General features: G+C 39.9%; 3 protein-coding genes and 1 non-coding gene across 6 annotated transcripts; 3 read left to right on the top strand and 1 right to left on the bottom strand.

Moving 5' to 3' along the window:
* The first annotated feature begins 22,450 nt into the window (after nucleotides 1–22,450).
* LOC141633638 (uncharacterized) lies at nucleotides 22,451–32,180 on the top strand. 2 transcript variants are annotated; one of them, XM_074446069.1, is made up of 10 exons: nucleotides 22,451–22,896; nucleotides 23,820–23,863; nucleotides 24,957–25,068; nucleotides 25,348–25,474; nucleotides 26,573–27,117; nucleotides 28,540–28,891; nucleotides 29,221–29,437; nucleotides 30,124–30,213; nucleotides 30,368–30,811; nucleotides 31,735–32,180. In XM_074446069.1, exons 1-10 carry the CDS (start codon nucleotides 22,752–22,754, stop codon nucleotides 32,059–32,061), a joined length of 2,403 nt encoding a protein of 800 aa, XP_074302170.1. In that variant the 5' UTR covers nucleotides 22,451–22,751; the 3' UTR covers nucleotides 32,062–32,180. The 2 variants fall into 2 exon arrangements, with proteins under 2 accessions (XP_074302170.1, XP_074302169.1); XM_074446068.1 differs by having other exon boundaries at nucleotides 22,488–22,896; nucleotides 29,218–29,437.
* Nucleotides 32,181–35,305: 3,125 nt separating this feature from the next.
* Nucleotides 35,306–41,481, top strand: LOC141633639 (uncharacterized). Of its 2 annotated transcripts, XR_012538420.1 has the most exons (9): nucleotides 35,306–36,034; nucleotides 36,489–36,985; nucleotides 37,540–37,590; nucleotides 37,672–37,779; nucleotides 40,290–40,385; nucleotides 40,528–40,626; nucleotides 40,724–40,783; nucleotides 41,046–41,217; nucleotides 41,348–41,481. XR_012538420.1 is itself a non-coding variant. In XM_074446070.1 (8 exons), the coding sequence occupies exons 1-8, from the start codon at nucleotides 35,488–35,490 to the stop codon at nucleotides 41,109–41,111; spliced, it is 1,524 nt and encodes a 507-aa protein (XP_074302171.1). In that variant the 5' UTR covers nucleotides 35,306–35,487; the 3' UTR covers nucleotides 41,112–41,481. The 2 variants fall into 2 exon arrangements, 1 of the variants encoding a protein (XP_074302171.1); XM_074446070.1 differs by having other exon boundaries at nucleotides 41,046–41,481.
* A 6,712-nt stretch (nucleotides 41,482–48,193) lies between these two features.
* On the top strand, nucleotides 48,194–49,060 carry LOC141631209 (uncharacterized). The gene has a single exon (XM_074443910.1). It carries the CDS (start codon nucleotides 48,194–48,196, stop codon nucleotides 49,058–49,060), a length of 867 nt encoding a protein of 288 aa, XP_074300011.1.
* Nucleotides 49,061–63,484: 14,424 nt separating this feature from the next.
* On the bottom strand, nucleotides 63,485–63,591 carry LOC141635320 (small nucleolar RNA R71). The gene has a single exon (XR_012540017.1). It is a non-coding gene; the product is annotated as a small nucleolar RNA R71 (small nucleolar RNA).
* Between the last annotated feature and the right edge of the window lie 8,498 nt (nucleotides 63,592–72,089).

The following is a 72,089-nucleotide window of genomic DNA, read 5'->3' as shown; positions in this document are numbered from 1 at the left end:
AATTCTCAAAACAAATTCTCAAGAGAAAATTATCATCATGAATACTTTGGAGGTCCGCTTGAAGGAATGGACCAATGAATTTTCGAACACGGAGAAGCACGATATGGGTGCTTATAACCTTGGGTCTTTGTTGAGTTTGAAACTCATTAAGGTTGTAAAACCGTTCTTGGATGCTTGCCTTGATTATTGGGATCCAAATTATCATGTTTTTGCGTTCCCGGGGAGGTGATATTTGTCCTTTTCGGAGGAAATTTCTTTGCTATTGGCGGGTGGGACCACGAACATTTACCCGCCATCCCTTCTCTTTGCTCAGGGTATAAGAGCAAGTTTAGAGATTTGCTTGGACTTACCAGACTCGAGGTGGATCGTCTTGTTACTGCGAAAGGCGTGCGGATGTTGGATTTTATAGATCGATTCATCAACGGGGCCGACCCTCTGTCTCTTATGTTGCTAGAAGGAGAGCATTTGGCTTGTTTGCTTCATGTATATGTCTTTCGGGGACATGTTGACGAAGAATTGCGAGGTGACCCCGTCTATTGGGTCTTATTGAGCAAATGGGGTGCGCAGAGCCCGACTTGCCTATGCTTAGGGAGATTATCTTGGGCTTGGATAATAGGAAATCCAACCGCGATCTTCCATTTTTGGGGAGTCCCGTCATCCTACAGGTAAAGACACCTTCTTTTTTTGTTGTTGTTTTTTTTTTTTTTTTTTTTTTTTTTTTTTTTTTTTTTTTTTTTTTTTTTTTTTTTTTTTTTTTTTTTTTTTTTTCGGGGTGTCTAATACCTGTTTTGGTAGGTTTGGCTTATGGAACGGCTCCGATTGCTCGAGCCCCCTGTTCATGCACTTTCCTATCATGCCCGTATGATTTCGATGAGGACGAGGTTGTACATGGTGGATTTCACTCAGTCCGTGACTATTGGAAGAACAAGTGCAGAGACCGATGATGGCCCTTTGATCGGGTGGGTTGTCGTGGTGGCACCTCAAGTCTGTCACTGGAGTGTCTTCTTTGGATCCCACTAGGTCCTTGCGCATTCCTGGATTGGAGTTTATGGTATGCACCTTTCCTGAGAGGTTGATGAGGCAAGTCGGGTTGAAGCAGATGATCCCTAGGCTTGACACCGTCCATGATCGCTTGCTATGGCGTTGACTACCGAGAGCCGAAGAGAGTGGGCTATGAAATGGGCCCAAAGAAACATGTGGTTCCCGAGTTTCTCCGCCAATGCTTTGTGGGTGTCGGATTCCTATCTGAGGTGGAGAAAGGCCGCAACTCCGGAAGAGCGCGAGAGACTGAGGAAGCGCGAGCCCGTTGACTACAAAGTGCGCGAGGGAGAGAAAGAGAAAGAGAAGCATCTGACTGAAGGAGAAGAAGAAGCCGGCTTTCAAGTCATTCATCCTTCAAAGAAATCGAAGACTACTCCTGTCGCGGAGATGGTGGTTGGCAAGAACGGAAGAGTCAGGCCTCGAGAAAGACCGTTGGTGATTAGGTCTGAAGTGGTGCAAGAGCGCCCGGCTCGAGGTCGTGACAAGAAATATGACAAGAACGACAAAGGCAAGGGAAAGATGGAGGAATAGGCGAATAGCCCAAGTCTCATTTATTATTATTATTTGATTATTATTATTATTGTTGTCATGAAAAGGAGGGATTTTTAGAATCCTAGCCTATCTATTTTTATTATTTGTCGTACTATTTTATTAGAAAAAAAGGATGAATGAAATAAAAAAGGTTAAATGGTTATGAAACCGTTGGTATTTTCTTTAATTATCCTTGTCGAATTTCAAATGCAATGCAAATGTCCTTCTATTTACATTTTAAATATAACGGTGGGTTGAATCCCGTGAAGGATTGCCTACGTATTCACTTAAAAAGCGAAATCAAACCCTTGCGCGTAGTTCGAGTAAATGTAAAAGAATAATTGTTCGAAGCAAGAGCTTGTAATGAACATAGAAAATAAGCATGAGCTTTTGCTTACTCTGGAGGTGCGAATTTAGTTTGTTTGATGATATGAGGATGACAAGTTTGCCAAGATGCAAGAGCATAGTGACATTCAAATAGGCCAGGGGCCGTTTATTTAGTGCCACAAGAGCGACACGTGGGTTTACGCGAGGCGCGTTTCTGTTCTATCCTAGGCATAGTATCGTTTCAGTTGGTCGAGATTTGTGGGGTTTGAGAACTCATTCCCATCTAGGTCCGTGATTCTAACCGCACCCCCTGGAGTATTGATTTGACTAGATATGGTCCGGCCCAGTTAGGTTTGAATTTTCCCCTTGGGTCGACAGGTAAAAGAGCTCTAACCGATTTGAGAACTAAATCTCCTTCTTTGATGTTTCTTGGCCTAACTCTTTTGTTGAAAGCTCGTTTGATACGTGCTTGATATGTTTGGACATTATGTAAGGCACGTAGCCTACGCTCATCCAGGAGGATGAGTTCTTCGTATCTATCTTTCTTCCAATCGGCTTCAGGGATTTGACTTTCTAGCGAGAATGCGCAGAGATGGTATTTCTAGCTCAATGGTTGTACGGCTTCCTGCCGTAGGTCAAATAGAAAGGAGTAGCCCCAGTGGGCGTCCTAACTGATGTACGATACCCCCACAAAGCGAAAGGTATTTTGCTTGGCCAATCTCTGTAATTGTCTGTCATTTTCTTGAGAATTGTGACGACATTCTTGTTAGCAGCCTCTACCGCGCCGTTAGTCCGTGGTCTATAGGGCGAGGAGTGGTGATGCTTGATCTTGTATTTGGCTAGCAATTGTTCGGTTTCGGCTTGGAAGTGTGACCCATTATCGCTGATGATCTCATGCGGGCAACCATATCGACAGATGATGTTGTTTTGTATGAACTTTGCCACATTTTTAGCCGTAAGAGCGGTGTAGGAAGCCGCTTCTACCCACTTGGTGAAGTACTCAATCGCTACTAGGATGAAACGGTGACCTCTGTTCCGGTGGGGTTATTTTCCCGATTATGTCGATTCCCCATGCGGAGAATGGCCAAGGAGATGTCATCGTATAGAGCAACGAAGGAGGGACATGTTGTACGTTCCCGAAGATTTGACAGTTGTGGCAATGCCTCACATATTTGATGCAATCGGATTTCATTGTGGTCCAATAGTACCCTAGATGTGTGATTTTCTTTGCCATCATAGGCCCGCTCATGTGAGGACCGCATTCTCCGTCGTGGACTTCTTCCATTACTTTTCGTGCCTGTGAATGATCAAGGCAACGTAGGACTACACCAAGAGGTGTTCTTTTGTACAATTCTCCTTGCATCAGGATGTATTGGGAAGCTAGTAGGCGTATAGCGCGTTGCCCCCTTTTGTCCATATCCGGTGGATAGGTACCATTGAGCTTGAAATTCAGGATCGCTTGGAACCAGGGCTCCTGCGCGATTTCTTCTTCATTGGTAATTTGATGGACGTAAGCCGGCTCCGACCGTCGTTCGATACACAAAGGCATTTCCATCATGTAATCTGGCATGTTTATCAAAGATGCAAGTTTCGCAAGAGCGTCTGCAAATTGATTTTCTTCTCGAGGTAGGTGTAAGTAGGTTACGTGATCAAAGAATTGAGCGACTTGGTCTATTCTAGCCTGATAGGGTGCTAGACTTTCACTTCGGATTTTCCAGGATCCCGTAACTTGGTTGATGATCAGTGACGAATCCCCGTGCACTCGGAGGTTTTTGATGCCTAAGCTTACTGCCGCTTGTAGTCCAATTAGACAAGCCTCATATTCTGCGGCGTTGTTTGTCACCTCAAAGTCGAGTTTGACAGCAATCGGTGTATGCTCACCTTCAGGAGAAATGAGCAATACTCCTATCCCAAATCCTCTTAGGTTTGATGCTCCATCAAAGTATAGATCCCAAGAGTCTACATCAGTTTGAAGTATATCCTCGTCGGGAAATGACCAAGTATCTATGGTTTGTGCGTCGTTGATGGGATTTTCTGCGAAGAATTCGGCGACGGCGCGACCCTTTATAACTTTCAATGGCACATATTTGAGGTCAAATTCTGAGAGCATCATGGTCCATCTTGCCAGACGTCCGTTGAGAACGGGTTTCTCGAAGAGGTATTTATTGGATCCATTTTGGAGAATATCTTGTGAGTAGCTAAGCATGTAGTGACGTAGCTTCTTTGTTGCCCACACAAGAGCGAGGCATGTCTTTTCGAGTTGTGAGTATTTGCACTCGTATTCCAAGAACTTCTTACTTAGATAGTAAATAGCTCTTTCTTCACTTCCTACGGTTTGAGCTAGCATAGCACCCATGGCAGTTTCAGTTACTGTGAGATATAAACCAAGAGGTTGATCTCGTTGTGGTGGCATGAGCACTGGTGGTTTAGCCAATATCTCCTTGATTCGCCGAACGCCTTTTGGCGGTCGTCGTCCCACATGGTGTGGTCTGTTTTCTTGAGCTTCTTGAAGATAGGCTCGCAAATCATCGTAAGTTTCGATATGAATCGACTTATGTATTGCACTTTTCCCGGGAATCCTCGACTTCTTTTTTCTCGTTTGAGGTTGTGGCATTTCGATCGAGCTTTGATTTTGGACGGATCTATTTCTATGCCTCGTTGGCTAACGACGTATCCTAGGAGTTTGCCAGATGTTACCCCAAATGTGCATTTTTGAGGGTTGAGTCTCATGTTGTACTTCCGTAGCCTTGCGAAGAACTTGCGAAGGTTCGCAATATGTCCCTCTCTTTGGATTTGACGATCATGTCATCCACATACACCTCGACTTCTTTATGCATCATGTCGTGTAGGAGTGTAGTCGCGGTGCGTTGGTATGTAGCTCCGGCGTTGATCAATCCGAACGGCATTACTGTATAGCAATAGGTTCCCCATTGGGTGACGAACGCGGTCTTATGCATGTCTTCCATGGCCATTTTGATTTGGTTGTAACCTGCATATCCATCCATGAAGGATAGTAATGCGTGGTCTGCAGTATTGTCTACCAATATGTCAATGTGAGGTAGAGGGAAGTCGTCCTTTGGGCTTGCTTTGTTCAAATCCCTAAAGTCAACACAAACTCGGATTCTCCCATCCTTTTTGGGTACGGGTACTATGTTAGCTACCCAGTCAGAATACTCGGAAACTTTGATGAACCCGGGTTTGAATTGCTTGTCAACTTCTTCCTTAATCTTTAGAGCCCACTCTGTTCTCATTCGTCGAAGCTTCTGTTTCACAGGTTTGAAACCTGGCTTAATCGGAATCCTATGTTCGGCGATATCCCTGTCGATCCCTGGCATGTCTTTGTAGGACCAAGCGAAAACGTCTTTGAATTCATTTAGGAGGTCTATGAAGTCGGCCCGTTCGGTAGAGCTCAAGGTAGTCCCTATCCTAAGTTCTTTGGGTTCTAGTTCAGTTCCCACGTTGATGGGTTCGGTGTCCTCAATTACAGGTCCCCCTTCCCCTCCCTGTAGTATTTCTTTGGCTACGTAGGGAGGTATTTCGGTCAAGTCTCGGGTTTTGGTCATCTTCGTATCATCATAAAAGAATTGCACTCAAAATAACGCAAAGAGTAAAGCGAGAACCCGATTTATTCATATTAAGATTTGAGTAAAGTTGAAACAAATGAGCCAACTGATCGATGGATAGTGGTGGCAAAGGGACGATGGTGGGGCATTTCCGAACTACGTGACTACTTGAAAATAAGCTAGGAGAAACGAGGGGAGTGGGGATGACGACGGGAGTAGACTCTCTAATGACTTCTCTAGATTTTGACTCGACTCCGACTCCGACTCCGATTCGAACTCGTCGTCTTCGGTTCTTCTTTGAACATCTCTCCTTCTCCAAAGTGGTGAGCTTGAAGAGTCTTCCTTGTTTGTTGGTCCATTTGATTGATTTTCTCCACCCTTCTCTTGTTTTGTGTCGATTTCCGTGATCAAGGCGGTGGGGTTGAAGCGATCGTCTTGAAGTATCGTAGTAATGATCTCATCCTGCGCGGCCCTAACAAATCGGTCCTCTCCAAACAGGAGGCTAACAGCTTGCTCGTCTAAGCAAGGTGCTTGACGGGTTTTGACGGTAGGAACCGTTTCTGGAGGGATGAAGTAGCAATCGTGAAAGATCTCGATTCCGGCTAACTTCTTCTCGAGGTAATGCCAAGGTTCGGGAAATCCATGAAAGAGTTCCGAACTTCCTTCTTGAACGAAGTATCCATTCAAGGTAGGGAGATATGGTCTCATTTGGATTCCTACATACTTGCGATTTTGGACTTGGGCGAGCATTTCGAGAACTTCTTTCATGTTGTGGGCTTGTACCCTAGTCCAAGTGGTATTCTTGATGAGTTGCCTTTCTTGTATGGCGCGAAGGTGTTCTTCCGAACCGGGTTCAAAGGCATTCCAGGGAAGTATCCCTGGTTTTTGAGTATGTGGTTGACCACCAAGTTAGAGTAGGGATTATAGTATAAGGGTGCCAACTCACTTTCTATGACATTTACACTTTGGAAGCCCCCAAGTTCGTATATGGGATCTGCAAGGACTTGATTATTTGATTGCTTCTCGATTATGGCCTTAATGGGTGACGAAGTGATTGTCACAACTTTGCCATTTAGTGGGATCTTGATCTTTTGATGAAGGGTGGATATTCTTGCTTTAGAAGCATGAATCCAAGGCCTTCCCGAAGTATGTTGAATGAAGCTTCGATGTCCACTATTTGGAAGTTAACCTTTCGTTCGATTGGTCCCGTTGCTATAGTTAGGTTAGCAAGTCCTACCACTTTTCGTCGTGTACCGTCATATGCACGCACACCTTGATTTGTAGGAGTCCAGTCCGACTCTTTCATGCCTAGTTTGTATGCCGTTTTGAGGGGTATGACGTTGACCGCGGAGCCATCATCTACCAAGGTCATTGGCACATTCTTCTTTAGCAGGATGACGGTGATGTATAGAGCAAGGTTGTTGGCGCCAAAAGGTGGCAAGTCTTCGTCTACGAAAAAGTAATAGGATTACTTAGCTTCGGTGATTCTTGGAAGACCAAGTTGACTACATCTTCGGGAGTAGAGTTATGCGCCACATTTAATTTGGCCAAAGCTTGCAGTAAAGCTTGGCGGTGTGGAAATGAGCTTGCCACCAGTTGCCAGACTGAAAGATCAGCCTTGGTTCTTTGTAATTGCTTGAGCAAATGATCGGTGGGGTCATCTTCGTTGTCATTTGGTGTGATGACATTGGTTGGACCGTTTTGAGTAGTGCTTTGGTATGGACGACCCGAGCGAGTTAGGTGATCTACATCTTGGTCTTCGCCATTTTGGACTATTTCCTTGACTAAGGAGTTTTCAATGAGATATTCATCTTCATCGTCATCGGCCCAAACCCCATTGATTGCGGCTAGTTCCCTCATCCTCATGATGTCACTCTCTAGTTGTATGATTTGATCGACTAGTTTATCGACCACGGCGACTACTTCTTGCATAGTGGCATTTTGAGAGAAGGTCAATGGTACGCGCTCTTTAGGTGTTGCATTGGGATTGCGCAAGATTGTTACCATGTTTTCTAGTTCCCACACTTGTCTATCTACACTCCTTGCCCAGGCGATGAAGTCGGAAATGGTAGGGGAGATGGTAGAGTAGAGTCTTTCTTTCTCAATTGCATGAATTTCATCCTCGGTGGGAGAAATGAGATGTGAGCAATCTAAGGTAGATTCATCACTTGTAATCACTAGAACTCCAAGAGGATTCTGAGTGTTATTGGGCTTACCTCCTGGTGGAATTGGAAGTCGACCGTCTTCAATCATATCTTGAAGCACGTGTTTCAACTTGTAGCATTTTTCTGTGTCGTGCCCTTTGCCCCTATGGTATTCACAGTAGGAGTTTTCGTCCCAGAATTTGGACTTCCTTTCGGGTTCGGGAGTAGGTCCAATGGGTTGGAGTTTGCCTTGCTTCACTAGTCTTTTCAGAGCATTGGAGTATGTATCCCCAAGGTTTGTGAACTTCCTTGGTGGGCTAGTTTTCTTGGATGGCTCGAGAAGGTTGACTTCGTCGGTCTTGCTAGTAGAGCCGTATGAACGACTTGTGGACCCTTGGTATCCCCGACCTACCGTTTTGGACAAGAGTCCTTTGCGGATGTCATCTTCAATTCGTGTCCCTAATACGGTTAAGTCCTTGAAAGTCTTGATGTTTTGATATCTCAAATGGTTGGCATATATGGGTTTGAGATTGTCCACGAATTTTTCCACCAGAGTGGCCTCATCCGGGCGTTCTACTAGTTGAGTACTAGTCTTCCTCCACCTACTTAGAAAGTCGGTGAATCCTTCTTTGTCATTCTGGGTAAGAACCTCTAGAGTACGCATATTGACTTGGATTTCGGCATTATCCGCGTATTGTTTTGAGAATTCGATCGCGGCGTCCTCCCAAGTAGCGACCTTTTTGTGATCTAAAGTGTAGAACCATTGCTTTGGGATGGTGTCGAGAGATGAAGGAAAGATCCTTAAGAACATCTCGGGTTTGATGCCTTTGATAGACATGTAATCCTTGAAGGCACGGATGTGGTTCAAAGGGTTCTCGTGTCCCTTAAACTTAGGGATATCCGTCATGCTAAAGTTAGTGGGCAATTTGGAATTGACGGCTTCATACTTACGATTGTTCTCCCTGTAAATGTCATCCCCCTTAAGGTACATCAATTGCTCCTCTAGGTATTGGAGTCTTTTCTCAGCTGCGGTCATCCCCATGGGAGGACTTTCATCCTTAGACTCGTCATCGGAAAATTGTAGTACTTCACCTTTAATGGGAGGCAACCTTCCCTCTACGTCAAAGATACGGCCTTCGATGAGCTCGAGGCGGTCATAGGTTTGGTTTTGGGTGACTTGCATTTGGGCTAGCGCGGCTAGGATTCGATCATTACTTTCTTGAATTTGCTGGAGGTTCGTATCATCACTTGACCCAGGCATCTTGAAAACTGGATAAGAGATCGGCGACGAATCAAAACACGATCGACCTTTCTATCACACTTGCTAAAAGAGAAAAAATTTGACTCGTGAAGTGGGTGTGTACCACTTGTGTTGAGTGAGTTTTGGAGAAAGACAAGGTCTTTGAAAATGTGTGTCCTAGTCAACTGTAGTGTAGTTGTAGGAGTGGACTCGAAGTGAGGTTTGAAATGGGCTTGTGGCCCGAATTTTGACACGACAAACGGACAGAGCTTTGACCGGATTTGTACTAATTAAAGGCCCTATTTCGAAATTCTTGATTGAAAACGGGTTTTGATTTTTTTGAAAATTCGTCATGGTTTTGTTTAGAAATGGTGATCACGTAAGGTTTACATATTTATACAAGCATTATAACGGGATCTTTGAGTGCTTTTAGAAGGGATTTGGTTTAAAGGGTGGGTTGCCATACCGAACCATCAAACCCGAAGTCTGTGGAGAGGCTCGTGCCAAACAAGAGTAAGGCCGATTCCTAGTCCATTTCCTCAAGTAGTGAAGGCCCTTGATACAAACAAGAGTAAGCACCATGGTATGGATGACGTCAATCGCTATCCATCCTTAGGCCCAAATAAGAATTGGGACCGTTTAGACGGGACGATTGGTCGAATGGGTTGGGTTGGGCCTAGGAAGGCCGAATTAAACGGTCTAGGAAGACCGAGTTATGAAAACCGACAATTGTCTTGTACAAACTTATTCCCTAACCTTGTTCAAGTTTCACCCTAGCTACACGTAAGTGTATAATCCCAATGAGTCGCCAAAGCGTGGACAGCGGGCCGCCCACGGGGCGCTTGGTGAGGATCGAAAACAAGCGTTTGCATTTTGTATGGAGTCGCCACCAATTTTTATGGGAAATTGGAACCGTTCGAATACCTCGTGTCATGTCAAGACACAAAGTAGTGACATGAACACTAAGCAATCGTTACCCTTAGCATTCTATGTCTAGAATGACTCTCGTGGATGCCAATGAACACGGGTGCTCACGGAGATCTGGAGTAAGGGGTGAGGGTACGTATTAGGAAGCTCTTTTGATCGAACACCTAATCCCGCCCGCCTCGATAGCGGCCTCTACTAATGATTAGGGAAGTTATTCGTACTTGATATATTGTCGGCTATATGCATGCAATGCAACATCCATTAGATTAATCCTAGCATGTGAGAATTAACTAAGTCGGTTGACAATTAATTAGCATACAATTGGGTCGAAGTTGGGATTTAAGGTTCATTTACATGTGAGAAACATACAAATGATACAAAATAAAATAATAAATATAAATTACAATAAAGAAAATTACAATAATTACAATGGAACGGGCGATTTATGTCGAAAATACCGCTAAAACGGATGATTTGAGAAAAAGAAACAAAGAAAATAAAACAAATAAATACGAACAGGAATTAGCGATAATACGGATAATAGTTAATTGATACGTAGCTAATTAAACTAGGTCAAGGCAGAAAAGGAGTTCAGGGACAGAAATCACCCTGGAACAGCGCAAAGAAATGCGCCCTTTGGAAGAAGCGCGGCGATTCTTTGCGTCTGCGTCATTTCCAAGGGTGAGTTCGGTCGTGGCGGAAGCGCAAATCGTTAATGTTAATTGGTAAATTAAGGGATTGATTAAATTATTTGCTCGGATGAAAGTGATTAATGAATTATTTACATATGATTGAGGTCATAAAAAGCGATAAAACATGGATGAGACGGAAACAAGACGGATTAATCATGTGAAGGGTCGATGTTAATGAATGAATAATTAAACTAACTAACTAAACGAATTATTAACTAAACATGATGAATGATGACGAACTAATGACGAACAATAAATAAACAGATGCAAATTTATCAACAACGAATCCTTAAACTCAATATGAACGAATTGAATCTCTAAAATCCGGAACTTGAATTTAATGACGAAAACCCTCGAATATGAATTATAAGGGATTTAAGTCGGATTTATGACGATTAAAACATGCTAATGAATGATGAATTATATACAACATACATATGAATTATAAATTTCCGTGATGAAGAATTAGAGAACAAAACAAAAGAAACAATTTTGGTACGAATTACAGAGGACGGAGGAAGAAGAAAAGAAGCAGGAACTGCGGCAGCCTCACGAAGAGGCGCAGCAGGTGCTGCGCTCCTTCGAAGAGGCGCAGCGATTCTTTGCGTCTTTTCTCGACGTCATCTCTTCGGAAATCCGCAAAAAGCAGATTTTAAAGACGGTTTTAGAAATCGGTTTTAACGGTGTATTCGACATAAACCTTACAATTGTTATACAATAATGAAATACAATAAATAAAGAGAATTATACACCCTCAGACTTACATGTTGACGGAACGAGAAGAACTAAGAAGATCGATTAGTGAATGCTCGACGCGAATGCAAGGAAAGAGTGCCCTCGAAAGAGGAAAACGATTTAACAAGTTGATTAATTAGATTGATTGAGTGTAGTGGTCAAATTGGTCGGTCATGCAACGGAGAGAGGTGGTACCGGAAGATCCGAGCTTACGTGGTCGGAAGTCCAAGCACGTAGGCGCCAATTAGTAAGAACGAAGTCTAGAATGCAAAGGGAGAAGAGAAGGGCGGACACTCGCGTGAGAAATATGAGGAACGAAAGCTCCTATTTATACTAATCACGTGAAGGAATAGGGTTTCGGAGACTCTTTGGAAGTGAATCTCGGAAAGATATAAAAAAGATACGTAAATCATGCAAAGAAGGGCCTGGGAAGAGGCGCAGCAGACACTGCGTCTCTTGGAAGAGGCGCAGACTGGCTTGCGTCTGTTCCCGGAGGTTTCTCTCTCCGCTTAAGAAAGATTTCCGTGTTTAAGTTATGGTAGGACGGATTTAATTCGATTATCTTTTGAATATTACGGGATATTGTTTGCCAAAAGATAAAATTTGATAAATATGGAATAGAAATATCCGGAACATTCCAGAACATTCTGACTCGGGATTTAACAGCTATCAGGAAATGGAGACGGTTTTTGACCCGGACTCCGAATGTACTCTAATTACTGCCAAAACGACCGTATCGGCACGTAGATGACAACTAAGAGGTTGACATAAATGTTTGAGCAATCACTTGACGATAAACTTACGAACTGTCACTAATCGTTCCGCGAAACAAACATGCGGCCCAATCATCACCGGGTGGTTTGCGAGGGGTGCAGAAACGAGGTGTCTACAACGTGCCGCGCCGCAAGCCAAAGGCAACGTCTATGGCGGCGACGGCGTCAACTCCGGCTCAGTCTTCAATCCCTGTGGTCCAAAAGCAGCAGGTGGTCATCGATGTTGAAGAGGAGGTCACGTAATTCCGGAGCAGGATTTGTTACCACGTAAGCTTGTAGAATGATGACTTTGCTTGACTCTTCCTTTCGGGCTCTCCTGAAACAATGAACAAACTGAGGGCTCGGCTTGGTACCGAGCGTACTCACTCCGACGCTCAAGTCAGTAAACTTAAAAGGGATTAAGTTGTGTGTTACTTGGCAAAGTATATTGTAGAGAGATAAGGGAGTTTATACCAGATTAGTGTATTGTGAGATGAAGTGTGGATTATTCGATTATTTTCGGATCCTTTTCTCAATGAGAGAAGTGGAGTATTTATAGACTTTCACCTTTTGTCACGTAGTGGCCAAGTGGCAGAGCAGGTGGAAAGACTGTTCTACCCTCGGCCGAGGGACCCATGGCAGGCCGGCTGGCCGAGTTGACTCCATGCCGAGGGGTCTTGGATGTGAGTATGCGGATATGTCTCCCGGCTGGCCGGTTGCCTAGCCGAGACCCAAGTGACAGGCCGACTGGCTGCGTCGGAGATGTTGACTTGTTGTGGATATCTTTGACCTTGCTCAATATGTTGACTCGGTCAGCGGGTGCAGAATATGCCCCATCAGTAGGTAAATAAAGAATAATCGGCCAAGGATTGAACGAAACCATACCTCACCAAGAATTGTGTAAGTTTTGCAAACCAATTACGAGATGCTTGTTTTAGGCCATAGATAGACTTCAATAATTTGCAAACTCGATTCTCCCCCTTTCGTTCAAACCCTTGTGGAATCCTCGTGTATACCTCTTCTTCTAAATCTCCATGTAAAAACGCCTTATTGACGTCCAATTGCTCAATACTCCACTTCTTTGCCAATGCTACGGTCAACAAACAACGGACACTCGTCATCTTTGCCACCGGAACGTAAGTCTCGTGGTAATCAATTCCTTCCACTTGAGTGAACCCTTGTGCCACCAACCGTGCCTTATACCGTTCAACGGTCCCATCGGCCTTGTATTTCACCTTGTATACCCATTTACAGCCTATGGGTCGGTAGTTGCACGATCTTCCAAGTCCCATTGTTTTCCAACGCTTCAATTTCTTTGTTCATCGCCTCCCTCCATTTCGCATCTCTGGCTGCCTCATGATAATAGGCTGGTTCTTTTATCTCATCAATTTTTGTTAGAAAAACTTTGTGGGAATTGGAAAAACATTTGGTGTCAATATAATTAACTAGAGGATAACGAGTACCTGATTTCTTGGAGTTCGATTGATCGTGATGAGCATTGACGATGGGTTTTACAATTCTTGTCAACTTGCAAATATAGTCCTTCCTCCAATATGGCTCCCGTTGTTCTCTAGCTCCTCGACCAACCCTTTCATTCTCTATATTTTGTGTTGAACTAGTTTCATTACCTCCACTTGCACTGCCTCCATTTTCATTCGACACATTCAAAAACGAATCTTGCTCACTTTGACCCTCTGTTTCGTTATGTCCTCCATTATTCGATACTGCTCTCTCAACAGTTTCTGCATTATTCTCGATATATTGTTCCTCTGCTAATTCTGAGTTATCCTCAATGTAAACAACTTGTTCATCCGTATTACTTATTTGCTTGTCTGACTCACTCGGTTCATAGAAAGGAAAGACATGTTCAAAAAACATTACATCTCGCGAGACGAAAACCTGTTGAGTGTTTAGATCATACACTTTCCACCCTTTCTTGCCTTGTGGCCGGGTAACCTAGGAACAAACATCGCTTTCCCCGTTCCCCAAACTTGTCACGAGGTTTGTCTTTATTGTGGGCATAGCATAAACATCCGAGGACTTTGAGATTGGTCAAGTTTGGTTTCTTTTGATATAGAATTTCATATGGAGTTTTATTTTGAAGTAAAGGGATTGGTGTTCGATTTATGAGATAAGCCGCTGTCAAAACACACTCTCCCCAAAACTGAATAGGTAAATGACCCGTAAATCGCAATGCTCTAGCCTTTTCAAGGATGTGACGATGTTTTCTCTCAACTCTCCCGTTTTGTTGTGGGGTGTCTACATTGCTAGTTTGGAATAGAATCCCATTATTCTCATAGTAATGCTTCATTTCCCCGGATAAAAGCTCACTTCCATTGTCACTTTGAATGATCTTAACAATTTTGTCGAATTGAGTTTTAACCATTTGGCAGAAAATTTTCATGAACTTACTCGCCTCACTTTTCTCTTTCATTAAATAAATCCACGCACTCCGACTATGGTCGTCTACTATAGTCAAGAAATAATGGGCTCGAGATAAACTAACAATAGGGTATTTTCCCCAAATGTCCACATGAATTAAACCAAACAATTCATCACACCTTTTATTGTTATCGTCAATGCTCCTCAAATATAGCAACTGAATAACCTATACAATATACATTATACTCTAAAATATACACCATATCGTAATCCAATCATATGTCGATATTTGCTGATATGGTTTCCATACTACAAAACTATAGTTTCAAGAAATAACAATAATATACAAACAAATACAGATAACTACACGTAAAGACATTCTTTTATTGCCTAAAGTCCACCTATTTGCATATACTCCTAGTAAATAAACAAACCATCCTACAAATTTGAGAGAATAACATTTACATCATTATTATACGGACCCCTTTTTATGGTGTTGAATGAGAATGAGGCATAAGTGCATAAGTCACAGGACAATAGACATGAGATTTAAACCTAAAACCTACATTATTTAGAATACTTCCACTTAGCCGAGCGGCTAAAAGCATTGCCATATATGAACTCGTCTTATTTTATTTTTTTTGGGTGTAAAAGGAGCTTTCACGGCAAAATTGATGCCGATGAAATTTGAAATTTATTCATGATTACCACATTTCATAACTATATAAACTATGTGACATCTATAGATAAACCCGTCTTATGATAAGTGGGATAGACCGACAAAGGAAACCAAATAATATATTTTTTTAAATAAAATTCCTAAAATCAAGCAAAATAATTAAAATTATATTATTTTTCTTGGTACAAAAAATTAATATTAATATTAATATTAATATTAATATTAATATTAATATCTTATATATATATATATATATAGAATCAGGATCCCGTACGAACTAAATTACGGTGCGAACTCCTTCTCAGCCCTTAGATTAAACAAATAAAAGGCTGTTAAATACTTCCTGCGTTTCATATTTCTCCCCCATACACACACTAACCCCCAAAACTCCCTCATTTAATTCTTATTCAACAAACTACCACCACCATATCATCACCGGAGCTCCGGCGTGAACCTCGCCGGCATACCACCATTGCTCCACCATCAAATCTCGTACAACGACGGCGCTTCCTTCCAAGTGAGTTCCAACCCATCTTTGTCCGTCTCTCTTTCCCCCAGATTTAATCACCCCCGCCTGTTTTCGCTCGTCGTCGGCGACAATAACGTCGACTATTTTCAAAAAATCGAGCAATGGTGGTTTGCCGGCGAGATCTGACTAAGCCAACTTGAAATATCACCTTTACACATTCTAACTAACCAAGCCAACTTATGCAGTCCAAATCAAACAAATCACCGAATCACCCCCGCCTGTTTTCAGTCTGTTTTGCTACCGTGTGAATATTAAGGCGAGATCTGGTTTCCTTGTCTTTTTTCGACCAGATCCGGTCTCCTTTCAATTATTGTGGCGTTCCGGTGATAATAGAGTGGTGAGTGGAGGTTGGTCGTGGTGGTGGTCTTGAAAAAATGGTGTTGGCCGTCGGGGGTTAATGATGGTTTTGTTGGTGTCGAAATATGGTGGTGATTGTTTAAGTGTGTCGAAATATTGTTTACTGTAAAAGAGAATAGTATATTCAACATTCTATAAAAGAGAATAAAGACGGGTACAAACTGAGAGAGAGTGGTAGTTGTGTACTGTAAAAGAGAGTGTAGTTTTTACTAGTGGATTAAATCACCAAGAAGGTCTGCAATTTCACTCTTACAGGAAGCTTCCCAACTCGAATCATTTCGCTTTTGGCAGGGGTTTGAGTGAATCTGGTTACCTAAACCAAAGTGTGTTATAACAAGTGCATATTCTAGTATGTGATAGTTTGAATAGTTTGGCATCCTTTTTCAAGTTTCTACCACTTGAATGCGAACCTTTTCAAATATCCTAATGATGCTCCTTTTGGGAGAAATCACTTTATTAAAATTGGAGGACTACATGGCACATGCTTCTGGAGTGCCCTTAGTATTTTGACTTGTGGTGGCGGTGGCGGTGACAGTGGTGGCGGTGGCGTGGTGGCAGTGTGCGGTGGTGGTGGTTGGAGGTGGGTCCATAAAGCAATGCTCCAAGATACACAACCTACTGTATGGAGATACACAAATATCCGGGTGTACTAACTTGTGTGGTGGTCGTGGTGGTCTTTGGTGTGATGTTAGTTGGGATCAACTTGGTGGTGACGGTGACGGAGATGGTGGTGGTGGTGGGGGCGATGGTGGGGTAGTGCTGATGGCGGTGGGGGTGGTGGGGCAGTGCTCATGGCGGTGGGGGTGGTGGCGGTTGGTGGTGGTGGGCTGTGGTAGTATGGTAGGAGGTTGGATACACAAAATACTACCCCAGATACACACCGTATTAATACGGGATACATGTGTATCCGGCAGTATAACCATGTGTATCTTGTATTAATATGATGCGTATCCGGAAGTATAAACTTGTGTATCCAGAAATATTATAATGTGTATCTGGCTTTAATGTCACGTGTATCAAAAAAAAAAAATATAAAATGTATCCAAAAAAATTAGTTTAAAAAAGTTAAGAGTGCATCTATAATTTTAGTGTTGAAAAAATGTAGTTGGTTATGCTCTAAAATGTATCTAATAAGAAGTGTATCCCATAAGGTAGTAAAATGTATCTGGAAAAAAAAAAAAAAAAAAAAAAAAAAAAAAAAAAAACTGGTTTTTAGTGAGTTCGTACGGTTCGTACGTTAAGGTAGTTCGTACCTGAACCCGCCCCTATATATATATATATATATATATATATATATATATAGAGCAAGGTTCAAATGAGTCCCTCATCTTTTTTGAGTCTCTAAGTCCTAATGTGAGCCTTTAGATGAAAGAAATGGAGGGATGAGATTAGAAGCAAATGCATGGCCACAAATGAATCTGAATAAAAAAAATAATATCACCCTCTCTTACTCATTATTCATTCACTCATTCTCACTTTCTCACTTTCTCTCTATCTCACATCTCTCTGATTCCTCTCTTTTCATACAAAAACCCAAATAAAAAAAAAACATCTTCTCACTTCTCTTCACTCACCACCACGACCGCCACTCACCACCACCTCCACGTCCCTCGCATCAATCACCGACCACCACCTCATCTCCCCTTCCTTCTCCTCCCGTGCCTACCACCCTCGACGACCAAATCTGCCACGACAACAACCCACCCGCCGCCCTTCTCTTCTCTCTCCTCCAAATGCAAGCACCACCAAACACCACCACCTCATTCAAATGCAACGAGATTTATTTATTTTTTTCAAAAAAAAAAAAATTAAGATCTGATTTTTTATTGGGTCATGGTGTTTGGTGGTGGCGGGTCAGGCGGTTTTTTTTTTTTGAAGTTTTAGATCTGTTGTTTTTTTAATAAAAAATTATGGGTGGTGGTAATGGTGGTTGTAGTTGGGTCGTGGGGTAGGCTGTGGTGGTCGGGTGGTGTGTGGTGGTGTTAATGTAGGGTGTGGTGGTTGGGATTAAAGTTACATTTTTTCTCACTAAAGTTACATGCCTCCTTCATTAAAGTTATACTTCTATCGATTAAAGTTATACTTCTATGACATTAATTTTTCTCCCTAAAACTGACATGTTTTTTTTATATTAAAGTTTAGTTACATTGACATTTTACTAGTCTTACAAAGACTTGTCTTGAAATTGAATATTTTCAGATTAATTCATTTAAAATCACATCCTATAACTTCAATTAAGTTGTAAAGCAAGAGTTACACTCTTAAAGGACTAAAATTACACTACTAAAACGCTAAAGTTACATAAATTTGGACAAAAAAATTAAAGAATTTCAAATTAACATATTAAAAAAATGCTAAAGTTACAGTCATAAGACACTAAAATTACATAAATTTGGCTAAAGTTACAGTCATAAGACACTAAAATTACATAAATTTGGCTAAAGTTGGGGAAATATAAGAGAATTTGAATTAAAGTTGCATAAACTTGGACCAAAAATACAAAAACTTGTCTTAAAATTGAATAATTTCAAATAAATATTTGTAACTTCAATCCTTATCGGTGTAACTTTAATGTTTTATAACTATAACTTCTAATTGTATAGTTCATTTTAGACATTGTTTTGAATTTACTTAATTTATGTATAACTTGTGTAACTTTAATCTTTGATAGTATAACTTTAGTCATGTAGTCCATTTTATACATCCTTTTGAAGTTATGCAATTTTAGTTTAAATTCTATGTAACTTTAACGATTCAATGATGTAACTTTAGTCCTTAATAAAGTAACTTTATTTGTATATCACATTTACCAACCACCGAGTCAGCCCGGAACCACCAGGTCCACCACTACCACCAATCACCACCACCATTACCAGTCCGACTACATGTCCGACACTACGAGTCGCCCTCCACCAGCCCCACCACCTGTTCTCCTTCGTCACCTCTGCCAACTACCACCACCAACAAACCCAAAAAAATTCCAACATCAACCATCCTCCCCTTCTCCAACCACCGCCACTACTCAACAAAACCAAAAAAAAAAAAAAAAAAAAAAAACAGATCTAAAAAAAAGAGTAATCTTAATTAAAAAAACGACCCACCTTCCACTCCAACGCAACCACCACCAAACCAACAACCACCACCTGGAAAATATCGATCTAGCCGTAGTTATATATAGATCTAGGTTTTTAAATTTGTGTGAAAGAAGAGGGAAAAGTGGTGTTGGTCGGAGGGTTTGGAGAGGCCGGTGAGGGAGTAGTGGTGATGTTGTGGCAGTGGGCGTCGGGTTGGTTGATGTCGGGAAGTGGTGGGGGTGGTGGGAGGTGGTGGAGGCCGGGTGGTGATGTTGGGAGGGTGGGTTGTTGTTGGCGGTGGGATTGTTGGTGGTGAGGGATTATTTTGGAGTTTATTTTAGAGAGGATGAGAGTTTAGAGAGAAGGAGGAGTGTTTATGAGAAAGGGAGGGGGGAATGACTGAATGAGAGAATAAAGAGAAATGAGTAAATGAGGTAGTTTTTCAGATTAATTTTAGGCCACAAGTTTTTCAGACAATCTCATCCCTTCATTTATTGTTTTTAGATCTAATCTTACCCCTTTATTTTTCCCATCCAAAGGCTAAGAAGAGGACTTAGGGACTTAAAGGATCTAAGGGGACTTCCTTGATCTCAATACTATATATATATATATATATATATATATATATATATATATATATATATATATAAGCGGGTTGAAGCGTTGTGGATGCGCCTACGTGTCAACCCAAACTTTAAATCTGAGTATTAATTACACTGAACATTAAACATAAACATAATAAATCTTTGTATAAATCTCAAACCAAAATATTAATTACAGCTTAATAAATTTTATTATAAAATTACATTAAATAATTACGGTGATTTGATTCTAAATTTATTAAAAAATTATTTTGATAAAAATCCTAAAATGTAAATAATTACGTTTATTGCGAAAAATGCTTCAAATTGAGTATAATTTTCATTATATTTATTGAAATATTTTGATCTGTAGAGATGATTAAAGTGAGTGTCTCATAATATTTTATGTTTACGTAAAAAGACATTTTGATAAAGTTATAAAACTTAGACCATTAAATCCTAAGAAAAATATATTTGGAAGAGTCATTGTATTTCTTAAAAACATAACTTAAAGAAAACTACTAAGGGGTAAGTTTTTATGTGGGAATGAAAAAAATTATATTGCGAGAAATTGAATATATATGAGATTTTGATAGGTTTAAATAGTGTGATAACGAGTATGTGTACGAGTATGTATGTACACAGTGATCACGAATGCATTTAAATAATCAAAACATAAGTAATGATTATTAAATAATATAGTATTATAAAAGATGTAAAAAAGTAGAAAAAAAGATTACATTTTTTTTAATATCTTCAATTAAAATACGTATACGTCAAGTATAAATATTGATTATGACTAGATAAATATTACTTTTAGTTAAATATTTTATATGTTATATTTTAAATACTTTGAAGTTAAACCTCAAAAAATATTATTTGAGAAAGTTTAACCTACTTTATTTATAGGTAAACTCTTAAATATCATTTATATATAGTTGTTTAAAAATACAAAATGTGCAATTTTTATAGATATGTTTGACACATACCAGGTGCAAAACACAATCAAAACATTTGAATAAGTTGAGTTTGAACTCTATATGTTTGATACATAAATATCACACGCTATACATAAAAAATTAAAAATTACATAAAATTTTATTCACATCATTTTGAACAAATATTGATTGATTTGGAACCTAACGTATTATGAAATGATATAATTTGAGAACTTAATGTTGATTGTTGCATTATTCGAATAAATTTTATTTTAACTAATATGATATTTGATTAGTCACAAAATAATTTATAAAACGTTGATCAGCATAATAAATTATCACTTATTAGTTTTAATTAAAATTATATATATTTTATTTTAAAATATTGAAGATAAACCTAGAAAAATTAAATTTGAGAAAAATTAATTTATTTTTATTTATAAGTAAAAATATTAAAGGTCATATATAAACTATGTTATTTTTCTTCAATTATAATAATTAAATTTTAAAACAGGTCGCGCGAAGCGCGGGATACTACCTAGTATATATATATAAAACTGGGTTGAAGCGTTGTGGATGCGCCACGTGTCAACCCAGCATTAACTACAAATATTAATTACAGCTCAACATTAAATATAAACATAATAAATGCTATATAAATATCAGCAAAGTATTAATTAGAGTTTAATAAATGTATTATAAAATTAGATATATCAATTACGGTGATTTGATTTTAAATTTATATAAAAAAAATTTGATAAAAATTCTAAGATGCAAATAAATAAGTTCATTCCGAAAAATGCTTTCATATGAGTATAATTTTCATTACATTTATTGAAATATTTTGATATGTAGAGATGATTAACGTGAGTGTCTCACAATGTTTTACATTTACGTAAAAAAAATATTTTGTGAAAGTTATAAAACTTAGACCATTAAATCCATTAAGAAAAATATATTTGTAAGAGTCATTGTATTTATTAAAAACAGAACTTAAAGAAAACTACTAGGAATTATATTGCGAGCAATTGAATACACATGATCGAGATTTTAGTAGGTTTATATAGTGTGATAACAAGTATGTGTACGAGTATGTATGTATGTATGTATACAGTGATCGCGGTTGCATTTGAATAATCAAAACAAAATAATAATTATTAAGTAATATAGTATTATAAACGACATGAAAAAGTAGAAAATACTTTACAATTTTCTTTAATATTTTCAATTAAATATGTATACGTCAAGTATTAAATATTGATTATGACTAACTAAAATATTACTTTTAGTTAAATATATTATATGTTATGTTTTTAATACTTTGAAGTTAAACCTCAAAAAATAATATTTGAGAAATTTCAACCTATTTTATTTATAGGTAAACTCTTAAACATCATTATATAAGTTGTTTTAAAAAAATAAAAGGTGCAAATTTCTTACAGATATGTTTGACACATATCACATGCAAGACACAATCAAAAAATTTGAATAAGTTGAGTTTGGACCGTATATATTTGATACATAAATATCACATACACTTTATACATAAAAAATTAAAAATTACATAAAATTCTATTCACATAATTTTGAGCAATTTTAATTGATTTTGATCATAATGTATCATGAAATGATATAATTTGAGAACTTCGTGTTGATTGTTGCATTATTCGAGTAAATTTTATTTTAATTAATATGATATTTGATCAATCACAAATTTACTTATAAAACGTTGATCATGCATAATTAATGATCGCATATTAGTTTTAATTAAAATTGTATGTATTTTATTTTAAAACATTGAAATTAAACCTAAAAGAAATAATTTGAGAAAAAATAATTTATTTTTATTTATAAGTAAAAATAATAAAGCTTATATATAAATGATATTATTTTTCATCAATTATAATAATAAAATTATAAAACAGGCCGCGCGAAGCGCGGGATACTCTCTAATACTCGTACGTATATATTTTTCAAAAACCTCGAGCCAATCTTCAATCTCTCAAACAAAAAACAAACTTCCCTCTCTAATTCTCTCACATACTCCCCCCCTTTTATTTCTCCTCCCTCTGCCGCTCTTTCGTTTACCATAAATCATAAACCCTAAAACCCCAATTTTCACCTCTTTTTATCTCCCATCGATTCAATCCATCTCCAACATAATCCCAATCATTACAATAATTAGGACTCAATATTTTATTCTGGGTAGTTGTTAATTTCTCTTATTGTTTCCGGTAAAATTAGGGTAAAGAAATAATAATGGTGACAGTTTCAGCAAGTTTGAGAAAAACAATTGGATCAATTAAAGAAATTGTTGGGAATCATTCTGATACTGATATTTACAATGCTCTTAAAGAATGTAACATGAACCTTGATGATGCTGTTCAGAAACTTTTACACCAAGGTATTAGTTTCTTTGATTTTTGTAATTCTTTTGATTCGGTTTTGTTTTGTTTTGTTTTTGTAAATTTGGTGGGTTTCTGAAGTGTAATCTTGGTACCCTTTTTAGGGTTTTGTTGGTTTTGTGGATTTTGTTGTTGATTTGTGTAGAATTGAATGTGGAAGAATGCTAATGTTTGATTTTGTAGTTTGAAATTTTGCGATTGTGAGAGGTATTTTAATTAAAGGTAAACAAATGATTGGGACCGAGTGAGTAATTGATAAGGGATGTTAGAATGTGTGTTAATAATACGGGAACCATGAACTTGTTCTCGTGTGATTATATGGGGTATGACCGTATGATGTGTAGTAATGCTGGTTTTCATTGGGTCTCTTTGTACATTATCTTGACATCGTGCAGTGACGGTACTACGGGGCTAGCAGGGGCGGCGGACAATGAAAATTTCCGAACATTTTTTTGTGTTTACCTTATTTTATTACTAGACTCCCCTTCCCTCTCCCCCTAATTTTTGTTGCCACCCCTAACTGAAGATCTTGGTTCAGCCACTGACATCTTGGAACACGAAATAAAGGCGAAGAGTTTAGGAAGTGGGACTTTGTATGAAACAGGAGAAAACTGTTTCATAGAAATAAATTAGTGTTTAGCTACATTTTGCCTTCCCCCTTACCCTGTGATTTGCGGGAGCTATTGAGGCACCACGGTAATGTTGTTATTGATGTGGAATGTGAGGATGCTGAAGCCTTTTTTTGCGCGGTCATCCCCTGGTTGTTCTTTTCTAATTTCGGACATTTTTTTGTTTACCTTATTGCATTACTGTCTTAACTTCATGGTGCTTAATTGTACTCCTTAGTGTATTGGGTTTTCTCAATATACATGCATTTCTTGGTCTGTTGAAAATACTGATCTTGATGACTTTTCCATACCAGATACCTTTCATGAAGTGAGGAAGCGAAGAGATAAGAAAAAAGAGGTACTTTACATGTTATCTTATGAGCTTGTTTATACAGTTTAGCTTCATGTCTTATTTTCTCTTTGTCAATTGTGTTTGTATATGTTGTTGTGGATACTTATCTTGTTGGCTATTATAAAAATTTATTGCGTTTACTTCAGAGTGGTAACATGAAAACAATGAGCTAGTATGCCTTAGCAGGCATGCACTCGTGATGCTCTAGAATCATTAGTCATTCAGATCATTTGATTGCTAGCAGATGTTACTGGATCGTGTGAACAATGTAAAATTCATTGTTTTCTATATATGTGACTATGTGTTATCGATCAATTTCAGTTTTATATTGTTGCTATGCAAGCCATTTGACTCCTTGAGCATCTTTGAAATGTTTACTCATGATATAACATGCAATCCATTTCACTTAGCAACTGTGATTCTCTAAAAACAAGACTTAGGGGTCGTTTGGTTTAAAAGGTCGGAATTGAATAGAATGGAGTGGAGTGTGATACCATGAAGGAATGAAGTTTGAAACTTTTGGGGAGAGGTGCTATGAGATTCTAAAAATACCCCAATCAAACATTGGAATGAATCAAATCCATTCCTATCCATTCCAATAAATCCAACCAAACTCCCCCTTAGATGTAATGAGCTTATAACTTTGTAAGTGTTAAAGAAATGGTAGTGAACTAGTGATTACTCTAGTCCATATTGAGCTGATAATTTTTATGATTCTCCTGTTATATTTCCATAATTCCTAAAATATAGAGTACATTTTACTTGTATCCTTACTTTTGAGAATATTTTGTTTCCTCACACCCCCATTCGTTTCCCCTGTACCTCTATCCTGCATTTCTGCCTTTGTGCTCCAAGATGCATACTATCTCTTTATGATCAGCAATTTGGAGATGACAATTTTAACATTTCTTCAAAGCATACGATTGTGTGAAGCATGATATGTTTTTGATTGATTGGTGTAGGATTTTTCTGGACTTCTTGTTTGCACCGATGCTACATTTACAAGTGTGTTGATGTGTAAATACACCTGAATATTAGATTGCTTATGTTTTATTAGATTATAAATCTTATAATCTGAACCTATTTCATTAATTCTCAGAACTTAGACGACAGTGCCCAATTTGAAACAAGGAGGCACAATGATTATATAAGCCGAGGACCGAAATTTTTTTCTGCTGTCAATAGTCGAAGAGGAGGCCATGCGAGAAGAGGTATTTATTTTGTTTCTAAATGATTCTTCTTATAATAATTACTTGTGGGCACTATTTTGTTATTAGGTGTGATAGAATTATGGACTTGCCTTTTAGAGTACTTTAAATACGAGTACTTAAAATATTAAAAGTCTGTGGTGTTTAAGAGTATTATACCATGCACCTAACTAAAATGTGTGCACCCAATTTTTTTGATAAAACTTTTGACAGATATCCACTAGTAGAGGTTTTAAGTACTTTCTGTATGTTTATGGTTAATAAAAAACTTTAATTGTGCAGGAACCAGCAGAGAGTTTCGTGTAGTCAGGGACAACAGATTTAATCAAAGTGTTGCTCGAGAAACAGAGTCTTCAACTCAAGCTGTATCATCAAGCACGTCTCAGCGGGTCTCTAACGTTCCTGAAAGGTGTAAATGTTGTTTTGATTTGTGCATCAACTGATAGTTTATTTTTCTTTATTTTCCATATTTCCAATTGAGCCAAAGATTCATTACTCTTTGGTTCTGGATTATGATGGAATAAAGCCAAATGGCTCACTAAAGTGGCTGCGCTTCTTTCTCTTGTGAAGTAGTGGTCCTTCGATGCAGTTCTCAACGCAATTTTCATCTTGGGTCATTCGGAAACAGCCTCTTTGTGTTGCTAACACAAGGGTAAGGCTGCGTACATCCGACCCCCCCTTACCCCGCAATTTGCGGGAGCCATTGAGGCACTGGGGTAATGTTGTTGTTGTTGTTGTCAATTGACTGAACATGTTTTTGGTAGGATGGTCTATTTTTTTTCTGCATGGTGGTACTGTCATATAGATAAAGAGTGGACAAGTCATTTTCTATTTCTTCCTGGTTGCTATTTTCATAAATTTGTATATTTGATCAGAATTACGATCAAACCTAGTTACCCAAACAACATGCACTCAAAGTGGAGTTTTACCAAAATTTGGATACCAAAGATATGAAACTTATCTTCCTTTTCCAAGTAATGCTTATTTTGATGGCATTGGACCTTTCAACTCTACTGATAGTCTAGTCCCATTTATTTGCCATATCACTTTTAGGTGATTGAAGAAGTAACTATAGAGAATCAGAAAGTAGCTATTACTCCGTCCATCCCATATATATTGTCCACGTCTCCTTTTTTTTTGGTCCATCCTAAAACCCCTTTGATAATAAATCGGAAACATCATCTTCCTTTACAATTCGTAGGTAAGTACTTTATAACATACTCTTTTCATTCCGTTGATACTCCTTGTGGGGGAGGGAATGATAAGGGCTTGTATCTTTAAATTTAAATTCTATGTCAAGGACGAATAATGATATTTCATTGCTAAGTATATATGACCTCTTGTCAAACGAGGTCAATATAAATGGTACAGAGGGAGTCATTGTTATATGGTCTGATATGTTGCATACACTAAAATTATGAGGGTGTTTTAGAACTATAAAGTGAGTTGTCTATTGCTTTTGCTTTTGCGACTGTATTTGAATTATTTCTCTTCTATTCTATTCCAGTGCATCTGTGGCATCAAACAATCAAAGACACACAGGTGGAAAATATGTTCAAAATATTAATGGTGGATCTGATCTTCGGGTTTATCTCAACTCTAGAAAAGAACAGAGGGAGGAAAAAACTTCCACTGCAATAGGCTTTGGCCCGCAGGTCTCTGTGACTAAGCAAATTGAATCGCAGTCACAAGCAGGTAGTTCTGCATCCTCTAATGCCGTTGGGGTTTATGCGTCTGCTTCCGATCCTGTGCATGTTCCATCCCCTGTTTCTAGATCTCCAGCTGTTGGGGCAATAAGGCGTGAAATTGGTGTTGTCGGTGGTCGTCGCCAATCATCTGATAGTGGTCCAAAGCAACCTCAACAACATAAGGTTTCTAATGTCAATTCGGTCTTGGGAGCTTCTTCTGCAACTCAAGCATTTAAACATATAAATTCTATTCCTCGGAATGACCAAGGCCCTGGAACTGCTGTTGAATCAGTTGTCGTCAACTCTGGAAGCAGACCTAGCAATCACTTCAATAGGTTTCATCAACAGCCAGCTGGGCAAAAAGGTAAGATCTATTAACATTTATTTGTTATTATGTGGTTCGCTGCTGTATATGATTTAGCTTGTTATCGACATTTATAGGTTTACACTGCATTTTTTCATATGTGTTACCCATTAGTTGAGTACAAGGGTGATTAGGGAAAAGGTAAAAGTGGCGCCAATAGAGGACAAGATGATGGAAAACCGATTAAGATGGTTTGGCCATGTGAGAAGGAGACCTATGGACGCACTTTTGATTAGGAGGTGGAGACTTGGAGAACAGAAAAAGGTCCTTAGAGGCGAGGAGGAAGACCGAGACAGACATGGTTGAGAGTGATAGAGCACGATATGAGAGTTCTGGGGCTTGAGGAGAGTATGGTGACGGAGAGGGCACAATGGAGGGAAAGGATACATGTGGATTTTTAGTATTTGATGTTTTTGACAGATTTAGTGTTTTTTTATTCATTTAATTTAAAGAAATTAATTTATTTATTTTTCTCTCCTTTATTACACACTTTTTCAACAACCACTTTCTTATAGTTTTGACCTGGTTCATTCCGGATCCTTAACTCTATTTCGGTTTTTAAAAATCGCTTTAATCTTTTCTCTCGATTTAAATTTTAAGTTTTTATAAAAGAAAGACGGAATTCGATTTTAAAACCTCTAAGTTCACCTTGACTTTCCATTACATTTTCGTTCTCCCTTTTTGTTTTTCATCTTCCCTTTTTATTCGCATTTTGAGGCGTGCGTTCACCCATGGACAGTTCGAAAGGATGATTCATGTCAGCCGACCCCAAATCATTTTGGGATTAAGGCTCTGATGTTGTTGTTGTTGTTGTTGTTGTTACCCATTAGTTGAGTAACGATGTTTTTTTATTTTACTCTCTTTTCACTCTCATTTGATTTCCTGCCTTAGCCAAAGTCCCTTTCTCTTCGCCAATATAGAAGTAAAAGAATGAATTTGTTGCTGGAGTGCAGGAGGTAAATTATAAGGGGGTCTACATACTCGCATTTTGTACATTTAAAAGAAAAAGGGAGAGAATTTGAACATTATTTCATGATTGAGTCATTCAAAGCTGTTCAGGTTCTTGCAGAGCCGCAGTTCACCCTGGACATTGATTTGAACATTATTTCATGATTGTACTAAATCTGCTACTTAATTTGTCTTGTCAATGACAATGATCTTTTTTAATTGTCTGATTTCATTTAAATTTGTGTAGCATATTTTTTTTTGGAGACCAACTGCTTGTCACCTTCTGAACATATAATGTATCAAGGATTTTGGATGTCTAGATAAGGCGTGCCACTCATGCCTAACATGTTTCTTCATTATGCTGCTAATCCTTTTGTTATTTTGCACATTTCTTGCATGCATGTGAACAAGTGATTGTTCTTCTCTTGTGGAGGACTGATAGGTTTGAGATTTTTTGTTATTGCTATTGTTTAGGTGCTTTGCCTAGTAAAGAATGGAAGCCCAAGACAAACCAAAAGCCAAGTGTTTCAAGTCCTGGTGTGATTGGATCACCTGTGAAATCTGCCTCCCATCAGGCTGATACTTCTAAGAATATGGAGAGGGAAACAGATGAGCTGCAGGATAAGCTAACCCATCTGAACATTCATGATACCCAAAAGGTCATCATTGCACAAAACATTCGTGTCCCTGAGTTTGAACGCTGTAGGCTGACCTTTGGGAGTATTGGCATGGAATCAGATAGTAATGAGAAACCATCGTCTGCATTACACGTCGCAGCTGTTGTTGAAAATGGTGATGGCTTGGAACCAGTGGAGGCTTCACCAAGGTTAGTTGTGTAAATAGCTTTTTCGAGTTGTATGCTTTGGGTTTCTTTACAGTTGGAAGCCGGAATTTAACCTGAATGTAGAATGTTTGAGTTAAATGCTTATAACTTTTAAATCTCTGAATAACTTGATGATCATTTCTCCTTATATTATGCGCTGTTTTTTTTTTCCTTGGAAGGGTTGTTCTGTTGCAGGGACATGTTTATTTATTTGACTTGTATTGCACTCCGTTTTATTTCTTAGTTCCAGACTTTCAGTCTTCTTTTTCCTGCCGAAAGATTTCTCTTGTTTGCAGTGCTAACCCTAATTGTTTTCTGCTGTTATGCAGCAGCAATCAGATAAATGCTTTTGATGACCAAGTTCAAAATTCTGCCTCTAGCAGTCCTTCTGGTGAATCATCAGAAGATTCATTACCCGAGAAAAATGACTCTGCTGGGGTTCCCAATAATGAAAATTGTGCTGATATGAGCTTGGTCCACAACAACTCATCTTTCACCGCTGCAAAGTCAGGACAGCCGCAAGAGTCTATTGAATTGCCTAACTTTTCTGTAAGCTTTCTTGCACATTGTTCCCAGATTATGGGTTTGTTTGGCATATTAGCTGTTCTGATAGATTTAAGCTCCCCAAGTAGCTTTTAATGTGTGTTGTATAAGGTAGCTGGTGCCACTCTGTTAGTGAGTGACTAGGCATACCATCGCTGTTTCAAGTTGAAGATAAACCAGATTTTGGCTATTTTTAAAATGATGTACTTAAGCTCAATTCTAAAGTGATGTGCGCTTAGTTGTGTGCATAAGATGCAACAAGTGATTCACGCGTCTATGCAAATTTCACTTTTTTTTTTTCTAATTCGTTTATTCTTTCCTTCCCTTTGCGTCATGGTAATTATCTTACATGTTAGCCTTCCTTAAAATTCAACAAGTATTCTTTCTTTTTGTTTGCAAAGATTGGTGCCTTGTGTCCATGAGATGAGTGTCTTTGCATCTTGCACGTAGTTTCTTTTGAAACTAAGGATAGTGTGCTGTATTGCCTTTTGCCGTCATGTTGGTTTTCATACCCTGCAATTTGCGGGAGCCATTGAGGCACTCGGGGGTGTTGTTGTTGGCTTTCTTAGAATACAAGTAGTTTTTATGATCTAGATGCTACTTGGTGATCTTTCAAATGGCTTGCTACTTTGTCGGTTATCCCACCTATTATTCTTGATAAGAAAACTTAAGTATCAAGTGCTTGCTTACAGGCATATGGTCCACAGCCTGTGTATGACATGCCTTATTATACGCATTCTGTTGATGACGCTGTGCGCCAGACTGAGCTGCCAAATCAAGAGGTAATTTGTGTTGGACGTGTGGCACTGCATTTTCATATCAAGTTGACACATTAAGTTCTTTGCATTTCCATGAATTATTTGGGATGAAGACTTTGCATCTCTTATGGTCGGATGTTGTTACTCACCCCTTTTTTGGTTCTTTTTTTTTTTTCAGGCTCTAACTTCGCATTCTGCCAACATTGTTCCTGATTCCTCCGTAGCTATGATGCAGCAGCAGACCCCTATGGCCCAGATGTACCCACAAGTTCATTTATCGCATTTCGCTAATGTCATGCCATACCGTCAATTTATTCCTCCAATGTACGTTCCACCTATGGTTCCTGGGTATTCGGGTAACCCTGGCTATCCCCACCTCTCTAACGGGAGCAGTTATGTTCTAATGCCTGGTGGTGGCTCCCATGTTTCTGCAAATGGCTTCAAATATGGAATTCAACAATGTAAACCTTTCCCGGCCGGCAGCCCAACAGGTTTTGGTGGTTTGGTTAGCCCTACTGGTTATCCCATGAATGCACCAGGAGTGGTTGGGGGACCTACGGGTCTTGATGATTCTTCGAGGTTGAAGTACAAAGATAACAATCTTTATGTTCCAAATCCACAGGTAATTGATTTCATGCCCTACAACCTCTCTTACTATTCTACAATTTTTTGCTGGTTGCATCAGTTCTGCTATTTTACTTTTACCTTTTCACTAGTTATAGCTCAGACTTGGGTGTATGTTCAAGTGTCACGTACTCCTGTGTGGCTAGTATGATGTGTCGAAGTCTCATACGTCCTCTGCTTCTATATGTTTTACTCATAGTAAGTTGACACAACGATTAGAGACGACTCATAAAAAGAGTCAGTATTATATGTGCAAGTCGGCTTACTAAGAAGAGGATTACTCGTAAACCAAACCAATTATTGAGGACAGGTTTGTCATTTTGTACCAAAAATACATGGCCTAAAAAGGAAATGGAAGATGAAATGGAACTTTCTAATAAGGATTATAAGAAGAATATATACAACTGGGTGAAGTACCTTATGTCTAACTTCTAGTGTTCAATACTGGTAGACAAAGTCAAATGATTTATTGCTAGCAATGTAGGTTTGGGAATATGTAAAATGAACCAAAAGTCTTTGAGCTACTCTTTAACGTGTCTTGGGGCGGTCATGTGATAGCTAACCGATAGGCGATGATAAGCATATGATTTATTCAATCCCCCATGTGAACATGCCAAGCTCAATCTTGGCGTTGTTGGCTCATTGTATGCACACTGTAATTTCTTTGATCACTAGCATAGATCCGACTAGGTTATAATTCTAGGCCTTTCTGTACTGCACCAAATGCATGTCTTGCTATAACTTCTTATACTTTTAGTCCGTTCTGTACGGTATCAAAAGCATGTCACGCTATTTTTATTGTATTTAAACTCCGCGACAAATTAGTTGAATGAATTTCTGGAGAAAGATTGTGTGAAACTCGAAAAATTTACCATGCACTCGCTTTGCGCCCCTTAATTTCTGCATTTTTATCCTTTTTAGGCTGAGACGTCCGAAATTTGGATCCAGAACCACAGGGAACATCTGGGGATGCAATCTACCCCATATTTCAATATGCAGGGGCAGGCAGCGCATCCCGCCTATATGCAATCCCTTTCCGCTCATCCATCTTTCAATACAGCGGCCCCACAGTCATCCCAAATGCAGTTTCCGGGTATGTATGCTCAACAACCTGCTGGCATTCCTAACAATCATCATATGGGCCCAGGCAACATTGGAGTCGGTGTGGCCCCACCATCTCAGGTGCCACAGGTCGGGGCTTATCAGCAGCCTCAGATGAACCACCTTAACTGGACAACCAACTTTTGAGTAGTTAATCCATGTCGAAACTTCTTATAATGAGGGATTGGATTTAGGTACAGGTTTTATAATTTCTCGTTTTATGACACTCATATTTTTTTAATCTAGTTCTGGCTTTTGGTTCTCTCTATCGTCTATTCGTCTTTATCTTCCCTTTCCCGTTCCTGATGGTTGGACGCCGTACATCTCATGCACTGCTAGATGTGAAGTGTAACTAATTTACGTCTAGACACAGGACCGTGATAATCTTATTTGACCATGTGACCGGTGACATTCTTGCACCTGATATTATTTCGTAAACAAGGTCGTACTAAAACACCAGGTTAAGTTGTGGGGACTGAGGAGCTGTCTTGGCTAGTGGGTGGCTACCGCACATTTGTTTTTAAATTCACATCAACGCAAAGCACAGTACAATTTATTAATATCCCATTTATTTCGATATATTCGTTGCATCTCAAATTATGTGATGAGAAAGTTGAAAAGTGGGGGTGAATAGAAAAACAGAGGAAATATTAAGTTTTTATTATAATTATGATATTTATCGGTCGACAAAATTAGTGCAATCCGTTTTTCTTAAGACCATTGCTTTTGGTCTGAAATAAGACGGGTAACATGTCATCATTTTACAATAAAATGTTATTTTCTGATAACATGTTACCATTATTGTTCACATCATTTTCAGGGTAAAAAATGACACCTGTAGTCATAACATTTTGTGAATTAATTGGTTACATTTTCTTAAAAAATGGCAATATTTTATCCGTCCGACAAATAAGACCAAAAGTGTCCGTCTGAAACAAGAATTTGTGAAATTGGTGACATCTTAATATGAAAAACAGAGTATGTATTAGACTTATCAAGCTAAAGGGGAGAAGGATATATCGATTTATGTAAGTAGGTCGTCGTATATATACTTTGACATCTTTGTATGAATCTACTGTATATGTTAATCTACTTATGTCGACGATAAAGATGTTATATGATCTTGAGCTCATCATAAAATGTCAATATAATAGATTATGTAGGTTGTTCGTACAACTAATATTCGGTTAAAACAAATAGATTATGTAATAAGTCGATATATTTCATGACAATTCGATCGAATGCCTAAATGAGATAGATTTGCTCGGCGAGATTAAAAGCTGGTTCGAACTCGTTTTTGTTAATAGTTTAATTTTTGTATACAAGAGTTCCATGTATTCGTTCTATGTTACCGTATTTTACAGAGTAGCATCAAAGACCCTTATTAGTGAAACTTAGTTTCATTTAAGACGGATATTATCTATCTTAAATTTAAGACGGGTCAAGTATTAGATTCACACATGAGATAAAAACAGATTGCATTGAGATTCGCAAAAAAATTGTCTCATCCATGCAAATGAGGTGTTATTTAATCGGTTTTATTCTTAAAACGGAGATATTGTAAAACAATCAAATATGCTAAAAAAGACAAAAAGTGAACTGTCTATGGAATAATAAGATATTTGTGTTATCTTTAGAAGTTGACAAGTTGGATATTACTTGACCTGTCTTAACCTTAAGACGGATACTATCGTGAGACGAAATTTTAAATCATAGCATTCCGTCTTAAACCATACGTGAAACAAGCCCAGAACAACTTAACGACCATCAAGTGGATATCGCCTTGTTCTTTTGGACTTAATTTTGGTTCTTATAAGTTCAGTTTGGTTTAGTTCAGGTCCATTAAATTCAGTTCAGTTAATTTCAAGTCTATTATTCAATAAGTTCAGTTCTGATCAGCTCTATTAAGTTAAAAGGCCCCGTTCTTTTGGAGTGAAATTGTCTGAACTTAATAGAGTTGAACTAAACTGAAGTAAGAGTTAATTTGTGAATTGAGCTGAACTGAACTGAAATAAACTGAAATTAAGTCCAAAAGAACCGGACCTAATTTGTTCAATTTAGACAATTTCAGTTCAAAAGAACCTAGGTAAACATTCTGATTTTCGAGATATTATCGAGATCTGAATCTACAATTAACAAGGTTTTAATGTTCATAATCGCCTGGGCCAAAATTAAAAGATTAAAAAATTGGGTTTTTCCCATTTGTCCCCTCGTACTATTCACTTTTCCCATCTGTGCCCCTTCGTATGAGAAGTTATTAACTGTGCCCTTAAACTTAATTAGTTGGCCCATCAGTAGCTAATCTTATATAAACCGTCTATTTTAGACGTTAAGTGCCATGTTGGCACGCTTAGTTGGCTTTTTTTTTGTTTTTTTCCCCAAAAACTTTCCCACCATTTTTTTTCCATTCTTTCCCTCCAAAGCTTCCCTCCATAACTTCACCTACATAATTCACTCCTCCCTCTATCTTATTTCATTATCAATCCTCCAATTTTTTCACACTCCTCTTATCTTAACAATGTCTTCTTCATCCAATTGGAGAAGGAATAACCCAATAGAAGATCTTGATTTTCGAAATCAAAAATGCGATTTATGTGGAAGGAATGCGGTTTTAAAGATATCGGGCTCAACATTGAATCCCCGGAAAGCTTATTTCAAATGTCTTGATTGTGACAAATATGTTATGTGGCTAAGTGATGAACATGCATGTCATTAAGAAAAAAGCTTTGGGGTTGAAGATGAAGAATGATTATGAAGATGAAGAGTGCATGAAGATAAAGAATGAAGATGTAATTAAATTTGAGCTTAATGGGTTGAAGTTGAAGTTTGAATAACTTGTTACTTTTATGAAATTTATGTTCATGTTTAATGCTTTAACTTTCATGAACTTGTTACCCATCATATTGCAGCAACAAACACATCTAGGGTCTTGGAAGACCGTCAGAGATGATTACATACCTGACAAATGAGCAGAAGGAGAGCACCGTCGAAGGGATGAAGAAGCGAGTGAAGAGAGTAGCGTTGTGGAGGTTGTGATGGGACAGTTGATGAAGATGAACAGGGGAGGTGAAGGGTTTGTTGAGGTTTTTGAATGGGAAGTGTGTGAATGACGATGTGAGAAAGGGTATTTTAGAGGGAGTATATGTTAGCTGCATAGTTGGCATAAGTTGCCAAGTCATATGTCAACTCATTGCCCAGTAAGACGCTTAGTTGGCAAAATGCGTGCCAACATGGCACTTAACGTCTAAAATAGACGGATTATATAAGATTAGCTACTGATGGGCCAACTAATTAAGTTTAAGGGCACAGTTAATAAGTTCTCATACGAAGGGGTACAGATGGGAAAAGTGAATAGTACGAGGGCATAAATGGGAAAAACCCTAAAAAATTTAAACAATATGTGAAACAAGCCCAGAGCAACCTACCATCATCGTAATCATCTTCATCACTCACTCATTGATCTAAAGTCTAAACCTAACTAAATTCATTTCTCCCTAAAACCCTAATCAAAATAGTTCGCACAATTGATTAATGGTCTGCAAACCCTAAACCCCCCAAAAAAATCCAGAAACCATGAACAAATCAAAGCTACCTATATCATGGTTATCCAATCTAATCATCCGAACAAAAACCATAAACCCTAAATCCCCAAATCTTCGCCACACTCGCTTACTTCATAATTTCTCAAACCCAATCAAATTCAACCCCATTTCACCAAAACCCACAATTTATTTCACCCAAAAGCGTCATTTTGGCCTTACTGAACAAGAAGAAGATAAGTTATTGCGAGAGCTGTATGCAGATGTAGAAAAAGAATTACACAGAGAACGCGAGGCCAAGCGTAAAGCCGGCATTGTTGTCAATGAGGCTGAAGAAGAGGAGGAGGATTATTTGGGTGTGGGTCCATTGATTGCGAAGATTGACGCTGAATTAGCTAAACCTAAAATAATGCTTGATAAATTTAAAGATATAAGTTTCCTCGATGAACCTACGGATTCCGATAGCGAGCACGAGGAGGATAAGGATCGTGATTTTATGGAAGAAGTAAAGAAAGGGGATATCTTGTTTCAGAAGCTTACTAAGCGGAGTGAAGAACTGCACTCTGCATTTGCTTCCTCCAGTATGCCTCTTTTCCTCGATTTGATTCTAAATTCGATAGTTTTTCAAGGATTCTTGATTGATTGTTACTCGCTACGTCCTAGTCATTTGTTTACCTTTTACCCTCTTATTCTTTGCGAGTTTTAAATTTAATCAAAGGTAAACAAATGAACAAGAGTACGAGACCAATGGAGTATTTATATTGCAAGTTCAATTTAGGTTGCATATATTTGGGCCTTCCATGCTTTCACGGGCTTGTTGACTCGTAGTTCTCGACGAAATTCTGGGTTATTCTCATTATTTTGTTGCTAATACTGGGGTAAGACGGTTATCTTGATATTTTGGAGGGATTGGTACCAACTTTTGGGACTCCTAAATTTGTGATTTGGTAGGTTACAATTTTTGCTTTGTCAAATGTTTGTATATCAATAGTTGAGCTTTCGTGTTGTGGAATTTATATTTCTGTTCTATCACAGGGACGTTAGATGAGGCCTTTAGGTTGATGGCCAAGCTTAATAAGTTTGAAGAGAGTCATTTTCGTCTTCTACCTGAGTATAGGGTTATTGGTGAATTGTTGAATCGTTTTAAGGATGCTACTGGCAAAGAGAAGTTTATGCTTGCTCAGAAATTGAATAGAGCTATGATTTTGGTGGAGCAGAAGGAGGATTTTAATCCTGATGAGGCTACCAATTATGGCCTCTTACAGCGACAGGACAACGAAGACGAACTTGAACTTGAAGATAGGATAGAAGGTGCCATAGACGACGATGAAGAAGAATTTGATGACATGAAGTCAAGAGATGATTTACTTCTGGAAAAGGTTAATGCAATTGATAAAAAGCTAGAGGAGAAACTCACAACATTAGACTATACCTTTGGGAGGAAAGGAAGGCTTTTGGAAGAGGAAATAAGAGTACTTGCAGAAGAGAGAAATGAGTTAACAGAAAAGAAAAAAAGACCGATGTACAGGAAAGTAAGTTGAATCATCATCTTTCTAGTTTCATATCTTATTGCAATGCCATGTAGTACATGTCATGTAGTAAGTTGAATCATCATCTTTTCCCAGTAAACATACGTTTCCCCTTTGCAGTGTCTGTTTGGCTTGCTTTCCTTTGGTTTTTGCTTACCTTTTCTGTTTTTTCTCTTCAATTATCTCCATGTAATCTTTTTCAGGTAGTTCTTTCAATCTACCTTTCCTTTTTAACTTCGTCTACATACTCTTTGGGTTATTTTCTCTCATGTTCACTTCCTCACCTATTTTTTGTTTTTGTTTTTTACCTTGTTCTTGATTTTACCACATCTGTAATTCTGTATGATGGCTCATGTTAGCTGATCCAAAATCATTTTGGGACTATGGTTCTATAGCTTGTTGCATTATTATCTAGTGTGGTGATATTTTGATATATTTATATTTCACTTGAAAGAAATTTTCATGGACGAGGAAAGAGTAGTTAATACGTTTGTTTTCTGTTGACATATGTGTGTCAATGACAATCTACTAAGTAACTCTTTGTAATTGGATGCCAGGGTTTTGATGTTAAGATGATCAATGTCAACCGAACAGTCAAAGTAACAAAGGTATACCTGAGTCTGTCTCGTGTATTCTTGTTCCGTGTGATTCTCTCTATCTATCTTACAATTCTGTGTTGCAAACTACAGGGTGGTCGAATAGTCAAATACTCTGCAATTGTAGCGTGTGGAAACTACAATGGTGTTGTTGGCTATGCAAAAGCGAAAGGTTCAGCAGTACCTCTTGCTCTTCAGAAGGTATTTTATCTACAACTTTTCTCAATGATTACCAAAAGGAATTGACTTGATGTTTTCCTTGATTTATGACATGGTTAACAACTGTTTGACTGTTAGTAGGGGTGTTCAAAACGGTCGGTAAATTGAAACGGTTAACCGGCCAACCGGTTCGCCCAAAAGTGAACCGTTACCGATCTGTTTTTAATGGTTATTTTCGGTTCGGTGAACCGGTTGAAACGGTTCGGTTTTAGCGGTTAACCTAAACCGTTTCTTCATATAAAAAAAATCGAAAGTAGATGAAACTGCCAAGTAGGGATGTTAATGAGACGAGACAGCTCACGAGCAACTTAAAGCTCGGTCAAAGCTCGGCTCGTGTGAGCTCGGCTCGAGAGCTTAACGAGTCAAGCCGAGCAAACGTTGGCTCGGCTCGAAAAGCTCGTGAGCGGCTCGAACTTGTGTAATTAGATGAGATATTACTCATATTTTATAAATCGGTTTTTCTAACCTATGCCCACTAGGCATAGGATAAGAAAACAAAAATGGAAAGAATTAATTGATGTTTTTATGGGAAATTGGAATATCCTATTACTTTTACTTTTCTTTACAATAAATACATTTATTTATTTCCATTTTTGTTTCCTTATCCTATGCCTAGTGGGCATAGGTTAGAAAAACCGTATATAAAAATATTCTGTCATGATTATATATTTGTATCACACATATAAAAAATGTCTTATTGATTTTCCAATATTTGTATATAAAACTTTCGAGCCTTGTTATTGAACATATCGAGAGAGAAAAAACGACAATTCAACAATTATATATAGACTCGAGTTTGGCTCGAGCTCGCATTAAAGCTCGCAAGCTTGATAACGAGCACAATTTTTTCAATCTCGGATAAGCTCGAGATCAGCTCGAACTCAACTTTTACTTTATGAGTACAAGCCGAGCAAGGCCAAGCTCGGGATCGGCTCGGCTCGTTAACACCCCTCCTACTGCCAACGCTCCAAGTCGCAATTTTATCTCACATTCTCACAATGAACATAAAAGTGTGGATGTTATAGATAACAAAATTTCAGTAAATTAAGCAAGTAAATTTTAGATCTCACAAAAATGGTACAATCTTAACTCTAAACCCAGATTTAGAGTTCAATACATATGATGCGACGATGGAACCACCCTATACCTCAACCCTATCAACACGCATAGACGAACTCCGGCGGCTAAGGGAAGCGATGAACGACACTGAAGGTAGTGCAAGACGGCAGATGAGAAGCAATCGTCGAAGTAGGGGAGAAGTGAGTGATGAAGGCATGACTGAAAGTCAGAAACGATAGTGATTGTTGACGCCGATGAAGGTGACTAGGGAAAGGCAGTGAGTTTTGACGGCTTTGATGAACTGATTAAAGATGAGATTTTGATTTCTGTGGTTGATAGTCTGAGGCGAGAGATTGAGCAATTTGGCAGTAGTCTGAGTTTTAACTTTTAAGAGCCAAATTAGGTATTTTTATTAAGCTATTGGGCCAGACCATGGACCATATGTTATGGGTGTTTGACTTATCGGTTCGGTTCACCGTCGGTGATAAAAACGTGAACCGGAACCAAACCGTTTTTTTATATATTAACCGGTTCGGTTCACCAAACCGTTTGGAAATTTCAGTTCGGTTAACAGACCCTAAAAAAATTGCCGGTTTCGGTTTTTTCGGTTTGGTTTTCGCAGTTCGGTTAACCATGAACACCCCTAACTGTTAGAGTACTTGCTACAACTTTGTAAAACCGAATGTGAGATCAGGATTTGGTTTTAGTTGTTTATATGGAATTGTATACTTGTTTAGACTTTGGAGTAATGAGTATTTGACTCATACTCCCTCCCTTCAAATCCAAGTACCCCATGAATTCAAAATCTCACTCAAGTAGTGGGATTGGGGCACTTGGATTTTACTCGTCCATCTTCGCCTCTTCGGTAAGCAAGACTACTAGCGTGCATATTCCTCTATGCTACTTTTTTCCATTTATATTGGGAATACCTATTTCCACTAGCCTTGTGGCTAATGCCACTGCAATTTACCCTTGTTTGGATATGGGAATTTGGAGGGAAATAGTGGGGAGGGATTTGGAGGGAAGTAATTTCTATTGTTTGGTTAGGATACGGTGGAGGGATTTGGAGGGGAGGGAAAGTGGATTCCTCCATTTCTCTCCTCAAAGGCAATTTGGAGGGATACAGTGGACGATGTCGCGACTCCGTTATTGCGACGGATATCGAGATTTAAAACCCTACAGGCAATAGAAAGGCGCCTAGTGGCATCATGAGGCGGGCCACAAACGCGTTCACCATGGTTGTCAGAGGACCAAAATCCTCAACCGGTCATGCAATTTACCATCGTTCCATTATTTTTTTTTGAGTTTTTTAATCCTTGACCTGTCACTATGTTCATAGTCTTAGACTCGTAGTAAATAGAGGATTGGATGAAATCATGAAAAGAGTATATAATTAATTGCCGTAACTTACAGTTAAATGTCTTCATTGACAGGCACACGAGAAGTGCTTTCAGAATCTTCATTATATTGAGAGATATGAGGACCATACTATTGCACATGCTATAGTAACAAAATACAAGAAAACCAAGGTCTCCTCACTTCCTCTTTGACCTCTTTTATTTTGTTTTCATTTATTTGTTTTTAATTAATTTCTTCTTGTGGTTCTCAACTTCTATATCATCACTCTTTGCCACTGTTTGTATGTCTTATCATGCATCATGTGCTATTCAGCTCTATCTATGGCCTGCAAAAACTGCGTCGGGGGTCACAGCTGGCCCAACAGCTGAAACAATTTTGAAATTAGCTGGCTTAAAAAATGTCAAGTCCAAGGTATCGATAATGAACTGATATGTTTGATATGTTCAATTTCTGCTGGATTATGATTAATATAATAACCCTGAGTAATCTAATTTACGATCCTTAACAGGTTATTGGTTCGAGGAATCCCCATAATACAGTCAGGGCTGTCTTCCAGGCATTGAATGCGGTGAGTTACCAAATTTATTGTTTTTGCTCTGTGTTTATCGTCGTGGTTTAAATTGCATTGGCGGGTCTATTTATGTTGATATAGGGTACTTGTGCATCTGAAAACTATACATTTTCTCGTGCATTTTGTCTATTTTTTTGCGATTAATACTGTATGGAGTGTATAACTTGTAGTTTACTACTAGCTTTAATAGCTTCAAAAGAACTGGTGAAACGGAATTTCCTAGGCCTGCCACTAGCTAATTTTTATTTTCATTTGACAGATCGAAACTCCAAAGGATGTCCAGGAGAAATTCGGCCGCTCGGTGGTCGAAAGGGATCTTCTCTGAACGAGTGCATTTATTTTCAATCTTTGTACGTCCTATGATAAAGTTAGAGGAGTTGCATTCTCGAAACGATGAAGAGGAGTTGCATTCCCAAAAAGATGAAAAAATGGTACTGTATTTTTTGTCACTGTATTTTTTTTTTCTTTGCCAAAAGAGGAACCAAACTCGGAATATCTTCCTAAATAATTTTGTTACCTCCACATACATTGTATAAATGTATTGTTTTCCCCTCTCTTCAGATTGAAGGACTATGCACCCTTTTTAGAGAAACTGGTTTTCGGACCTGGTGATGCTCCGGCTGCACTTTGTAAAATTTCTGGAACGATTGTCTTTGCTAACCCACTGATTTTGGGTATTGCTCTTTCAGGCTAAATCAAGTACAACTTTTCCATTTTTACCCCTCATTTTTTCACTCATTCCCTACAATCATAACTGCCGACCCTCCTCCTCCGTCTCCACCACCTCCTCTGCCACCAACAGTCCCACACCAATCACACTGTCACACTTCAAGAGATTTCGTATTGATTAACAGCAAAATTGAGAGGATTTGACTTGCTCCAACTTCTAAGATAAATCTAATTTGTCTCATCTTTCATGCTACATTCGTTATCAAGTTTTTTTTTTTTTCATAATAATGAGTACAAAAAATTATAGTATCTTTGAGAATTTAGTGCCACGGCCTGGTTCATATAATCATTTAGGCTGTAGTTTGTCCATTATTCCGCGCATTATTCACTGTCCCGCAGTCTCAAATTCGATTACAAGAACCGTGTGCCAATCTCCTAAATAGATTATCTAATTACATGATTGGGAAATTAAATTAGAGAAAAAAAAACCCTATTATTCAGAAAATCAAAACCCTAATAAGAAAATTAAATTAATCCATCAAAAAGCAAAAATTTAATCTAGTCAACAATATTGATTTGTTATCAAATTGTTTAATAAGGCGGTCTCTTACCATGAGACCAACCCATTAACTACAAGCCCAAAAAAATTAAATTCTGTAAAATTAAGAAATACAAAACCAATTAATACTTCTACTACACTAATTTAATGGTTGATCTTCCAAATTAGGAATCCATGATTATAAATTTTCCAAGTCCAAAATATAGCAATCACCTTGTTTCATTTGCAATTTTGCATGGTCAGAGCATTTCATATGTGTTTGAGCAAACTCAGATTGCACACCTCCCACACTTCTTCAAAAAGAAATTCATCTAACAACCACTAATTTGTTATTTAAAACAACCAATTTTCAAACTAAAATTAGTAGTATTAATCTAAAAACTATACTTGACAAAAATAAAGCAACTCTAAACTTGTATTGAAAATAATCAAAATGAAAATTTATTAGTTTTGAAGTAAAAACTATGATTTGAGCTAATTAAAATAATGAGTTAAATATGTAATTTTTTTAATTTAATTTGAAACCATATTTTTCAACTTAAAACTTGAAGTCCTCAATATATAAACAAGAGTTTTTAAGTTAAAAAAAATTAGTTAAAGTTTCGAAGTATGAAATTTTAATTTTAAATCTGAAACTTACCAGATCAATTAATAACCTTGGTAGACAATGTTGACATCGATTATCAACATTCTTCATCATTAGTTTTAAGAGATAATTAAAGGATTGAACAACGGATGAGAATGATAATCGTGAAGGTGATGAGGATTTGGATTGCACGAGTAGGTTAATCGTAGATTCGTAGTGGTAATGAAGTCACGTGAATGAGAGGATTCTTCAGTTTTCATTTTTACTTTACCTAACTTGTTTATTGGGCTACAATCTCTTATTCACTAATTGTTCTCTAAGACTACTTTTAAAATAAGACTAGCCCATTTATACTTTAAGCCCAAATTCCTTTATCTTTCCCACCATATTTAGTTTTTAGTCATTTTCTCTATTTTACTACATCAGTACATCCACCAAAATCACGGTCAACTCCTTGCTCGTCACCGGATCGGTGCACAAACATTCATCCCGGTTCAGCGGTTCTATTCCCCACCACGTGGCTTGCCCATGATAATATGACTTCGCACAACCCTGCACAATTACTCATCTTTAAGTTAGCGAGTTTTCAATTTAATACAATAAGTTTTCAAACTATATATCATTAAATTAGAATTTCTACTTGGTGAAACTTTTAAAACACTCTTTGTTAAAGCTAAATTTACTAGTCATCAAATTAAAAATACTTTGCAAAATAATTGAGCTCAAAACTTTTCATCAAAATATATATGGAGTTTTCAAATTAAAATTGCAAGTTTTTAAGATAGAACAAAAATTTATCAAATTAAATACTTGGTTGAAAATACAAATCACAAGATAGATTTTGAATACTTGATTTTAATTTAAATCCCCATAACTTTAACTTAAAAGCTCAAAGTTTTCAATTTTAAATAAAATAAAATTGAATACTCAAACTAAAACAATGAGTTATCAAAAGTTAGAAGACTGAATTTTCATCTAAAAATTTGGCACTTCGAATTCAAACCTTCTTGTTGGCGAATATGGCGTTTGCTGTGATTATCGATCGTCATGAATGTCGATGTTTTTCTTCAATTTGGGTTAATTAAATGGCCACAGAGATGGTGAATTTGTTGGTTGCAGGGTGGTGATGCGGGGATTATGGAGATGGTGGAGATGGAGATTGTGGCTTCGTGGAGTAGAAGACGGAAGACGTAGTGATTGTTCCTGGGAGAGTTCTAAGCATTTTATCAACTCTTTCTCCTTAGTGGGCTAATTCCCTATTTTGGGCCCGTCCTATACTATAGGACGGTCCTATAGGAGAGTTGCCATCTCTTATTAGACCCGTCTTATAGCATAAGACGGGCCCAATAGAATAATTAGCTCACTAATAATGATGATTATAAAAGAGGACTGATTTTCATCGACGACGTTTTAGTAAATATCGACGACGTTTTTTAAAAAAAGACGATAACTGCCCTTCCACTCATTCAAAACTTTCTCTCTCTAAAAAATTTCATCTCAAATTCCACTAAAAATCAACTAAATTAAAAAAAACCAACAACAACTTTTAACAAGATTAATTAACATGACAGATCCCGAATCACCGGTACGTAAACAACTTAATCGCTTCATTATTTGCTTAATTTTCATTTTTTTTGCGCATCGTTAGTTCTATTCGATAGTTGATTTACGTCACGTAATAACTTAGTAGTAGCGAAATTGCGATTTTCTGCGTTAAACTGAAATGTGTCCCCCGAATGTTGAACCATGGACCAAAGTTGAGATCCAACGTTCAGCCCATGGTCCAAACGTTGGAAACCAACGTTTCCCATGGTCCAAACGTTGGATTTCCACGTTTGCCATGGTCCAAACGTTGGGATCCATTGTTTGGCCATGGTAGAACGTTGGAAACCAATGTTTGGCCATGGTTGAACGTTGGTTTTCCATGTTTGGCCATGGTTGAACGTTGGAAACTAATGTTTGGCCGATTGTTGAGTCTCGTGGTTTACCCATGGATTACTCGTTTTATATTGTTTTGCTTTCCTTTTACGCAATTTATTTAGGTTATAAATCTTTTTTTATTGTTTTACTATAGTCCGTATTGCTTGTAACATGATTCGTAGGAGACTTTTGGCGAGAATTCAATTGATTACAACCCGTTGCTCGTGACTACTATAGATTTCGAAACGCGTGACGATGCTTTCAATTGGGCTAATAAAGTTGCATTCGAGAATGGGTTTGCTTTGGTTAAAGCAAATAACGGAGCTAAAAACAGGAAAAAGAACGGGTTGTTGGCAAGTTATTTTCGATGTAAAAGACATGGGTTACCAAACCGATCGGATGATCTTGAAAAGCCAAGGAGGTCGCAAAAGTGTTCATGCAAGTTTCGTATTCGTGCCGTTAAAAATTTCGTGTCTAAAAATGATCAAGTGACGATATTGTGGAACATTGTAACCTCCGAGGGTGGTGGACTACACAACCACAACGTAGCCGTTTATTAAGGACGGGGATCGGCACTTTGCGGGATTGGACGCGGAAGAGAAGGCACGCATTTGTTAGGCAACAAACTATGGCCGGGGTTTTACCGAGGGATATTAAAAATGCTCTTCATTTGAAAACCCCATAAAAACCTCAACCGTCAAGCACCCAGCTATATAATGAAACAAGGAAAATTAGGAAAGAAGTTAGGGGGTGAAAGAAACACCGCTCAACAAATGTTGGCTCTAGCGGTAGAAGCGAAATACGTCCATTGGCATGAGATTAATTCCGAGACAAAAGAGTTGACTCATATTTTCATGGCACATCCTGATTCCGTGAAATTGTTCCGGGCTTATCCTTACGTGGTTATCATGGCTGCGACGTATAAAACCAACACGTACAAGAATCCACTCATTGAGATGGTTGGTGTCACACCCACCGGATCGTCCTTCTTAATTGCATGTTCAATGATTCCTACCGAGTCTGAGGAGAATTACAAGTGGCTGTTGAAGAAGTTAGCTGACATTTTAGATGTCACGGGAGCGTCCCCTTGTGTTTTTGTCACCGAGCGGGAATTGGGTTTGATCAACGCTCTTGGGGCAGTATTTCCCGGGGTTGATCATTTCTTGTGTCGATGACACGTGAACAAAGCCATCAATGGTAAAGCCTTGGAATTATACCGTACTGAGAGTATGAAGTCATTTATCATCACAAATCCAGAAGACGGTTTGAATGAGGTGATCAATGCACTTACCGAGGAAGCGTTTCAGCACGCTTGGGTGTGTTTCAGTCGTAAGTGGAGACGTATGTCCGATTATACACAGAGAGCTTGGGGGTGAACACGCAAGGAAGTTTGTTTTATGCTATACAAACAAGGTCTGATATATGACTTATTTGCACCAAATTTCCCTTCTTCTTTCATGTATCCCGACTCCTATCGAGTCGGTTTTGTGCGCCTTACCTTGCATTTTGTGCCCGATACCCGTATCTATGATTTTGTGCCCCTCTTGCGGGATTTGAGGCGGTTATAGAGGAATCGGGGCAAGAGAGACGGTTCGATGATCAAGCATGAAGAAGAGAAGGGTGAAATGCTGAAGCAGTGTCCTCTGCCGGCAGGCCGGCAGCCGGTCCACCGGCAGGGAACACTACCTGGTGAGAAGAGAAAGGAAGAATGTTGAGGAAGAGTTCTCTGCCGGCAGGCCGGTGGGCCGGCTGCCGACAACCGGCAGCGAACACACGCCCATACTTAACCAAAATTTTGGAATTTTTTTGGAGCTAAAATTAAAAGAGCTCGCTGCCGGCAGGTATAGCCGGCAGCCGGTCAACCGGCACACGCTTCCCCTTTTGAAGAAATGAAGAAGAAATCCAAGAAGGGGTACTCTATGCCGGGAGGCCGGCAGCCGGCCCGCCGGCAGAGAGATTCCCACTCTTATTTTGGCCAGAATTTGGAGATGTCGCTGCCGGTTGAGGAGGTCGGCAGCCGGTGTGCCGGCACAGGACAACAACTGCGATTTTTGAGCTTTACTTCCTCATTTCCTCTAATTCAATGAAATAGTATAAATACCCTCTCCATAATCAATTGTAAACACATACCCTCGATCTGAAATTACTACCTTAATCTTATGCAAACCCTTAATCAAAACCTTAATCTTTCCTTAATTAGTCATTAGTTACTTGTTATTCTAGCTTAGAAATAGTATTGTTGGATTGTTTACATTTAGTATTGGGTTGTTAATTGGAGATTGGTGAAGATTATTCTTCTATTTAATCAAATGCTGCAACTTTGTCTTCAATATTGGTATAATCTCTTCTCTATTGTTGTTCATCTTTCATTTGTTTACATATTGAATTGTTTAGTTAGTAGAATTTGCAAACATGTTTCTCCTTGGTTGTTTTGTGCTAAATTCTCCATCTTTTGTGTTTGATATCATGAGCATGTGTGAGTAGTTTCATACTAAGATGATGGGGGATCTTATATAGAGTTATAAAGTTGGGGTTTTGACATAGAAAAACTATAATCCTTGTGTTTATGCTTGTTAGTTCTATCATTCACATAAGGTGTTTGTGAAAATGCTTGAATGAGAGTTTAGTTGTTTTCAATATATTTTTCTACTTGTTGGGTGAGAGCTTGACTAGTACTAGGAAATTACATGATAAAACTTTGGGTTTGGTTAATTGAGTGAGAACTTAATCAATTTTAGCCTAGGATTAACCCTTATTGAGAGATTGGTATTTCCTTTGTGTTGCTCTTGGATGTTGTTGATCTATGTTTAACCCCTCTTTTATCTATGTAAGTGAACCCGGATTCCTAGTTCTTTTCCTATCATTGTTCCTTGTCATTTTAGTAATCGTTCTACTCTTAATCAGTTAGCTTAGTCTCCTTAGTTAGTCTCGCAATCAATCCATTCTATTAGGTTGAACTAAACTAGTGTTTAAACAACTAATCTTAGAGCCATAATCTCCATCCCTTGAGTTCGACCCTCACATACTCGCGACATCCTCGTACCCTTGTGAGGATATCAACAACAACAAAATTTCAACCAACCTTCACAAAACCAACAATACATAGAACCACCTAATCCCAACTCTTCCCTTGAGAAATTGCTAAGGGACATGGATGCCAAAGTGGATAATCAATTCAAGGCTTTGAAGGCCGAATTATCAAATGTCCAAGCACATCAAAAGACATTTGATTCATATATGGCAAACCAAAACCCTTCTTCTTCTCAAAGGGCTCCTCATTCATTGCCTCCTCAAGGCTCACATCCTAAAGATGGACCACCACCACACCAACAAGCCCATGTGATGACCTTGAGGAGTGGGAAAGACTTGGAGGATCCCTACAAAGACAATGAAGCTAAGAGAAAGAGATATGTGATGAGAGATGGTGAGGAGAGTCCACCTCCCTCACCATCAAGTCGGGTTGACCATACCAAGAAAGGGAAAGTGGGTGACTATGTTGAAGATAATGATAATTTTGTGTTGGAAGAGATAGTGGTTGAAAGAGACCAAGAAAGAGTGGTTGAAAGAAACCAAGAGAAAGGCGAAGAAGCAAGTGAGGTAGCTAACACCAAGCAGCTCATCTCCCAAAAAGACCATTAACCCTCCAATCCCATTTCCTAATAGAAGTAGAGCCATGAATGAGGAGAGTAAATTCTCCAAATTCTTGGACATGTTGAAGAAGCTTGAAGTTTCATTACCTTTCACCGAGGTAGTGACACAAATGCCACTTTACACAAAATTCTTGAAGGATGTGTTGACCAAGAAGAGAAGCATTGGAGGAGATGGTCTTGTATCTCTTAGAGGAGAATGTAGTGCAATCTTACTCAATCCCATGCCGGAGAAATTACAAGATCTGGGTAGTTTTTCCATCCCGTGCACGGTGGGTAATGTGAGCATCAAGAGGGCACTTTGTGATCTTGGTGGAAGTATTAGTATCTTACCTCTTCTCATTGCAAATAAAGTTGGGTTACATGACATGATTCCCACCTCCATGACATTACAACTTGCGGATAGATCGGTACAAAGACTGATGGGTGTGATTGAGGATGTGCCGGTCAAGGTTGGCAACTTCTATATCCCGGCGGATTTCGTTGTACTTGATATTCCGGAGGATCAACAAACACCAATCATTATAGGAAGACCTTTTCTAGCAACCGGAGATGTTAATATTAGTGTCAAGGAGGGGAAACTCACCTTCAAGGTAGAAGGGAATGTTGTTGAATTCTCTTTGAGCGGGGCCATGTCACAACCTATGTTTGAAAGTGTCTATTCCATAGACATGTTGGAAGAAGCTATTGAAGAAGCTAAGGACAAGTGCTCGGGGGAGCATTTGGAAGAAGATTATGAAGCTCTTCCACCTATTTTGGATGAAGTTGAGGGTCCGATTCCTCCTAAGGTAGATCTCAAACCTTTGTCCCCTTCCCTTGAATATGCCTATCTCGATGAGGCACACTCCTTCCCCGTGATCATCAATGCGGACCTATTGGCTTCACAAAAATAAAAACTCTTGAAAGTTCTTAAGGAAAACAAGAAAGCCATTGGGTATAGCCTTGATGATCTCACGGGAATTGATCCCCGAGTGTGCATGCACCGCGTCACAGTTGAGGATGGATTCACACCTTCCGTCCAACCTATGAGAAGGTTAAATGAGAAATTGAAGGAGGTGGTAAGGAAGGAAGTTGATAAGTTGCTTGAGGCCGGAATTATCTACTCCATCTCCGACAGCGATTGGGTTAGCCCGGTTCAACTCATCCCCAAAAGGGCGGTATGACCGTGGTTGAGAATGAGGAAGGTGAACTCATCTCCACTCGACCGGTCACGGGATGGAGAATGTGTATTGATTATAGGAAGCTTAATTCCGCCTCAATCAAAGATCATTTCCCCTTACCATTCATTGACCAAATGCTCGAGAGACTTGCAAACCATGAGTATTTTTGCTTTCTTGACGGTTATTCCGGGTTTTTCCAAATACCCATCCACCCGGATGACCAAGCAAAGACTATTTTTACTTGCCATTACGGTGTCTTCGCATATCGAAGAATGCCGTTTGGCTTACACAACGCTCCCAGAACATTTCAACGGGCCATGATGTCTATCTTTTCCGAGTTCATAGAGAAGTCTATGGAGGTGTTCATGGACGATTTTAGTGTCCATGGCACCTCCTTTGAGGATTGCTTAAAGAATCTATCCCTTGTTCTCCAAACATGCATCCGATATAATTTGAAATTGAATTGGGAGAAGTGCCATTTTATGGTACAAAAGGGTGTAGTTCTAGGACATGTAATTTCTAAAGAGGGGATCCAAGTGGATAAAGCAAAAGTGGAGGTGATTGAGAAACTTCCCCCACCCACAAATGTCAAGGGTGTGAGGAGTTTCTTAGGCCACGCGGGGTTCTATCGACGTTTTATCAAAGACTTTGCGAAAATCGCTAAACCCCTCACCTCACTTTTGGCTAAATACACTCCCTTCGTATTTGATCATGCTTGTCTTGAAAGTTTTTGTAGGCTTAAACAAGCCTTGGTGTCGGCTCCGATAGTACAACCGCCTAATTGGGATCTCCCCTTTGAACTAATGTGTGATGCGAGTGATTTCGCCTTAAGGGTGGTCTTGGGCCAAAGACATGACAAAAAGCTCCATGTGATAGCATACATAAGCAAGAACCTAGACAATGCCCAATGCAACTACACCACCACGGAAAAAGAAATGTTGGCGGTGGTGTACGCTTTTGAGAAGTTCCGCCCTTACCTCTTATGTTCCAAAGTCATTGTCTACACGAATCATACCGCCATCAAGCAACTCATGGTCAACAAAGATGTTAAACCAAGGTTGATTCGTTGGGTTTTGTTGTTACAAGAGTTTGATGTTACTATCAAGGATAAACCGGGATCCGAGAATATTGTTGCGGATCATTTGTCAAGGTTGACTAGAGAATCCCGAGGGGATGATCATGATGGAGTCCCCATTGATGAGTGGTTGCTCGATGACTCTATCTTAGCTATCACGCACTCCGACCCTTGGTATGCGGATATAGCTAACTACTTGAGCTCTAACTTTATCCCGGAAGAACTTGACAACCAAGCAAGGAAGAAGTTGAGATATGAGTCTATGAGATATGTATGGGAAGATCCTTTCTTATATAGAAGATGCAATGATGGGATTTATCGAAGATGTGTCACTCAAGAAGAAAGTCAAACTATCTTTCAAGCTTGTCATGCTACTACATATGGAGGGCATTTGTCCACCTCTAGGACCCAAGCTCGGGTTCTTCATTGTGGATTCTATTGGCCCTCCTTATTCAAGGATGCCTATGCCATGGTTCACTCTTGTAATTCATGCCAAAGAAGAGGTAATATTGGAAGGAGAAATGAAATGCCTTTGAACAACATTTTGGAAGTAGAGCTTTTCGATGTATGGGGCGTGGATTTCATGGGACCGTTTCCATCATCATTTGGCAACCAATACATATTGGTTGCGGTGGACTTTGTGTCCAAATGGATTGAAGCAATAGCCGCCCCTACAATTGATTCAAAAGTAGTGACCAAGCTATTCAAAGACTACATCTTTCCCCACTTTGGAGTGCCTCGAGCCGTTATAAGTGATGGTGGCTCACATTTCATCAACCGCACCATCTACTCTCTACTCAAAAAGTACGGCGTCCGGCACAAATTAGCTCTTGCATACCATCCCCAAACCAACGGGAAAGTGGAAGTATCGAATCGACAAATCAAGGCTATTTTGGAGCGGGTTGTGAACAAGTCTAGGAAAGATTGGAGTGCTAAGCTCAATGACGTGTTATGGGCTCTAAGAACCGCTTACAAGACCCCAATTGGCACTACTCCATACCGCTTGGTCTATGGCAAGTGTTGCCATTTACCTCTTGAGTTAGAGCGTAGAGCAAGATGGGCTCTTAAGGAGCTCAACTATGATTTGGATGCCGCGGGGAACAAGCAATTCCTTCAACTTAATGAACTTGATTAGTTGAGGATGGATGCCTATGAAAATGCTAAATTTTACAAGGAGCGAACCAAGCAATGACATAACTCGAAGATCACAAGGAAGGAAATTATTGTAGGAGACAAGGTACTACTTTTCAACTCCCGGTTCCAATTATTCCAGGGAAGTTGAGGCCCCGGTGGTCAGGACCCTTTGAGGTAGTGACCGTGTTTCCATATGGATCATTTGAGTTGAAGAATAGCAAAGGAGAATGCTTGAAAGTAAATGGACACCGAGTGAAGTACTTTTATGAGGGTAAACCCATCGAGACCTGAGGTGAAATTGATTTGGAAGACCCTCTATCCTTGGGGGTTGAGTAATCTCAAACTTGAACAAGAAATGGTTTGGTGGAGTCCTACAACAACCACCATTTGTACATAGCATGCATGTAGTTAGAAATTGAGACGGTTTGGAAATGTCATTCTTGGCAAAATTTGGATTGCGAAGTGGGGCCCTTAGCCTTACCCAAAAATCCCGACATGAGACGTCGGTTTAAAAGCTGAAAACTCGAAAAATGGGTAAGTGAAGGAGTTGGGAATTGAGTTGATTAAGCAAAGGAAGAAAACAAGCTTAAATTGAAGCACAGTGACCCTGTGCCGGTGGACCGGCAGCCGGTGCCCTCCACCGGCAGCGAGCTGAAAAATTTTGAGTGAAAAATTGGAAATTTGAGCTGAGGAGAAGTTCCTGTCGGCAGGCCGGCAGCCGGTCCACCGACAGGGAGATACACCATGAAGAAAAAGAAGAAAAATTTGAAGGAAGAGTATCCTCTGCCGGCAGCCGGTCCACCGGCAGAGGACCCAGCCATTGAAGGAAATGAAGAAAAATGCAAGGAGGAGTATCCTCTGCCAGCAGGCCGACAGCCGGCCCACCGGCAGAGGAACCCATCATGAGGAAAAGAAGGAAATAAAAGAAGAAAAGGAAGTCCCTGCCGGCAGGCCGGCTCACCGGCAGGGGATACCCTGAACATCAAAATTGAAGATTAGGGGTACTCTCTGCCGGTGGACCGGTAGCCGATGCCCTCCACCTGCAGCGAGTTGAAAAACTCTTGAAGAAAAAATCGATTTTTGAGAAAAAGACCTGTGTTCTTTGCCGGCAGACAGGCTGCTGGTTCGCCCACCGGCAGAGACACACACATACATCGGTTTACTAACCCGTGAGACCCCTCTTTTTCATCCATTATTTCTTATCATTTCTTCTCTCTTATTCCTCCTTTCTCCTCCCCTACTCCACCAAATCACCAACCTTCACCAAACCTTCATCCACCATCAACCCAACACTCCTCATTCCTTTTTAACCCTCAATAAACCAAAAACATAGCTAACAAGAAGACTAGGGCAGAATTGGCATTGGCTCAACAAAGGTTAGTCGAGGCGGCGACTTCCGACACCAACCTGGATCCCGACTTTCCGGACGTGGTGTTCGCTACTCAAGCATAGAAAGGTAAATTTATCTTATTTAAGAATCGCCCCCTTACTCCGACTAGGTTCATTTGTCGCCCTGCAATGAGAAATTTGGGATTGGATACGGAAACTTTTGAATGATTTAAGGGTGTTGGGATGAAAGGGATGTATGACTTGCATGAGGAAACCTACCCCCATCTCACTTGGGAGTTCCTTAGTAGTACTTTTTGCCTTGACAAACACCGGCAAACACAAATGGTTGCCCTAATACATTTACGATTAATGAACCGAGACCACTCCATGTCTCTTGCTAGGCTCTGCCGAATTTTTGGTTTAACAAATTCCCCAAACCACAAGCCACCCGAGAACATGCACTTTTCTAGGGTTTGGAAGGCCATCTCGGGGTTAGAGGATCAAAATGGCTTGAAAATACCGGCAATTGCTTGCCATAATGCCCTTATGAGAATATGGCACCGATTCATGGGGTGTACGGTTTTTGCAACTGATGAACCGTGGGTGTTCCGTGTTATTGAGCTAGAAATTTTGGGCTCTTACTTGCTCACGGCCCTAACCCCTTATGAGATGAATAAGGGTCATCATTTGGCCCTTCACTTGAGCAAACTTGCAAAATCTCCGGGGCAAAAAGTCCCTCTTCATGTGGGTGGCCTCATCACCCGAATTGCCAAATGTCTAGACAACCCGGTGGATTTGCCCACCTTGCGTTGGATTCGTGGAGAAACTTATATCACGAAGGATTGGTTGACAAAGAAACTTGAGTGGATAAAAACCAATCCTTTCGACGGGATTGACTATTGACAAGTTCAAAAGAAAAATTCGGTCCCGATTCCCAATGCATCCAAATTTAAAATTAAACCCGGTGAAGACTCATACCTCCTTGAAATTGAGGCGGAGGCCGACGAATCTCAACATCCCCCGGTTCAAACAATTGTCTACGGAAGGGACAACTGGGCGGAGACCCCATCTAGTCTCCAATACTCCATGCCTAACCCACCCTTCCAACCACCACCCTTCCAACCTCAACCATAGGATGGTAACTTTGGTGAGGGCTCCTCTAGCCAACCTCCTCCTCCACCGGCCCCACTCCACGCCGACTTGATCACTTTCATGAATGATATGCGGTTGGGTATGCAAACGACCGCTAGTGAGAGGCGCGGTATAGAGCAACGGTTGGGCCGGATTTACTATGACCAATCGGTGGGTCAATTTCCGGTCTACGATGACTACATGAGGAGGAACTATGAGCACCCATCCGGCCTCCACCCTTCATATTACCTCGAGCCGGATGTTGGGTATCACACCAAAGGGAGGTTTATTTATGCCGACATCAATCTTCGGCCGGATTACTTCGGCGCCCAGGTTTTTCCCCCTCCCACTTCTCAAGGGGAGGGGCATGATACGCAATGGTTTGGAAGCACACCCACCATTTTTGGGCAACCCGAAGTCGGGAGTGGTTCGGGAGCGGGCACGGAGGTTTTCATCGACTCCACCACGGGATTTGGCGACCCCTCCGCCCCTATGAACACCGATGATTTCCTTAAGGAGTCCAAGTTTGGCACCGGAGAAGATGATGATGATGATGATGAGGACAACTAGTCTTAAGAGCCCTAGTCATTTGGCCTACCTTTGCTTACTTTCCAATCCAAAGACAAGTATGATTCCCTAAATCCAAACCTTTCATTCATATTTCCATTTCGTATGCATTTAGTTAGTTGTATGATATGTAGAATAGAATCATGTTGTTGCATTCATTTAAGCTTGCATTAGATTTCAATTTTGTAATATATTGTCACATATAGGAATTGCATTCATTTAGCATAGTTTGCATTGTTATTTCCATATTGAATGTAGCCTAGTTCATGCATTGCATCCCCCTTTAAAAACACAAAAAAATCAAAAAATTGAAAACTTCACAAAAACACGCATTTTAATTTCCGAATATCCTCCATACACTATGTACATAGATAAGGGTGGGGAGGAGATTCCATATATTCAAAAAAAATACAAAAACGTGTCCTTTATTTTCAAAAAAATCAACAAAATACAAAAACACGTTCTTTTTCATTACTTTTGCCTCCCACCCACACTTCCCCCGTCAGCGAGTGTTGTATATAGCAAGTGTGGGGAGGAGGCCCAAAAAAAACATGTTATTTAATTTTGAGAAAAACCCAAAATATAAAAACAAGTTCTTTATTTTGAAACAAATTAACAAAAATACAAAAAAATGTTCTTTCTTTTTCCATTTCCTCCCTACATTTCGTTCCATCGAGGACGATGTAAGTCTTAAATGTGGGGAGGGAAATATCTACTTCGTATATATTTGTAAATCGTGTACATTTGTTAATAACTTGTAAATTTGACAAAATTTCAAAAAAAAATCCAAAAAAATAGAAAAATCTTCAAAAAAATCACAACAATATTGCATTGTATATATATGTTTGTTGTTGGCTAACCTTTGGCATATGCATTGACCATTTGAAGCAAAAAGGAGCTAGAAGACCGCTTGGTAAACTCGTTCTAATCTCTTACTCCTTTACCGTTCTTTCTTTATATATCTTGTATATTTGAAGGAGGATGGGATTTTGTGCCTTGGATGTTGGGGAACTTTAGGATTGTTGGTGTTGATATGCTGCTAGGTTTAGTCAAAATTGTTGCACGTCTCCTTTATGTCATTTCCATTCCTTGCATGCATTGTCACATGTATATATATGTCGTGTTTCCTTCTTGTTGCACTTAGTTTGTATATAATGTTGTGCTTGAAATGTGATCAAGGGAGGGAAGCATATATCCCAAGGATGAGTCAAGTCCCAATTGTGCCTTCCCCCTCCCCGTGTCTTGCACCCGTGTCCATAGGTTAACCGTGGGAAATTTGGGGCCCGACTAACGAGTTTAGGCCACCCTGTGAGACCATTGACCATAGGCTAGACCTAAGTCTCGACCTAGCTACTCATATGTGAGGATTAGAGCCTCCTAGGGTTGGTACATTCATACCCAACCCTCATATAGGATTGTGAGTAGGTCTCCTCGCGGGTCGTGTTATGTCTAGACGCATAAGTGTGTCATTCCGTCCTTAGACCATGATTTGCATTTCATTTTTGTGCACAAGTTATGAAATAAAGTTTGTTTTCACATGCATATGAACCTCACATAGCCAAATTGCCTTGTTTTGGTCCCTTCCATTATCTCCCTTTTCATTTCACCACCTTGAGCCTTAGCCTTTCCATTTGGCAAACCCACTAAAATAGCTACAATCCATATCCACCCTTCCTTGATCAAGAATTGGTCGGTTTTGTAGTAGTGTTTTAGGAGGTGATTTGGGTCATAGTGGTGGATAATGTACATATCCACTTGGGTCGAAATTTGGCATGCATTTGGCATTGTATATGAATAAAAGGTATTAATGTTGAAATGAAAAACAAAATAGAAAAGTGAAAAAGTTTTGAAAAATCCAAAACGAGCTAGTTGTGTTGTATATATATATATATATATATATATATATATATATATATATATATATATATATATATATATATATATATAGTGTCAAGTTCTTCTAAGTCCCTTTTTTTTTTGAGTCCATAAGTCCCTCCCACAACCCTTGGATCATGCATGGTGGAAGGTTGAGATTGAAAGCAAAAAACACACTTAACACTAATTAATTCACTTCTCTCTCTAGTTTTAATAATACATTCACTAATTCATTATCATACACAATTAACACCATATTTTGTCTTATACTTCAAAGTTTATGAAAATTTTGTTAACATTTTTCTGTTTTGGTTTTTTTTTTTTTTTTTTTTTCGAGACAAGTTTTTATTTTTTTTTTTTTTTTTTTTTTTTCGAGACAAGTTTTCGACATTTTAGGATTTTACGAGTGTAATTCTAACAGCAAAAAGTGTAATTTTAAGAAATATTATCGAGAATTTAGCGTTTTACAAGTTTAACTTCAATCTTTTCCGAGTGATTTTAACGAATAATATTTTGAATTTTTGTCATTTTATCACAAGTTCTTGTAATTTAGCATTTTACGAGTGTTATTTTAATGACAAAAAGTGTTATTTTAGTCCAGGTAAGTGTAATTTCAGTCCAATGAGATTATTATTTTTAGTCAAGGAGAATGTAATTTTAGTCCAAAGAAAGTGTAATTTTAATCAGAGAAAAGTATAATTTCGGTCCACTGAGAATATAATTTTAGTCCATTGAGAGTGTAACATTAGTCCAATGAGAATATGACCAAGTCCATGGAGAGTGTAACATTAGTCCAATAGAGGTAAGTGTAATTCTAACCGAAAAAAGTGTAATTGTAACAACAAAAAGTGTAATTCTAACAACAAAAAGTGTAATTTTAGCCGAAAAAAGTGTTATTCTAGCAAAAAAAAAGTCTAATTTAAACAGAAAAAGTGTAATTCTAACAACAAAAAAGTGTAATTTTACCCAAACAAAGTGTTATTCTAGCAAAAAAAAAGTGTAATTTTAACAGGAAAAAGTGTAATTCTAACAACAAAAAGTGTAATTTTAGCCGAAAAAAGTGTTATTCTATCAAAAAAAAGTATAATTTTAATGAGAAAAAGTGTAATTTTAATGGAGGAAAGTGTGATTTTAACAGAAAAAGGTGTAATTCTAACAACAACAAAAAGTGTAATTTTAGCAGAAAAAGTGTAATTTTAACAGAAAAAAGTGTAATTCTAAAAACAAAAGGTGTAATTTTAGCCGAAAAAGTGTTATTCTAGCAGAAAAAACTATAATTTTAACAGAAAAAAGTGTAATTTTAATGAAAAAAAGTGTAATTTTAACAGAAAAAAGTGTAATTCTAACAGAAAAAAGTGTAATTATAACAACAAAAAGTGTAATTTTAGCCGAAAAAGTGTTATTCTAGCAGAAAAAAAAAAATGAAATAAATAACCACCCGAAACAATAACAGTGTGATTCAAGACGAAATTTGGGGAAAAAAATGCAGGAGATCTAGGTTTAAATATACAAAAAAAAATGAGATGTAAGAATAACTAAAAAAAAACTAAAGTAGATCTGAAAAACAAAAATGGACAATAAAAAAACACAAAAAATAAAGCAAGAGATCCGAAAACAAATAAAACAAGAACAGAAAAAAAAAAACAAAAAAAACAAAAAAAACAAAAACAATAGATATCAGGAAACGTGTGTTTGTTGAAGAAGTCAAACAAAAAAATAAAAACAGATCTAGTATATACTAGAACAAACCAAAAAAAAGGAAAAAAAAAGAAGAACACGGTAGAGGACAGAAAGAAGACGGAGGAGGGAGGTGGCGGCATAGGGAGGTGTGAGGGCGTCATATCTGGGTTGTGGGTGTGAGGGTGGTGTCGGGTGGTGTGGTGGTGGCGTGAGGGTGGTGTCGTGAGGGTGGTGTGGTGGTGGCGTGAGGGTGGTGCCGGCATAGGGAGGTGTGAGGTGCGTGTGGTGGTGGCGTGAGGGTGGTGTCGGGTTGTGGGTGTCGGGGTTGTGGTGTCGGGGGCAGATCTAGGTTGGTGGCGGAGAGAAAGGTGGCGATGGGTGAGGTGGTGTTGTGGGGGTGGAGTTTGTTGAGGTAGGCGACAGTAGGAGGAGGGAGGCGGAGGAGCCGAGGAGGTGATTGGTGTTGGCGAGGGGTGAGGAGGTGCGAGGTGGAAGGTGGCAGAGAAAAAGAAAGGAGAAGGTGGTGGTTGGGCGGCTGGTAGGCGGTGTGGCACAGTGGCAGCGGGGTGGGGAGGTGGTGGTCCGGTGGGTTGGGTTGGAGAGAAAAGGGGGGGAAATTTTTTGATTTTTTTGGTTTTGAATTTGTTTGGTTTTTTAGAGAGGAGAGGTTTTTGAGAGATAAAAAATGAGTGAAATTCTGAGATATGAGAGAGAAGTGGTGTTTGAAAAAGTATATATATTAGATTAGTAGTTAATTAGGAAGAGTTAGTGATTAATTAGTATAGGTAGTGAGAGAGTGGGTTTAATGAGCTTTAATCCCCTCCTTTTTGCTTCCAATCTCAACCCTCCATCTTCCTCATCCAATGGCTCTAAAGAGAACTCAAGGACTCAAATGTAAGACATGGACTTAGATGATCTTATATATATATATATGTGTGTGTGTGTGTGTGTGTGTGTGTGTGTGTGTGTGTGTGTGTGTGTGTGTGTGTGTGTGTGTGTGTGTGTGTGTGTGTGTGTGTGTGTGTGTGTGTGTGTGTGTTAGGAAAAGAAAAAGGCAAGCAACACCCCTCCTCATCATTTAAAGGGGTAGAAAAAGCCGTTGCTAGAATAAGGGGTAATTTGATGTTTTTTCAAAGTGAGTCGGGTTTACACAATTTTTGCATGATTTTGGGAAACCGAACTCTTGTTAGGGTGTAGACGTTACCATTTGTTGAAATAAAAGGAGTATTTTCAAATTTTTCCAATTTGAGTTGGGTTTATGCAATTTTTGCATAGTGTTGGTTATCAATTCTATGTTAAGGCATAGACGTGTCTTATGTGTTGCAATAAGAAGTGGGATGTGATGTGTCGACAATTCTTGATTTGAACTCCACATGTCCAAACGGTGCTTGCACCAATCCCGTTTCGCCCTACTCCCTAGCCCCATTACAACCTTCATTTCATGATTTGTGCATTGTTATTGCATCTCATTTGGACATAGGACGGTCTTACACATTAGATTGCGGGCACGTTCTCACGAATCAGAGTAGGAAAGTGTTTTGGTTCCTTTTTGTACAAAAATACCCGGAATTATAATGAGAGACGAGTGAAAACCGTGAGGATGTCGTTGACTTAGGTCCCCTTAGTCATGGGTCTTTTGGTTGAATCTTGTGTCGGCTTTGTAATTCTCGGAGGTCTAGTCCTTCTTTCCCCTTTCCCGCTCTAGAATCTGTTTCTTGAGCTTTATTGGACACATCAGGGTTGCCTAGGCCATGCCTCAGGGGTTGGTACCTCCATTGAGACTCTGAGACGGTATTTCCCGACCGAGACCGTGTTTCTGAACTGAAAATTCGGCCACTTAGATGAGGAAAGTGGACAATTTTGTTAGATACATTCTATTACTTGCTTTTTTGCTCACATGTGATGCATCTCATTTTTCTTGCAAGACCTTACTTGCCTCATGAGTCGTGCTTTACCTCATAAGCACAACTACGTGAGTCGAAAGGGCGTAGAGTGCGCTAATACTCGATCGGCTTATATAGTAGAATAATTGAGTGATGCTTATATCGTGCACGCACTCTTGATACTTACCATAGTAGTGTCTTGCATATTGATTTTGGATTTACTCAAGGACGAGTAAAGTTCAAGTGTGGGTAGGTTTGATAGATGATTTATTTGCACCAAATTTCCCTTCTTCTTTCATGCATCCCGACTCCTATCGAGTCGGTTTTGTGCGCCTTACCTTGCATTTTGTGCCCGATACCCGTATCTATGATTTTGTGCCCCTCTTGCAGGATTTGAGGCAGTTATAGAGGAATCGGGGCAAGAGAGGCGGTTCGATGATCAAGCATGAAGAAGAGAGTACATATCGAGTGAGATGCATGCCAGTTATGTATAGTTATACATTAAGAAGCCACGACTCGTGTGTATATTGGATGCTTATGTGAAAAATATTTTTAAAATCAAATGGCTAGAATTAGCTGTATCCTTGCCCTAGAATTACTCGTTTTGTCCTCGCAGATAGTTTATGTTTGCTTTTGGATCGGTTTTCTATGTAAACACATGCAAGTAGATTAAAGAGTCTCATACTCAATCTTCACATCGCAAAACATGCTTACAAAAATATGAACTATTGGTTAAACAGATCAAGATGCGGAATGCATAAACTATAAGCGGGAAAAGAGGAGTACTATACATGTTGCCTTTTTCAGAGCCATATGCCATAGATTGATCATACATTCACTCTTTTATTAGCATTAGTTAGTGGTCCGCACCCTATCGGGCGCGGTATTCCATTGGTTTACGTTGTCGTTCAACTCCGATTAATTTAATGTCACTGATTGCTTACACATATAATTCTGATAAATGTCGTATATAAAACATCATGGTGTGTACTTAATTGTCAAACATTTATCTGCAAAGATAGTTGATATGCGACTTATTTACACCTCATTTCCCTCTTTCTTTTACGCATTCCGGCTCATAACGAGTCGGTTTCGTGTGCCTTTCCTTGCATTTGTGCCCGATCCCCCGTACTTGTTATTTTGTGTATCCTTTTGTAGGAACCAAGTCGAATATGGAGGAATTTGGGGCAAGAAAGGCATTCTAATGCCTTTACATGAAGAAAAGGGAGATGAAAGATTATGAGGATAATCCTCTGCCGGCAGGCCGGCAGCCGGCCCACCGGCAGGGGATATGGCTATGAGGAGAAAAAGGAGGAAACAAGCTGAGCAGATGTTCTCTGCCGGCAGGCCGGCAGCCGGCCCACCGGCAGGGAACACCATTCCATACTTAGTCAAATTTTTGAAGAAGTTTTTGGCAAAAGAAGTGAGAACGCGGCTAGCACAGTGTAGTGCAGCCTTCGGCCAACCGGCGAAGGTACCGACATGAAGAAATGGAAGAAAATCTCAAGAAGAGGAATTCTCTGCGGCGAGGGCAAGCCCACTGCCCACCCAGGGGATTACGCAACCTTCATTTTCTCGATTTTTTTTGAAAGAACGCGCTGCCGGCGAGAGGAGGCCCGGCCGGCCCGCCGGCACAGAGACACGCAGCACGAGTTTGGGCTTTTTCATTCTTTCTTCCCTTAATCCAATGATAGCCTATAAATACCCCCTCCTTAAACCCTTTTGCACACAACCCTAGATCTGAGAAACATTCCATATTTATTGTAATACCTCCTTAATCAAGTTCTAATCTTTCAATAATTATTATTAATATTTAGCAAGAATTAGTTAGTTCTAGTAATAGTCAATTGTTTACACTTGTTTGTTGAAGTTTGTATTGGGGATTTTGAAGGGTTTTCCTTCTTATTAATCAATCAAGCATTCATCTTTCCTTTTGTTGGTATAATTCCTCTCCTTTCTTTTACTTGTTTATCATTTGTTTACATTTTCCTTGTCTTTTGATATTGCTATAACATTCATCATGTCTCCTCCTTGTGTTGTTTGCTTTTCTTCTCTATTTAGCATAATTTCCCTTAACATGAGTGAGTAGATTCCTTCTAGGGTTTAGGGTGATTCTTTATGGAATTCATGGGCATGATTCTTTGAATATTTTGGTCTTTGGTGAAATTGTTTATCTTTCCTATTCATGCACTCAAGGTGTTTGTTGATTTGCTCAAGTGAAAGCTTTTGCCTTTCTTTCATTATTGCTTAATTCTCCCTTGGAATGAAAGTTTTTGGGGGTCTTGATGTATATCTAGGAGGGGTGTGACACTTAATGAAAATTAGTAGCCACCTTTAAGATAGCCAAGACATTGGTTCTTCATCTTAGGTTAATCTCTCACCATTGACCCTTTTTGATCTTCATGTTTGCCCCTAAACCATATTGATGACCCCGAAAGCCCTAGCTTTTAATTAACCATATTCATTATCATCAACTTGTTTGTCCTTTGCTCTAGTGATTATAACCAAAACCCTTTCTTTTAATTTTGATTAAACTTGACTCTTAATCGAACTTTGTAGCAACCCCCGCCGTCCTTGAGTTCGACCCCGACTAAATACTACGCTTTTTCGGGTTTTACAAATAGTTTTGGTGTAGGAAGTAGACGACAAATTTCCTATTATCAAATGGCGCCGTTGCCGGGGATGGCGTTAGGTTATGCTTAGTTTTATTTAGAGTCTTTGCTTTAATCTTGTCTCAATTGTTAGTTGCTTTAGTAGTTGATTGTTGTTTGTAGAGTGTGTGTGATTTTTGCCTTTCCCTAGTGTGTAAAAACACTAGGAGACTTACGATTTGTTAAGTGTATGCCTAGAAGGAATCACCAAGCTCTTCTATTCAACTCCGACCCTGAAAGGCTTTTTAGGACCTTGAGGACTAGGACTCTTGAAAGAGTAAGGAATAATTCCACACAAGCAAACATTGATCAACCAAACTCACACATCCCACAAAATTTTGATACAACAACTACAATTCAACCAAATACCACAATTGAGACTTTAGTAGAGAACCCCTTTCATAACTTCCTTAATTACAATAGTCCACCTCAAACACCACCACATCAAGAACCAAACCACCCACCACAAATGGCTCTTAGAGATCACAACCGGCCTAACCATAATGATTCATGTAATCCCATCAATTTTGGCACCTTGGCCCCAAACAACTTTGAAATGCATCCCGCCCAAGTCGGGTTAGTTGAGAAGGACTTGTTTGGAGGTCATATTGAGGAGGATGCCCATGCTCATCTCCGGAAGTTTAAGAGGAAAGTTTCAATGATGAAGAAGAATGGGGTGTCCGAAGACACCTTGAGAATGATGTTGTTTCCGTTTTCATTGACGGGCAAAGCGGACCGGTGGTTGAACATTCACCCACCGGATACTTTCACTACTTGGGATGACTTAGCCCAAGCATTTATGGCCAAGTACTACCCTTCCTCAAAGACCGCGATGCTCCGCAACGAGATCCATACGTTCCAACAAGAGGATGGGGAGTCCTTAGGTGAGGCTTGGGACCGTTATCAAGATTTGATAGCAAGTTGCCCCCACCATGGAATACCGGAATGGTACATTACTCAAACATTCTTCCAAACTTTACTACCAAGAACTAAGGAGATGGTAAATGCCTCCGCGGGGGGAGGTTTTGACCACTTGAATGATGAAGAGGGCACGACATTGATCAAAAAAATGGTAGACTCAGAGGCAAACTATGGTTCTAGAGGGAACATGCTACGAAGGAACGGGAAATTTCCTAAGGAAAATGCCTCCAACTCCGAGACAAATGCCAAGCTCGACTTGCTCACAAAGCAATTTGAGAAGTTTTCAAAGAATCAAGTGAACCAAGCCGCGACCTCATATGGGCCGCCCATGGAAGAAGTTGCTCAAGTCGCGAGTTGTGAACTTTGTGGAGGAAGTGGTCATACATATGACTTGTGTGGCAACAATTACAATGGTGCCTATGAAGAAAATGCTCAAGAGGTGAACGCTTTTCAAAGCTACAACAACAATCCTAGACCACCAAGGCCTCCTTACAACAACCCGAACACCTACAATCCAAATACCAATTTCTACCACCCCGGGTTAAGGAACCACCCCAACTTTAGTTACAAAAGCACCAATGTTCAAAACCCCTAACATCTCCAACCACAAACCCAAACCAATCCACCCGGTTTTGCTCAACCAAGGGGAATTCTCCCAAACCCAAGAAATAATTTTGGAAATCAAAACCAATGGTCAAGCAACAATCTACCCCAAAACTATGGCAACCAACAACAAGGGCACCAAGAGTTTGGTGGAAACCAAAGCAACCAAGGGTTTTACCAAGGGAATCAAGTAAATCAAGCAAATCAAGGATTTGGGCAAGGGTATGTTCAAGGGTCTCAAGAACAAGGTCAAGGATCAACCTTCAACAACTATGGTCCGAGAGGTAACTTCCAAGTGGGGCAAAACAACAACCAAGGTCCCAATGCTAGATATGACTATGGGTTCCCTTTACCCATAGCCAACCAACATCATCAAGAACCCCAAGGTGAGCTCTCTCAAGTGGAGCTTTTGAAGATGATTAAGAACATGCAACTTCAACATAGCCAAGAGATAGCTAATTTTGCAAAAGCTACTCAACAAGAACAAGCAAACTTGAGAGCTACATTTCTTAAGGACATGAGGGAAATGGAATCTAGGATGGCTTCTCATGCTATGGCTAACCCTCAAAGGCCGCCCGGTGGTTTGTTGGCTCAAGGACAAAGCTCCAAAGATGCCTCAAATAGCCACCATGCTCATGCGGTAGTGCTAAGGAGTGGTTTAGAGCTTGAGGACCCTTACAAAGACCTTGAGTTGGAAGTTGATGAAGATCCCAAGGGGAATGAGGTAGAAATGGATGATGAAGAGGAAAGCTCACCCATTGAGGCTTCGGGTAAAGCTAATGAAGACAAGAAAGGAAAGAAAGCTTGTGAAGATTTGACTAGAAGAGGAATACAAGTGGACAAGGATGTTGATGGATATGTGGAAGACCTCCCTTATGAGGAGGAAGCTATTGAAGAAATACCTTTGCAACATTCTAAAAAGGTAACAAAAAGTTCGGCTCCTCCAAAGGTATCTTCCAATTCCCAACTTGTTTCTAAAATTCCTTACCCTTCAAGAGCCATAAAGAGTAGGGAAAACCTCAAGTATGCCAAATTTTGTGATATGCTTGAGAAACTTGAGGTTACCCTACCCTTTACGGAGGTGATAATGAACATGCCAACCTACTCAAAATTTTTAAAAGACATTTTGACAAGGAAAAGAGTCTTGGGTGACCAAGAAATAGTGGCTATGGAAGAAGCATGTAGTGCTCATATCCTTAACAAATTGCCCACTAAACTTGGTGACCCGGGAAGCTTTTCCATTCCTTGTGTAGTTGGCGGTGTTCCTATCTCTAGAGCTCTTTGTGACTTGGGAGCAAGTGTTAGTGTTATTCCTTTGAAAGTTGCAAGAAGGATTGGCATTCAAAACTTGGCTCCCACTACCATGACCCTCCAATTGGCGGATAGGTCCGTCAAACGCCCTATGGGGGTGCTTGAGGACGTGCCCGTCAAGGTTGGAAAGTTTTTGATTCCCACCGATTTTGTTGTCCTTGATATTCCGGAGGATAGCCACACTCCCATCATCCTAGGTAGGCCATTTTTGGCTACCGGAGGAGTTCTCATTGATGTGAAGAATGGGCGGCTAACCTTCCAAATTGAGGGCAACAAAATCGAATTTAACTTGCCAAATTTGATGAAAGGTCCAAGTGTAGAAAGATTGAGCACAATCGAGGTAATTGATGAAGTAGTGCACGAAGTAGCCCGTGAAGAGGCGGAGATGGAAGAGGTTTTTCAAATCTCTTTGCATGATGAGGCAATGAAAGAGGATCACGAAGTTGATGAGGAACTATTGAAGAAAGTGGAGGGCTTTCTCCCTCCAAAGGTACAACTCAAACCCTTGCCTCCCTCACTCAAATATGCTTTCCTTGATGAGGGAGAGGCCTATCCGGTGATCGTTAATGCTAACCTAAGTGAGTCCCAAGAAAAGAAGCTTTTGGAAATCTTGAAAACTCATAGAGGAGCACTTGGGTATAGCATTGATGACATCAAGGGCTTAAGTCCGAGTTTGTGCATGCATAGAATAGTTTTGGAAGAGGGGAGTCAACCCAAGGTTGACGGTCTTAGGAGGATTAACCCAAAGATGGCCGAGGTGGTGAAAAATGAAGTGTTGAAACTCCTAGAAGCCGGTATTATATACCAAATTACCGATAGCAAATGGGTTAGTCCGGTCCACGTGGTACCCAAAAAGGGGGGAATACAAATGGTTGAACAAGAGGATGGCACCACCCTACCCACTAGACCGTGTGACCGGGTGGCGAATGTGTATTGACTACCGCAAGCTCAATGCCGCCACCCTCAAAGACCACTTCCCAATTCCCTTCATTGACCAAATGCTAGAAAGGCTCGCGGGCCATGCATATTATTGCTTCTTAGACGGTTATTCCGGGTTTTTCCAAATTCCCATCCACCCGGATGACCAAGAGAAGACGACCTTCACTTGTCCAATAGGGGTCTATGCCTACCGTAGGATGCCATTCGGGCTTTGTAATGCGCCCGGCACCTTTCAAAGGTGCATGATGGCAATATTCTCCGATTTCCTTGAAAAAAGCATGGAAGTCTTCATGGACGACTTTAGTGTCCATGGAGACTCGTTTGAGCTTGGTCTTGAGAACTTAGCTAGTGTGTTGAAACGGTGTGAGGAGCATAACCTCGTCCTTAATTGGGAAAAGTGCCATTTCATGGTGGAGGAGGGGGTTGTCCTCGGTCACATCGTTTCAAAGAGGGGTATTGAGGTCGATGGGGCCAAAGTTGCGGTCATAGAGAACTTGTCACCCCCTTCCAATGTTAAGGGAGTGAGAAGTTTTCTAGGCCATGCCGGGTTTTATCGGCGTTTTATCAAGGATTTTTCAAAAATAGCAAAGCCCCTAACCTCATTACTCCTTAAGGATTCCCCCTTTGTTTTTGATGATTCTTGTCTTGAAGCTTTTAATAGGTTGAAGAGAGCATTGGTCACGGCACCGATAATCCGGTCTCCGGATTGGAATCTTCCCTTTGAGATAATGTGTGATGCTTCGGACTTCGCGGTTGGTGCGGTACTTGGGCAAGTTGTGGATAAGAAGCATCATGTGATATATTACACAAGCAAGACTCTTGATCAAACTCAATGTGGATATGCTACTACCGAAAAGGAAATGTTGGCAATTGTTCATGCCGTGGAGAAATTTCGGCAATACCTTGTTGGGTCTAAGGTGGTGGTTTACTCCGATCACACCGCCTTGAGACAATTGATGGTGAAGAAAGATGCAAAGCCCCGACTCTTGAGATGGGTCCTTCTTCTTCAAGAATTTGATTTAGAGATTAAGGATAAGGCCGGTTCGGAAAATGTTGTAGCCGACCACTTATCTAGATTGACCGTTGAAGACCATGGCATACAAGACAAGAGTGGACCCATCAATGAGTGGTTGCGGGATGATGGACTCATGGAAGTTACCGCCAAAACCCCTTGGTTTGCGGATCTTGCAAACTACATTGTGAGTGGTTTCCTACCGGATGAAATGGAACCAAGAGAAAGGCGGAAGTTGAGAAATGATGCTAGGAGATACTTTTGGAATGATCCCCACTTGTTCCGCAAGTGTGGGGATGGAATGTTCCGGAGATGTGTTTCAAGAGAGGAGGGCTTGGAGATTATTGACCGAGTTCACAATTCCGCCTATGGAGGACACTTGGCCACCTCTAGAACTATTGCCAAGATCCTCCAAGGTGGGTTTTATTGGCCCTCCATGTTCAAAGACATTCACTACTTGGTTAAATCTTGTGATGCTTGCCAAAGGGTTGGGAACATTGGGAAGAGAAGTGAGATGCCCTTGACTAACATATTGGAGATTGAGCTCTTTGATTATTGGGGCATAGACTTCATGGGACCCTTTCCCAACTCTTGTGGAAATGAATACATCTTGGTTGCGGTGGACTATGTATCCAAATGGATTGAAGCGGTTGCCTCCCCCACCAATGATAGCAAGGTTGTGATGAAGCTTTTCAAAGGCACGATTTTCCCAAGGTTCGGAACCCCAAGAGTAGTCATAAGTGACGGCGGATCTCATTTCCGCAAGAGTACCTTCAAAGCTCTACTTGAATCACATGGTGTGCGGCACAAAACCGCACTTGCCTACCACCCTCAAACTAGTGGGCAAGTGGAGGTTTCTAACCGCCAAATTAAAGCCATTTTGGAGAAAGTCACCAACAAAAGCCGGAAAGATTGGTCCCAAAAGCTCCCGGATGTCTTATGGGCATTGAGAACCGCCTTCAAGACACCCCTTGGCACCACCCCGTATAAGCTTGTGTACGGGAAAGCTTGCCATTTGCCGGTGGAGTTGGAGCACAAAGCTTGGTGGGCTCTTAAAGAGATGAATTTTGACTTTGATGTCGCCGGAGAAGTGCGCTTTCTCCAAATGAATGAGCTTGAGGAATTGAGATTGGAGGCTTACGAGAGCTCCAAAATCTACAAAGACCAAACGAAGAAATGGCATGATGCCAAGATCATGAAGAAAGAAGTAAGTGTTGGAGACCTTGTTCTCCTTTTTAACTCCAAAATCAAGGTGTTTTCGGGCAAGCTCAAATCACGATGGTCCGGACCCTTTAAAGTGATGAAAGTATTTCCTTATGGTGCTTTCGAGCTATGGAGTGAAGAAGGGGGAACTTTTAGGGTCAATGGGAAAATAATCAAGCGATACTATGACGGTGATAGCAAAGGTCCTATTGAAGTGCTCTATCTCGGGGAACCCCTCCCCGAGGAGAGGGAAAGTTGAAATTCTCAAAAGTGAATTGGTTTGGTGGTGTTCCACAAGAACCACCATTTGTAAATAGCATGCATGTAGATAGAGTTTGAGATAGTTTGGATTGGACATTCTTGACAAAGTTGAATTTGGGGGTGGGACCCCTAGCCTCGCCCGAGATCCCGACACGAGTCGTCGGTTTGAAAGTTGAAAACTCGAAAAATGGGCAAGAATAGGACTTGGAAGTTTATTTGTGAGCATTGGAGGAAAAACAAGTTGAAATTGACGTAATGTAACTCTCTGCCGGTGGACCGGCAGCCGGTGCCCTCCACCGGCAGCGCGTTGAAAATTTTTGTGAAAAATTTGAAAGAATTAAGTTGAAGAGAATCCCCTACCGGCAGGCCGGCAGCCGGCCCACCGGCAGAGAGATCCATACTTGTTGAAAAAGACGAAAAGTAGAAGGAGAAGAATCCTCTACCGGCAGGCCGGCAGCCGGCCCACCGGCAGAGGAATGCATACTGAGCCAAGAATGAAGGAAGCATTGAGAGAAGGACTCCCTACCGGCAGGCCGGCAGCCGGCCCACCGGTAGAGGATCTCTTACATTGGTGAAAGTTGGGAAATTGAAGAAGAAGAAATCCCCTGCCGGCAGGCCGGCAGCCGGCTCACCGGTAGGGGAATCACTGAACATCAAAAGGGAGTATAGGGGAATTCTCTACCGGTGGACCGGCAGCCGGTGCCCTCCACCGGCAGCGCGTTGAATTTATTCTGAAGAAATTCGAATCCCCTACCGGCAGGCCGGCTGCTGGTTCGCCAACCGGCAGGGGTTCTTTATAACGCACAAAAAAACACCCGTGAAACCCCATTTTCTCTAATTACTTTCTCTTTCTTTCTTCACTCATCTCCCTCATTCCTCACCTCCATTAACCCAAACCCACCCAAATCACCATTAATCCACCTCCTCACCTCACCCTCCTTTATTCCCCTCCTCCTCCTTCCCTTCTAGTCCTTATTTCCTTCATCAAAAATGGCAAACAAGCGGCAAGGTCAGAAATGGCGGAAGCTCAACGGCTTTTGGTCGAGGCGGCGGCGAGTGACACTAACCCGGATCCCGACTTCCCGGATGTTGAGTTCGTCACACAAGAGCAAAAAGGTAAATTTATCTTGTTCAAAAATCGCCCCTTAACCCCGACTAAATTCATTTGTAGACCGGCTATGAGAAATATGGGATTAGACAACGAAACCTTTGAATTGTTTAAGGGTGTTGGTATGAAAGGCTTGTATGATTTGCATGAGGAAACTTATCCCCGCCTCACATGGGAATTCCTTAGTAGTTTCTGTCTTGATAAGCACCGACAAACCCGTATGGTCGAGCAAATCCACTTCCGGTTGATGAACCGTGATCATTCCTTGTCCCTAGGAAGGCTTTGCCGAATTTTCGGCCTTAACAACCCCCCAAAATTCAAGGCACCCGAGACCGCTCACTTTTCTCGGGTGTGGAAAGCCATCTCGGGCTTAGATGACCAAACCGGCGTGAAAAGGCCGGAGATTGCGTGCCACAATTCCCCCATTCGCATTTGGCACCGATTTGTGGGAGGTTCTATTTTTGCGACCCATGAGCCATGGGTTTTTCGGGTTACCGAATTGGAGATTTTGGGGTCTTACTTGCTCACCACCCCGGCCCCCTATGAAATCAATGTGGGTCATCATTTGGCCCTCCACTTGCAATCACTTTCTAAATCACCGGGGCAAAAAGTCCCTCTTCATGTGGGTGGGATAATAACCCAAATTGCTAAGAGCCTTGACCGCCCGGTGAACTTGAACAACATGAGGTGGATCCGGGGAGAGACCTACATTACCAAGCAATGGTTAACGAAAAACCTAGAGTGGATCAAGGTCAATCCTTTTGATGGAATCGAGTATTGGCAAGTTCAAAAGAAGAATTCCGTCCCAATTCCCAATGCCTCCAAATTCAAAATCAAGCCCGGTGAGGAGTCCTACCTCCTTGAAATTGAGGAGGAGCCCGATCAAATCCAACCTCCCCCGACCAACCCCATCACCTATGGTCGTGACAACCGGAGGGAAACTCCATCCACTCTCCACTACTCCTTGCCCTCTTTCCGACCACCTTCCACCTTCCAACCTCAACCTTGGGGGGGTAATTTTGGTGAAGGCTCCTCAAGCAACATCCCTCCTCCCCCGCCTCCTATGCATGCCGATTTGGTCACCTTCATGAGTGACATGCGGTTGGGTTTGGAAACCGCCGCTAGTGAGAGGCGAGGCATTGAACAAAGGTTGGATCGGATTTACTATGACACCTCCGTGGGTCAATTTCCGATTTATGATGATTATATGAGGAGGAACTACGAGCACCCCCAACATCTCCACCCCTCCTACTACCTTGAGCCGGATGGTGGTTACCACAAGGATAACCGGTTTGTCTACGCCGACATCAATATCCGGCCGGATTATTTTGCCCCCCCCCCCCCCCCCGTTTTTCCCCCTCCCGCTTCTCAAGAGGAGGGGCATGATGCTCAATGGTTCGGGGGTACACCCTCCATTTTCTCCCACCCCGAGGTTGGGAGTGGCTCCGGGGCGGCCTCCGGCGGCTTCCTTTCTTCCGGCGGAGATTTCGGCGATTCCACCGCCCCCATGAACACCGACGACTTCCTTAGAGAGTCCGCGTTTGGAGTAGTGGGCGGAGATGGCAATGATGATGATAATGATAACAATGATGATGATAATGATAATAATGATGATGATGATGACGGGGACCTTGAGTCTTAGGCGGCCTCGCGTTTGGCCTATCTTTCCTCCCTTTTCAATCCAAAGCCTTCGGCATGCTCCCCATATTCAATCCAAATGTCAAGTATGTACCCCAACAATCCAAACTTCTCATTCATATTTAAATTTTGTATGCATTTAGTTAGAAATTCATATAATTGCATTCATATAGGATTGCATTAGATTTCAATTTGTAATATATTGTCACATTTAGTAATTGCATTCACTTACGATAACTTGCATTGTCATTTAAATTTTGCATATAGAATAGAGCATGCATTGCATTTTCAAAATAAAAACCAACTAAAAAAATTGAAAAATGACTAAAATCACCAAAAACATGTTATTTTATTTCACACTATTGCCCTCCCATGTAAATGAATAAGTGTGGGGAGGGCCTAAAAAAAAAAAAAAAAAAAAAAAAACATGCATTTTAATTT

The sequence above is a fragment of the Silene latifolia genome, chromosome Y (genome assembly GCF_048544455.1).
Source record: "Silene latifolia isolate original U9 population chromosome Y, ASM4854445v1, whole genome shotgun sequence".
NCBI lineage: Eukaryota > Viridiplantae > Streptophyta > Magnoliopsida > Caryophyllales > Caryophyllaceae > Silene > Silene latifolia.
The sequence above is the reverse complement of the archived record's forward strand: the minus strand, read 5'-3'. Positions and strand labels throughout refer to the sequence as shown.

Bases quoted from the DNA above. Each gene is read 5' to 3' on its own strand.
- LOC141631209 (XM_074443910.1), top strand. From the start codon at position 48,194: ATGAATGAGGAGAGTAAATTCTCCAAATTCTTGGACATGTTGAAGAAG.
- LOC141633639 (XM_074446070.1), top strand. From the start codon at position 35,488: ATGAACAAATCAAAGCTACCTATATCATGGTTATCCAATCTAATCATC. The intron at 36,035-36,488 runs GTATGCCTCTTT...GTTCTATCACAG, and splicing joins CTCTGCATTTGCTTCCTCCA to GGACGTTAGATGAGGCCTTT. The intron at 36,986-37,539 runs GTAAGTTGAATC...ATTGGATGCCAG, and splicing joins AAAGACCGATGTACAGGAAA to GGTTTTGATGTTAAGATGAT.
- LOC141633638 (XM_074446068.1), top strand. From the start codon at position 22,752: ATGGTGACAGTTTCAGCAAGTTTGAGAAAAACAATTGGATCAATTAAA. The intron at 23,864-24,956 runs GTACTTTACATG...ATTAATTCTCAG, and splicing joins GAAGAGATAAGAAAAAAGAG to AACTTAGACGACAGTGCCCA. The intron at 29,438-30,123 runs GTAAGCTTTCTT...GCTTGCTTACAG, and splicing joins TTGAATTGCCTAACTTTTCT to GCATATGGTCCACAGCCTGT.